General features: G+C 40.5%; 1 protein-coding gene across 3 annotated transcripts; it reads right to left on the reverse strand.

Annotated features, from left to right (window-relative positions):
* Positions 1-282: 282 nt before the first annotated feature.
* On the reverse strand, positions 283-53,728 carry LOC113151190 (tight junction protein ZO-2). Of its 3 annotated transcripts, none has more exons than XM_026344074.1 (23): positions 53,323-53,728; positions 30,751-30,804; positions 27,453-27,577; positions 27,063-27,165; positions 24,226-24,736; positions 21,821-21,924; positions 21,403-21,556; positions 17,189-17,294; positions 16,636-16,754; positions 15,984-16,047; positions 15,551-15,701; positions 15,350-15,458; positions 12,516-12,735; positions 10,535-10,719; positions 9,897-9,992; positions 9,706-9,785; positions 9,296-9,506; positions 9,102-9,202; positions 8,202-8,420; positions 7,576-7,680; positions 5,057-5,530; positions 4,278-4,363; positions 283-3,634 (listed from the first exon to the last, which is right to left on the reverse strand). In XM_026344074.1, exons 1-23 carry the CDS (start codon positions 53,380-53,382, stop codon positions 3,490-3,492), a joined length of 3,582 nt encoding a protein of 1,193 aa, XP_026199859.1. In that variant the 5' UTR covers positions 53,383-53,728; the 3' UTR covers positions 283-3,489. The 3 variants fall into 3 exon arrangements, with proteins under 3 accessions (XP_026199859.1, XP_026199858.1, XP_026199860.1); XM_026344073.1 differs by having other exon boundaries at positions 53,317-53,727; XM_026344075.1 differs by lacking the exon at positions 53,323-53,728 and adding an exon at positions 43,963-44,033.
* Between the last annotated feature and the right edge of the window lie 1,341 nt (positions 53,729-55,069).

The raw sequence follows: 55,069 nt of genomic DNA on the forward strand, positions 1-55,069 counted from the left end.
AAAGCGGGTCCAAGCTATCACACTGCCACTACCATGTTTCATGGATGGGATCAGGGTCTTATAATAGAATGTAGAGTTAGGTTGTAACCAAACATAACACTTCCCCTAAATGCCAAAAAAGGTCTACTTCTCTATCATCTATCTACAGAAAATTCTTCTAGTAGCCTTTTGGTTTATCGAAATGGTGGTGAGCAAACTAAAGCTTCTATGAGGGTTTAACCTGTCCCTAAACAAGGTCGTTTTGAAATCCCAGTTTATCAAAATAATGACAGAACACACATGTGACTAAGACATTTTGTTTTATTTGGTGTATTAAGGTGAAAACATGGAATAACTCAGCAGACAGTCCAGTCATTCTTCCCACTCTCTGTCTCATTTGTAAAACAAATCCCCCTCACCCACCATGACACAGTATAGTAGACTCAGTGAGGTTAATGCCAGTGATGTCACTTATTAGCACTTGGATTCTGACAGTAAGCACTTTGTAACTCGTATGGAGGTAAAGAGTGAACTGAGATATACAATCAAGCATATTTGAACAGGACGCCATTCACTCATGGTGAAGCCCAGAACACAGAGCTGACTACCTCCACCACAGACACTAAGACCCAGGCAGACCACATACTCACACCGAGCTGAGGTCCCATCTCTGGGTGTTAGCAAATGTGGATTCAGACCTCCTCTCATCTGCCAAAGGTTTAGTGTATTTATTTCATTTAACTAGTGCAACACTATTTTATTGCATATTATTACCAGAGTTGATGTGCATTTATTGCCTGTTTCAGCAATTTAACCTATGACCCTTCATGTTATGATTGGAACTCTCTTTCCACTAGAAATTTAAACACAGTGATCATACATAGACATTTTCATAGAAATAAGCTTGTTTTGCTCCACTCTGTGGATGACTGGTAGATCACCAAAAACTACTCTGATAGGTTATTAAAGTTTTTCTTTCTGCAGTTCTCCTTATCTGGTTGTGTTGTAAATGTCGGATGTCGTGTGTTTAACGTCTCTGGAGAAAAAAAAAAGACTAGCTGTGACTTAACTAAGAGCCTCCTGTTGAAAAGACACACTTCACAAAGGTGTCCTTAATTCAAGGCTGCCCAGCTTAGTAAGTTGAAGGGGTCCAGCTTTATTGTTCTTCAGATCATGAGGAGCGGTTCTGTGTCGCAATCTTGGCACAATGCCCAGTGTCAGTTGATCCAGCCATTTTTTAAACTAAACTTTTTAGTCTTCAGAAAATAAGGCTAATGTTATTCTATTACTGTCATAAAAATCCACATTAAATGTGTTAGTCTGTCTCTTAATACTTTCTGGTTCATACTGAAGACATGAATCGTAAAAAGAGGCCTGCTAATATATGGCTTTATTCTGTAGTTTTTTTTAAATATATGAATCAAAGAAGAAAGAAGAAAGAGAAAAAGGTGCATTTGAGGGGGATTATTTTCAGTCATTCATTCAGGGTTCTGGTGAGTGTTTGATGTGTTGTAAAAGTTGCACTTTGGCACAGAGGAATGAGGGTTTTGTGTCCACTCATGGTACTTGTTAGTAGCATACATTCATTGTAGCAACATATGATTTTGTTGAAAATAAGACAAATATAGAATATGACCAGGCCTATCATCTACTTGGTTGTTAGCACAGGCAGTGATAGCCACCTTTGCTGAACAGACTGAAGAGGGCTCCACCTGCAGAAACATCATCAACATAACACTCCAAGGCAAGACATCGCTTTACTGACCACACAGTTCAAACTGACTTATCTTTTCTGTGTGACAGCACTGACTGCTGAGCACCAAAGATGGTAAAAATAACAACAAGGAATCTCAAGACCCAGTCACACCAGAAAGTAGAACAGCATATTTCACTATATGTCCTAGTAAAATAGGTTCAGCTAGAAGCTGTAGGTACAAATGTTTCCACCCAGAAGCACATGAGCAGGAGCAGTGGGGGAAACACTAATATGCATGGATTCAAATCATGCACCAGATGAGCAGTGGTGGAAGAAGTCACTCAAAACTGCTCTTCTAGCACTTTGGCAAGCTTATTAGCATGGTTACTAACAATAGTTTGTGTTTTTACAAAAGAAATACTGACCTCACATAACCGTCTAAAATCCATGCTTCTTCTCAGTTCACACTCTTGCAGAAGATGTTACATAAAGTGCTGTAGCTATAAGTCCTGAAGCTCGCAAATGAAAATTTAAACTTCCACATAATATTCTATGAGAAAAAATTCTTACAGGATTTTATAAAATCTAATACGCTGTATTAGCTTCCTTTGTTGTGGACTCCCTGCCGCAAAGTTCCTTCAAACATCATCACTGTCAAGTTCACTGGTGTATGTCAAAGATCACCAAAAGAGAACTTAACGTGAAAGATTTGCAAAGACTTGCACCATCCTCTCAAGCTACTTCTCTGAATGTACAGATTTCACTAAAAAAAAAAAGGACATATCTTTCCAAGACATGTGGTTGTTCTAATCCTGGAGTGACTGGGCCTATATACCAAAGAAGTTTTATTTCAAATTTGAAATTGGTGCTAGGCTGAATGATAGACTGAGAATTTACTTGACTGAATTCCAGGAATTAGACAGCGTTTGCTCTTCCTTACACATGGCAGATAGAACTGGCTATAGGATGTGTACTGTATTTTTGTGGGTGCGTTTTGTCACTGGAGGTGACAGCAGACAGTACAGTACGTGGGGACAGCTTTAAGGTTTTGGTGTCACTGGTTCCCTGGTTTCCCTTTAAGCTTGACAGCAGCAGAGGTTTTAGTCCAGCTAGATGGCTGCAGGGCAGAGGAAAGACAACCCAAACCTCATGGGTCTACTAAAGTAAAAGGCACTTCAAAAAATTGTAACAAATTCCAGTGTTACTAGATAGAATATAGATATATATATAGATATAGATATATATATATATATTATATAGATAGATATAGATATATACTGTATGAATACACAGGCATTTTTATATAGGAAGGAATGCAAAGAGAGTATAAACACTTGACACACTGTATGTAATAATATATATGTAACCTTTGTTGATTGCAGCTGGCAATAACAGGAGCTTAAAAAAGAAGGGGTTATATATGGTAAAGCGCATTTTGGGTTTGTTGAGGTTTCTGTGAGGGCAAAACTCGTGGCAAAAGGTTTCAGTTGCTGTGCACAAACTGAAGAGTTGCATAGGCAAGAAAACAAGTGGTTCTTGATTTCACCATTTAAAATTGTTACATACGAAGAAACAAACTAATAAATACAACATAAAAAGTAAAGACAGTGTGTTCATATCCAAAAGGATATTACAGATTGCTTTAACTTCTTTGAAGAAAAGAAATGATAATTGTCCTTATTATCAAAGAAGCAAGAATCAGTTCAGTCAGCAGCTGACTTGTGCAGAGCATGATGGAATGGTAAGTGTGCGCAGTGCATGTTTACATGTCTGTCCTGGAAGCTGGGAGTGGGCTCAGCTTCTGTGCGCTGACCCTACAGTTCGGTGTCCTGGTACTGGTGGGAGTTGGCGCTGTAGTAGCCTGGAGCTGCCCCCTGCTCCGTCACCTCTTCGCTGGGGTAGAAAGGATGTACCTCCTTGGAGCCTAGCGGAGTCTGGAGTTCAGGATGGCAGCTTGAGCTGGAAGGACACGGACAATAAAAGCTCTACTGAGGCCTGTGCCACTTCCAGTTTAGCTGGTGTTTAAGTCCTGGCAATGTATTTGTAAGGAACTGAAGAACCAATGGTTGTTGAGTCTTACCACAAAGTTTTATTAGGTCTGGCTAAACATAATATAACTACCAAAAAGTAGCTGACCAACCTCTTTGGATGCCTTCATCCAACCACTTGCACATTTTGGAGCTAATGTATAACCAAAGAGTCCCCCCGTTTCTCCTCCTTTGCAGCATTATGCCTTATGTCTTTGCTAAAATGTCATAAATGCTGGAACATAAATCCTCCTCCAACGTAAGTTAGGAAGGCCCGATCTCATGTGGCTAGCTGCTCTTCTGTCATTTATCTAATAACTGTAGTAATGACCTGTGGCTGTCCCTAGGTCACTGAACTCTTACAACTCTGGCTATTACTTCTGGTAATTCTCTGAATGCTCTTGTTAATGGAATTCCCAACAATGCAGGTCTGTTAGGTGTTAGATGTAACACACACACACAGATGATACACACACACACACACACACACTCACACACTCACACACACACTCACACACTCACACACAGTGCATACAGACACACTCGCAGTGCTGTTTGTCGTGTAGTGATCCTACCCGATGGGCTGTGGACGAGTGTGATCCAGCTTAGCTGTCTTCAGAGGAACAGCGTAGATGTCTGGGTGCTTCTGGGCAATTTCCAACTGGAAACAAAGATAAGATAATTCAACACAGTTATGACTAATATGATATGATTAATAAGAAATGTTTTTATTTAGAAAGCACCTTTTCTGAAATAATTACTTAAAGTGCCACTTAACAGATTTTACTTACATCCTACAGTTCTAGTTTGATGAGCACATGTATATATGTATTTGAATATTATTAAACCTTTGTCTGCTAGAGGTAAATAAATATGAGGTCCTCATTTTTCCATATGAATATAGAATACTGATTAAAAATGACCATGTCAACTGAGATATGCTGGTTAAAAGTAGTCTGACATTGGTATAGGAGGTAGATATAGATAGAGTTCATCAGAAACTATTTATGAAAATCACTGCTGTATAAACCACCAACAGAAATTCCAATGGAAAAGTTGTGTTCTGCACTTTGTTCTCCATGTATTTGAGCCATTTTGATCAAGCCACTGTAAGTGACACAATAAGGTATGAAACAAGCATAATGTTTAATCGCCACACTAATCTGATTTATGTTTCTCTTCTGCAGCTATTGTGAACAATAAAGAATCATTGTTCTTACATACTAGTGTGTTGTGACTGCAGAATAAACAATAATGTAAAGTGGCCAATCTGTTAAATCCTGCAGAACTGATCTAATTGTGTTGCATGTGAATGCACCTCATGATGCTGCAGATGACCAATGGTAACACCTACCCTTGCACTCTGCGCCTCCTGCAGTTCATGCATCCTTTGGGCTCGGGCAAAGTGATCCATCTTCTCAAAGGCCTTGATTTTCCCCAAGAAAGACCTCATGGATGGATCGTCCACAGAGCTGTCCTCTGCTACACTGGGCGCAGCCACTTGTATGTGAACTGCAGACTCTGCTGTGCTCCCGCAGCCAGTGGGCTTTGGCAAGCTGGGGGGTTGAAGCGCTCCAAGGGGACGTGGTTTGCCAAACGAGTTAAGGTGGTGAGCCGGAGGTGTGGGCGGGGGCGGCGGACCGCAAGAGGCAGCTGAACGAGAGATGGTAGGTGGAGGATCGTTGTTGCTGCTCGCAGGGCTGCTGCTGGACGGGGAGTCGTAACTTCTACTGGAACTTGGAGGTGGAGGGTGACGTTGACGGGGGTGATGGTGTGGGTTTATGGAGCCTGATAAGAGGACCGGATCATCCCTCAGAGACAGTTTGACCTGATAAATGAAGAGTAGCATTAGAGCCACAGCAGATACTTACAGTATGTGGAATTCACAGTACTCTGATAAACAAAACCATGTAACAGAAACTGTTCTACCCAAACAGGAGCCACTATCAGCAAACAATGCTGGTGTCCAATTGCCCAGCAGTAAGCAGAAACACCAGACTACAGCCAGTGTGCTCCACCCTGATTGTATAATCTCTGCCCCTTGTCTGTTATGTTTGGTTCTGTGTCTCACCCTCCTGCCACACACCCACATATGGACTTCCTCTTCCCCCACTCTCCACACATTGGACTAATTACAGACTCATTTCACCTGGTCATCCCTCTGATTTATAAGCACCCCTCAGTCGTCAGTTGAATTGCTGGTTTGTTGTTCATTCATGCTCTCACGCTGCTCATGTTTTGTTTGGCCCGTATCATTCTGGTCAGTTTGTTTGTTCGTCAGGAACCTCCGTTTGTTTGTAAGTTTGAATTATTTGGTCTGCGTTTATGCAGTGTGCCTTAGTTGTTACTTTGTCCTGTTAATTTGGTATGTTTGTGAGTTTGTACGTTGCCTGCCTTTTGCAGTGAATTTTCCGTTGTTACTTTGTCTTGTTAGCCTTGTCTGTTTGTTCCCCGTGTAGCCTGCCTTCAGCAGTGATTTTTGTTTGCTACTTTTGTATTTTTTTAGTCATGAGTTCGTTTGTGCCTTGTCTTGTTTTATATTAGTGCGTTAAGTTTCTAGGTTGTATTTTTCGCCTGTGTTTCCACAGCGTTTTCAATTGTTACTTTGTATGTCAGTTTATGGTTTAGTTTGTGTCTGTGCACCGTGTTTTTGGGTCTTTAAGTTGATACTTTGTTGGTTTGTGTTGGTCCCCTGTTTCCCCTGCCCTTGATGTTAATAAACATCCTTTTTTGTTCATACCCGTTTGGTCCCTGTCAGTCAGTTCTTAACACAAACAACTAGAGCAACTTAAACTGATGAATCTCTTCACACATAGGTATATCATGTACTCATATTAGTGTTTAAGGACAGAACTACCAAATCTTGGGGCAGTAAGAATAAGTCTCATTTGGGAGTATTTGATCAGCACAATGTTTATTTGCATAAAGGAATTTAATGATTATAATTTTTTGACTTTTTTTTTTTTCTAAAATTGAAGAAATGAGCTTGTAAGTATACTTTTCTGTGCTGTAAAGTCATTTTTTTCATATACCAGCTCATTTAAAAAAATATATATTGTTGCTTAGTTCTTTCTGGAATTCCTACTGAACCTAGGAACTAAAAACACACTAAAGCATGAAAAGTTGCATAATATCAACATGCATTGGTTGTGTTCTGCTACAATCTTCTATTTAAGAGAAACTTAATAAGAACTTACTACTGTATACTGTATTTTTTAATAACGTGGAACATACTGTATGGTATTACTACAGGACAGTACAACTATTACTCATCAGCAGGACAGTTAACAGGCTTTTTTCATGCAGTTACAGGGAAAGTACAACAAATGTGGGCTGTGAAGTGATGATTGTTAACCCCTTATTATCCTTGTTCCTACTTTACAAGTACAGATGTATTAGTACAAACTGTACTTGTACACCACTGTTACAGTTTCGAACACTAAAAAGAACAGACTAGTAAATACTAATAAATAGTACATGTGTTTATAGTATTATGTTAAGAGCAGTAGGTGTGTTTTAGTAGCAGCCTATTTGCGGATCAGACAGTGTATTAAGAATAATAATATTGATCAGAATAATAAGTGCTACTAGACTAATCAAATTGCAATCGCAATGTCAGCCTACATCTATAAGGCTGTGGATTTTTAAATCATGTACATGTGTTACATGTGCTACTCTGTTTGTGTGCAGTTGGCTTGTTGTCCAGTGTCCCTAACAGACAGATGACCAGTCTCTGGTGTATAATCACATGATTTCCTGCTGTGGAGTGTTGCCAATTTAGCTCCTGGGTCACTAGCTTTAATAATTTTTCAGGGGTGCTGTGGGTTTAGTATTAAAGCTATAGTACAGGAATGCTGTGTGTGTGTCCCTCACCTTGTCTGGTAAGAAGACAGGTGGAGGGCTGGACCTGTTGAAGACTTCCCGGCTGCTGATCTTACTCATGCGACTCCTGATGTCTGGACTGTATCTGCGCAATATCTACACACAGACACACACAGACACAGACACGAGATGACTAAGTATTTGAGATAAGTTGATCTCAACTTATCTCAACAGGACAGTAGCCTTCATGACAGCAGCTTCACCTTAAATCTTATTCCTGGGATTTCAAGCTCTGAAAGCAAAGTTTGTCCTGACAGCTAGGGTTTCTTCGAATAAATATTTAATAGTGACACTGTTGCATCTGCTGAGGTCTGTCTGTTACCTGTTGCCTGTCTCTTAGCTGACGTTAAAGACTGTGTCACCTTATTTTCCTTAGAAACACCACAACAGCTACTGACAATTTGGGTAGGAGTGGTGTTGTAGTCTCCTGCCTGCACTGCAGATGGCAGCACTATCCATCTATTGAACGGACGAAGATGGAGCATCGGGCGGAGTGATCTGATGCTGACATTAAAAAAGAGACATCTATCCAGATATATTTTTTTACTTATAAAACAGTGTTGATGTCTTTACTGTGGTTAGATCAAACTTCAAGAGTGTGTGTGTTTGTCTCTGACCTCCTCCGCTGTGACGGGTTCAGATGAGCGGCTGATGGCAGAAATGTGCATCATCTCCACGTCGGGCTCATTGTCTGTGTAAGCCCCCGCCTCATCGGCGGTGTCGTCCAGGTCGGAGGTCAGCCGACTGTCCATGCTGAGGTAGTCGGCAGACATAGCGGACAGGAAGGACAGACGTTCCATGTCCTGGCAGTCCAGATCACTCTCTACTCCCTCCAGCTAGAAGAGACACATGATGGATCTTGGGTGTACAGGAAGGAAGGATGGACAGACGGATAGTACAAGAACAAGAGAGAAGAAAGAAAGACAAACAGAGCCGAGCTGTAGAGCACTACTGGCAGGAAGTAAGAAGGCACAGTGAGCATGCTCAGAGCACACATGAAGGTAGGTGCTATAAGGACAGTCTGGTCACTATGGACTAATGAGACTGAACTACAATCAACCAACATGTCTAGTTTATTCAGTAAGCCAAGCTAAAACTAACACACTACTAATGATAACTGATCATGGTAAGTTTGTTGTGCTGGGTGACTATACAGTGATTTATATATACAACATATGGATGTAACATGCTCTTTTATTCATGCTTAGATACCGTTGTGTGCTCATTTTCATCTACCTCTCTGTAACAGTTTTCCTACTGCTTTACATCGCACTATGGCAACGTAAAATGCTATTTGATGATTGGCTGAATGTGGTGCATCATGCTGAGATAATCTCACTGGTGACGTAGCAGCTTCATCACTGTTCTAAATGTAGTAGTGCTGCGTGAAGGCTGCTGGCTTCAGCTGCTTCTGGGGTAGTGGAGGAACAGCTGATGAACATAGTGCTGCGTTAGCTTTACAGTAGTGTTTAAATGTAGAGCTACAGCAGTGTGTGTGTGTTTGTGTGAGTGTTTACCTTGCCATCAGAAACCCAGACAGGCTGCATCTGCTGCTCTCTGATGGAGTCTTTGACGCTGCCGTACCATGCGTCATTGGATGAGTTCAGGTCAATAGCGGCTGGACAGGAGAACCACAAAAACTCAGCACACACACGTTCACCAACAACAACAAACATGTATCTACAGCTCGTTTCACGTGTGTTCACTGTACCAGTGAATAGGTGAGAGCAGGTCTTTCTTAGCTTGACAGCCTGCTCGTAGAGTTTGCGGGCGCTGCGGTTGGAGCTGGGGATGATCCTCTGTCTCATGGCCTTGATGCCGTGCTTGCTGTCTGGGTTAAAGAAGATGACGATGGGGTACCACTGGGTGTAGTTGAGCGTGTCCACAGCCTTAGGTGTTACATCCAGGAGTGCATGCTTGTCCTGTGCAGAGTGAGGTACAGGGACATGAGGTCGTGTTGAAACACCATTTGGACTATTCAATGTGATTGTAGTATCTAAATGTAACGGAGTAAATAGTGCCTCTCAAACAGTAACACTAAGTCGGGGTCATGCTGTGTTTGAACATACTTACTATGTTTTAGCTGATATTTTGTATACATAAGAGAGAGATGGTGGGTACCTGTTCAATGATTTGTCGAATTGTGTTCAGACGAACGACACCCGAAGACTTCTCAGAACCAGCATCTTTCGGCTCGGTTTCTAACACAAGAGCACAGAAAAGACATGTAGTGGGACGTCTTTTCACATGCAGTGAGAAGGAAGACTGTCACACACAAACACATGGGTGGACATAAAATGGCAGAAACTCACTGGCAACAACAAACAGGTCGGGCATCTCAGAGGCCAGTCTCTCATTAGCAGCATCAGCGATTGGGCCAAACAGTACCACAGGACGCCGGAAACCAGCTGCAATGACACAATATTATTATTAGTTTAGATTAGTATTAGTATCAAATTAGTATTTTAATTAGTATATTATATATAGTAAACTGGTCATAACCAGAAAATGAGCTTTTAAATTTCCATACCAAGAATCTACATTTGTGACAATAGTAACAAAAAAATACAGGGATCACAAATTAAAAGTTAATTAAAAGACTATTTGAAACAAAACAAATATCACAGAGTTAAAAAAAATAGACATTTTATTCCAGTGAGTAGAATTTCACTTTTAGAATATAATAAAAGTTATACTATATGCACAACATTTTTTGTAATTTAATCTTCTTAAGTTTGATCTTTGAGGTTTAATTGACTTTAATTCTTTGGTCAGTTACCACTGACACAGTTTCTCTACGTCTGCATAAATATGACCTAAAACATGATCCAAACCAAAATTAACTCTATGGAGAGATTGTCCAAAGGGACCAATCACATATCACAGCAGCATTAGACTACAGTAAATAGATTTAAGTAGTGAATCAGTCCAGAGGCAACCTTCCACTCACCTTCTCGGAGCACCACCCGTTCATAAGCTGGGAAGCGGGTGGCCAAGGTCTGAGCGCTCACGTTTTCTCTGCCCTTCCTCAGGTCTTTCCTCTTCAAAGAGCGCTGGCCTCGCAACCGCCAGAAGTCAGCTCGATCACCCACAACAGCTTTATGAGAGCTCTGGACACTGGCCATCTGCTCCGCTCTGATAGGGAAGACAAACGTTCACGTATAAATCACATCAGCTGTGAACTGTCTAAATATCTGATGTGCTTCTCACACGTATCTTTAGCCTGTTTATTGAACACATTCTGCATGCATCCATGTAAAAGTAGACACTATTTCTTTCCCCAGCATGAATGTACTGTATAATATAGAGAAAACACACAAGAATAGTACCACAGCACACAACGGGAGCACTTGTTGTCTCACACCAGTAATTAACATCTGGGCTGTGGACATGTAATTCCAGTCACTCTCTTGGGCTAATTAGTGTAATGTGCATTTCTTGTCTTAATTTAGTTCTGTTGAAAGAAGCCTTGCTGTTGAAAAAGACTGAACAAGAAAAACCCAGTTCACAGTATGTTCCACACATTTACACTCTAACAGTGTTACACATACTGTATATAGATGTATGTGGTATTGTCTTACAGTATTAATTAAGCCTCTTTCTTTTAAGTAATATTTATCTTGGTGACCTTCTGTTCTCTGATGTTTAATCTTACCTAGGGCTGTCATTTAAACACACTTGGCATACAGTGGAAAGGAGCGGGACATTATGCTTCGTGCTACATTTGCATCACAGTCAACAACCAGTGTGAGGTCGTGGTGACCCAGCATAGCTGCGGGCTGTAGTAAGTCTTAGTGGAAGCCTGACTGACAAGAGTCCGGTTAGTAAGCTGCTTAAATGTATCAAGGCACCAAGCAAAGCTGCTGTGTAGACACACGATCAGTAGTAAGGAAACAAACCTGGATATGACTAAAACATCTAATATAGCATTACTATTATTTTTTATTTTATCTGGGAAGACTTTATTACAGTCACTGTAAGATACTGTCAATGTATTGCCACCATGCCATGATGTGTGCTAACTTGCTAGGTTAAGGGTACTCAACAGGGAAACACAGAGGGATTTGACACTGAAAAGAATTTCAATTCAGCACATATCAGCTTGATTTAACAAAGTCAGTCTGCTGAAGCTTTAGATTAACTTTCAGTACATTTGTTTCCACTGCATTTGTAAGGGCTTTAGGAACCATTTCTTCATGACATGTATAAAGAGGAGATCAGCATAGGGTTCCATGTCTATGACACAGTGAGAAATGAGAAGCGATGCCGGGAAACAAACCACCAACCCCACATGTGGTGGATGATCGCACCACAAATTAATCTAGCCCTGAACAAAGATTGAGCTGGAGCTGTGACCTGATTTTCCATCTAGTGGTAGAGTCAGACACTAATGCACGTGCTCCCAAAGTCCAAATCAAGAAAAAAAAGTTCAACCCCAGAAACCTCTGCTTACTCAAAAGCACGTGGAATGTGGAGGAGGAGGAGGAGGAGTTAGTGAGGACAGCGGAGAAGACGACTTTATAAAAGCAGTGGATGCAACAGAGAAGAGAGAAGATAGATAGAAGATGAAATGAACATTCTGGCTGGACAGACGTCTGAAGTGACATCTGGTCTTTTTTTAGACAACAAGCAGCTGGCCTGTAGTCAGGACAAACCCAGAGTGCTGGGGTTGCAGAAGGGCTAATGATAGCCATAAGATACTGCTGTCAAAGTTTGCAAAAAAATGAGGAGGAATGAAGAGAAATATGGAGACATCCCCAGTCAGTGCAGCGTTAAACCTATGTGCTTCGGCGGCAGCTAATTTACACCTGGATTCCAGGCTCCAGCTTCCTGTCATGCCATCTGCTCACTTGTTCAGAGTTTGACATTTTACTCACAGTAAGATACCTGTTGCTTTCATGAGCTTCACAGTTCTCCAAAAAGGGTCCTACCTGCTCTTGTTGGGGATGATGCCCTTTTCCAGCAGGTGTTTGTCCTTGTCAACACGGACTGCCAGCCAGTTGCCGAGCTTGCCATCATAAAGGGTGTCCACCACCTTGAATATGTCCCCGCGGGTGAAGGCAAGGCTCTGAGGAGTCTCCTTCTCATACTCGAAGTGGGTCCTGATGAAGAAGGAGTCTCCGCGCCCTGACACCAGTATATCATTATACACTAGATAGATGAGAAAGAAAGAGATACACTGTCTATAGGTAGTACACAGAAATCTTTAGATGCTACAGTTAGTGTGGATGATGAGTCTATTTATCATTAGCGATGGTCAGTGTAGAAAACATTCAGCTAGCAGCTTGTCATGTTTATCCAGTGTTGATGATGCATTCACTGACAAAAAGTGTCAAAAGGGGCTTCAGCTTCATTGATGAACATCTATGACGAAGTTGTAGGTTTAAGTTTCTCTGTAGCCAGTGTCTGTACTCAATTGGGGAAGATGATACACTCTGCAATACTGTCGTAGTGTGTTTCTGTACTGTATTTCCAGAAATCCAGAAGTGATACCTCTTTACTCTATAGGGTCCCATCGTATTAGTTTCAGATGTCACCTTCTCCCAGTTATTCTTGTATGGATATCACATCAATAATTTATTTATCAATAATAGTTTATGAATTTCAGATTTCTTTGGACCAGGACCTCCAGGAATTGGATCAATGAAGGAATGATCACTGATATGAAAAGCACTTTATGTTGGAGAAATTCCAATTTTAAAATGCCAGATACATAAGCAACATTTACTGTGAATAAATACATACAAGTATCAAGTTGGGGTCACAAACTAAAATTAAGAGGTATGTATCAGGGCCAAAATAACTGGATGGGACACCCATAGTATATTTATACTGTGTGTGTACTGTATATAATAACTGTGAATGTATCTAACTACTGTACATTATTTTAATTACTTTGTGATAAAGAGTGAGGGGAAATAAAGGGAAAGTTAATCTTATGTTACTACTGAAGCAGAACCTACAGACAAAGGTGAAAGTACCCCTTAATCTTAATACTTGTCTTACTGTAATATAGTACAACTGTACTGCTGTATTGGTTTGAAATACTGACTAGTGCAGTGAACGCGGATTAAAACAGCTGCACAACTGCCCTCATACATTCAGATGTGGATTTCCCCAAGTCTTGCTCAATGACTCTGACCCCTGCCCAGTCAGTGATGTCCATATACTGAACGGTACAACTGCTTTTTATCACGTGATGACCAAGAGGTGAAATTATTTTGTTACGTGTGCGCTTCTAAAAGGTCATAGTGATCCTCTATGCTCAAATTTCCAGTTTTATTTGCGCAGAGAAAAAAAAAAGCACATATCTGTGTGACTGTTGCAGGCAAATACACTTTACAGCCTGCTTCAGGCTTCCTGATGTGATGTGTGTGCTCTGACAAAGCGCTGACCCAAAAGGACCAACAGTGGCAACAGTCATACTGTTACGCTAACACTCACTGCTGCTGACGCATGCACGTACGAGGCTTCATATGCACTTTGGACTCAGCAGCAGCATTTATTCAGTCTACTTTAATTGCACACTCCTACTGATGCATAAAACTATGTTTTCTCTTCTTCTAGTTGAATGCTCCTCCAAGAACCTTCAAAGACTAAAGTTATGTGAGGAGTGGCACTTTCCGCAGGGCTTCAAGAACTCAACATTTACGGAACTAGAAGGAAATAGAACAGATTATTTTGTTATTCATGTTTCAGTGTATTTTAGTCTTGATCAGGCTAAAATTACAGTTACTGTATGTGTAAGTACCTTGCATGGATTGCACTTGATTAATAAATGTGACACTAAATTAACAATCAAACTAATGCTACAGTTACCACCCTGACCTTTTAAATCCTAACTATTACTCTTTGTTTTTGTCTGTGAGGAGCTTCCAGTCCCCTCTGATGATCTTGAAATGTTTCTCTCAACAGTGCTGAGACTCACGGATTTCTTGTCGGGTTAGTTCTGCTTCTTTGTGTGATGTGTTTTTGCTTCACAAGTAGATGTTTTCCAATACAAAAAAGGCCAAAGGGACCAATGTGCATATTATATAACATAGTGTGTATTGCTCTCACTCAGCTGATGTGTTCTCGAGCAGATCTGTGTGTGGGTGCATGTGTCCATGTGTGTCACGGTTGGCTGAACCAAAACTCGGCTGATCAGGCTTAAAAGCCTTGGGGGAAGAAAGCTGGTATCTCTCCCATTATGCTGAAATAAAATCAGAGAGGGAGAGGGGCACTATGGTTCTGAGGTGTGTGTGACAGCTGGCTAAGGGTTGTGGGAGAGTACTCTGTCTTCTGGGATATTCCACAAGTAGCCTGCAAGCATTCAGTGGAGTCAAATAAAGCTGCTCTGAAGAACTCCTTCCATCGCTGCAGCATTTCTAGTGATTCCATCTCTGCTGACACCAGCTCAGGCAGTGATATGCAGATCTGTTGCACTAGAAAGCTGGTCTGTTCTTACGGTCAACAAATCATATTAAAAGACCAAAGCCGAGAATGTGCGAGTTCATCTGTTGGTTCTTTCTGAGTTTTCATCTCACTAGTCACAAATACTGCAGATAGCTTAAATAATCAAAACATTTCCCACTGGGGGGCATGAATGTGCTCTGTAAGTTCATGTATCTTGTAATCTATTTGTAACAGCCACCTCCTTTTTCTTTTCTTTTAAGGGTTCATCTCCTTGTGAGCATGAATGTGGTTATCAGATTTTCAAGCTACAAGTAAAAAATGTCACAAGACATTCATCGGTAAGTTAGATTAGATCATTGGCATATTCTACCGTCAGGTTTGCTCTGAGCCAGGATGGTGATCACTTCCCCTTTAGGAATCTCCAACAGGAAGAGCACCGCTTCCTCCCTCACTACGCCTTGAAAATCAACATTGTTCACCTTTAAGACACAAACAAAAGGCAGAATAATTAGAAGCCTTTGAACTGTAATGTTGTGAGCTCCAGTCTTTAAGAGGTGCCTGAGCTGGCTACCTTTAGGATTTGGTCTCCAACACGCAGGCCTTCTTCCTCAGCAGGACTGCCCTCTTGAACACCAGCAATGAAGATGCCGACATCATTTCCTCCTGCCAGCCTCAGGCCGACACTGTCTCCCTTCTGGAAATTCACCATCACTGTGTTCGGTCTGCAGAAGCACAAATGCAAGTATGCATTAATGATACAAGCTGTTATTTTATCCAACTCATGTGCTTTGATACAAGGAACAGTGAGATGTGTCGAAACATTGTCCTCCAGATATTCAGTGTCCTCTATCTCTAAGTGGACATTATTACATACAGTTGTGTTGGAGATCTTGTCATCCAGTGTCATATCAATATGAGAACCGGCGTAACTGAACTACTCAACAAAGGAGAAACTGAAATCAAACATACATTTACACATGTGTAGAAGAAAAAGGAAATCTCACCCATATATTTTTTCATCTTCTGGACTTGGTCGGAGGAGAATCTTGGGTGTGGTTGTTGCAGCAACTGTTGAGGAGAACATCAAGGTTGTTTATATATTTTACAGTGTATTCACAGCTGCTGTAAATGTACAGAAGGATGGAAATTGGAAATCAAACGGCTGAAAGCCATTCTTTTGCTGAAGGAAACCTATAATGCTTTTAGAGATGAGCAGCTCATGCTGTTTTTATTTGGGATGTTTTGGTCAATTTTATATCTGAAACTCCACATCTGTACCAATTTTCTTTTTATCTACAGACTTTGGTAGAGACCAAAATAGAAGTAAAAGATTTCTACACAAAAACACCACTCAGAATGAATAGTTCTACATTGAAGTATAAAGAGAAATGGAATAAAGCTGATACTGACTCCATGAATTTTATTGGGTCATAATATATATGAAAGTGTTTTGAAGCTTGTTACTTCTACCACCTATACACATAACAAAACATCTATTGAAAGAACTTGAAGATTTCACAGATGGTAAATCTGGCTGCTCATTTTTCAGAAGGACATAAGTGACTTATTAATATCTAATATTGTGTCCAATAAGCTGGAGGTATGTCTGGTGAATGTAGCCATGTAATGATAAAGTATAGTGAGATGGGTTAATACCTGGAGGCCCCTCTATGTTTGGTGTGTCTTTGTCCAGCTCAGTGGCAGCGTGGGGGTCTTCAGGTACTCTGAATGGGGAAGCCATGGCTGACATCTTGGCTGTCCTCACGGTTTCTTCCCTGTTCCACATACACACATGTTGGTCTTTCTGTAGTTGTGAAGACACTTGTTGACATAATATATTCCCTAGCCCCAAACCCTCACCATCACAGCTAAATGTCTAATCCCAACCCCTGCCCCAACCCTTACCTTAACCCAAAAACCCAAGCCTGAAGGTGAATTCAATTTACAGGGAATGGCGTCACACAAGTGGTGACCGCATTCCAGTACGGTACTGCAAGTTTTATAATAGTCACTACCAGTTTTTAACAACAAATAACACAATCGTTTGCACATACACTGTAGCAACATGTCCACAAATAGCTGGGAAGTACTGTGTGTATGAATTGATATAAGACATAAAATAGGTGCCTGCAAACAGTTAAACTGGAAAGTCAGGATCTAAGACATTTTCTAATTTCCCCTCATATATCCAAGCTTCCATCCGTCCTACCTGTGGTTGTCTCGTTCATTAGAGGAGTGCGAGGACAGGTCAGACTGGCGGGATCTCCTCTCCTCTGGGGGAGAGTAGGAATGGTACGATTCCATCTCCGATATGTCTGACAAACAGACAGACATCTCAGTTAGACACACAGGCTTCTCCTAAGCTAACTCCCCTCACCAGACTGCATGCCACCAACACCACCACCACCACCAGCAGTAGAAAAATGGTTGCCTCAGGAAGCCCCAGCACCAGCTGATTACCACATGGGACAAAGTCAAGAAATTATTAGATGTGTTTGTCAAAATTGTGAGGACAAATGCTGGTGCCACAGCTCAGAACTCAAGATAAAAGCAGCTTTTTCACAATGGATACATAGACCAGAAGGAAAAATAGATGATTATTAGATTTGAGTTTTAGAGGCAGCCGCCGGTCTTCAAGCATAGATTAACATATATCAGTATGTCTATGTTGATTGAAATCCAATTCAGACATACTCCAGGTATACATACTTTTAGTGCAGCAGTGATCATGGTCAGTATTACAGATCATGTAGTACTGTAACCACCATCTTCTGCTGGGTGTTTCTCTGAATTCAATAATTGAGTAATTAAATCATGAAAAATCTGAGTTGTTCTGACTTTAGGTTTATTCCTGTTAAAGCATGCTGAGCCCTTAAAAGCGGACAGCCACTGCCCCACTTCAGCATTGTTATAATGGACTCAAATGAGGAACTGAATTAAAGATGTTTGGCACTGGCATGTTTCTGAAAAGTGAACATGACTCAGCTTTGGTGCAGTACTGTACATGAGGGCAGATGAGAGGTTCTCTTGAATCACTGTATAATGTAAATCTTGAGGATTTAAACTAAACTAGACAGAAATGCTGTCTAAGGATCCACGAGGCCACTTCTGGACTGGCAGTATGAGGGCAGCTCCGGCCTCGTGGGAGTATACATACTGCTTTGTAACGCAGAGACAAGCGAGTCCAAAGTGCTTAGACACACCATAGGCTGCTCTCCACAGAGACCTCCTGGCTTTCATTCAGCCCCTGTGATGCTGTCTGCTTTTATCTGCGCGGCACTCTGCTGTTAAAAGGAGAAAAGCTGGAGATGGAAGCTTTGACAGAGGCCTGCAAACCAACAAACCAGGAACAAAGCAAAGGAACAAACATAAAAAAGAGAAAAAGTCAGTAGAAAACCTCTGAAAACCACACACTACGATGAACTCATTAACAGTCAATAACTCGACATTCCTTCATGTACCTTTAATATGCACCTTTAACGTATCAGCAATTAGAGGACAGAGGGGGAGAAAGTTAGTGAGCTGGGGATCTGGCACTTCCCTGTATCATCTACAATGTTTTGATTAGAGCTATTAGTGTTAGAGAGACATTCTGCATGCAGAGGTGACGGAGTACAAAAAGTGAGGATAAAACACTGAAATAGGAGACAGCGCATGAGGCAATGAAAGAGAAATGTGAGCATAATGTGTCAAATATATAGGAAAAAACTGTAGGACCTGATTTGTAGACTACAATAAAGTAAAAAACAAGGTAAAAACAAACAAACTAACCTTTCGTATGCCAAGTATTTCAAAATCACAAGGACGCTCCTGCTACTTAGAGCTAAAACCTCTTTAATATTAAAGAGCTGCCTCATCGATGTTTAACTTGCTTCCTATTGTTTGATTTGGGAATTACATTTCAGTTAAGATGATGGCACCTTGTGGCTCAAACTACAGAGAATTCTGGGTGGACCTGCCATATGAATTAATATCTCCTATAGATGACATCGTCTGAAGAGGTCTTTAGGTAATTACAACACAACAACAGGAGGCTTTAGCAGTTTGCGAGTGGTTAGGATAGCGAGTGGTGAGTGGCAGAAGTGCTCTGGTGTTTTCTGCCAGACTTTGCAGACATCCTAACTCCAACTACCAAACCAACACTCACACACCCCACACACCGACACACACACACACACAGTGTCTGCTGCTCTGCTACTCTCTGCGATCTCAACAGGACGTGTCTTGAAAACACAATGCAATTAGTTTACGGCTCTGGCTCTGATCTTCTGAACCCTGTGATGGAGCTGCATTAGCTCGGGGCAATGGGACACTGCTTTAGCTCAACCTGGGGCTGGGCAACATTATTCTGACAAATCATGGCAACCAAAAACTTAACACGACCTTTACCGACCCTTACTTTTCTAACTGAGAAAATACGTTACACTTCATTCACATTAGATTGTTTTACAACTGGTGTTAAGTGACTTTAAACATAAACTTCCTGGTAGATACTTACATGAAACTCAATTCAAGTCAATTAACTGAAGTAATCAGATCCAATTACACAGTGTCCTCATCATTCTCTCTGTACATGCAGCATGTAATAAAAAATGCATCAAATGAAAATGAATATTTACTTAGCAATTAGATGTGCAAAGGTATATTCACTATATTGTAGCTAGATCCTAAAAACTTCCTAATCTGCAGCTCCACACAGAATCAAACAAGCAGCAGCAGCAGCAGCAGCAGCAGCAGTAGTATCTGCACAATCTTTCCAAGTTCCAGGTTTCACCCATCTGTGAATTATTGTGACTCTGACTGGTCCAAAAAGATGTGTGAGTGTGACATGAGAGTGTTTGTGTGAAATGGAAACAGAAAAGACATGGGAGTCAGACAAACAATGATGACTTGCTACGCTGTTAGAACAAATCATTAAAGTGTTATTGCGCTGAATATTCAACAAACATCTTACCCACTTCATGAGCCACGCTTTTTCATGCAACATTCTGTATTCACAAAAATAAATCATCACCCATTGTCGAGAACATCATGATTCATTATTCACACATCTGACAATGCTTATAGAACAAAGCACATTTACCTGAAGGCAGCTTTTAAACTCCTGCCACAGTCCTTATTGAACTTCCATATTTAATGAATCACACAATTCAAAGTACATATGGATTAAAATGTGTTTATTTATTCAGGAAAATGGATTTTGTATTAAAAAGTTAAAAGATTCAGAGCAGTATAAAGAGAAGTGCAAAAGGTGTGAAAGCTTTACAACTTAGTCAGGTTGTGTCACAGCCGTTTTACAGCTTAGAGAAAGGCAACATGTTACACATGCTGTGTCTCGGGTGGTCCTTCATCTAAAAGTATGACATATTATCTGGAAGAGAAAACACAGACAAAGATTGCACCTTTGAGCGATTACAAGGATCGCTTCTGTGTTGTCAAGATGAGTACTGCATTCAATCAGTTCAACTTAGATCAGTCAGTTAGATTTTCAACCCAAAGGGCTGACGTTTGTTTTTCCCATAACATTGAGGGTCTGATCCCACCTCCACCCTGACCTGTTGGTCACAGATTCACTGTAGCTGAGCAGCTGCAGAGCAGAAACTCATGACAGACATTTTTAACTGTTTTACTGTATCTGTGCAAGTTTACCTGCACGCTTTTAAATCCTTGCATTCACACTGTTTGGTGCCCTTTATAGAGACTCAAGTTTGTCACAAGGAATAATTATTTCCATTGGTTAATCCAAAACAGGAAGCAAGAGGTTTAAATCAATAACAATTTACATTATGTGCTACTTTTCTCCATTTTAGCTTCATTAACTCGGAAATAACTGTCACACTCATGATGACACAGAGTAGTTTATTTGCTATGTCTATTATTAACACGATTTATTTTAGCTATTCATCATTCATCATTTTCATATATGTTGTGTTGAATGTTGATTGTCTCATACATCATGATCGTTTTGGTACAAATTTGGGAATAAACCAACAGCACAACAGCTGTAAAAAAAACAGTAATTATTCTAGAGTTCACCCTGACTTGGACCTACATCGAATCTGTTAAATCCTAAATCTACAAAAAAACAACACACAAAACACAACTTCCACTGTTCACATAGCACAGTCAAGACATATTTTGAATGTAGTAATATGAAGTTATAGTATTATGTGCATTTAACGAAATTTAGAGCAATATTTTTGAGATAGATAATAATCTGAGTACTGTATGGAATTATAGTATTGACAAGGAGGAAAAAAAACCTTGTTTCATCACTTTTCTCATTCAGAGTACTGCCCTAAGTATATGTCAGTCCTGTGGAAGAAACGGCACACACCTGTCCTGCCTACACTGCATCAGCAACAAACCCCCTTGTGGTTTAACACTAACCATCTTGGTCAGGCCAAGCATTCGGTGACTCACCGTCATTGTCCGAGTCAGAGTCTGCGAGGGGGGGGATGCGGACGAGGATCTGGCGGTGGTCTCTCTGAACCACCAGCTGCAGTTTCCCTCTAGACTTTTCTATCAGCTTCCCAGCATCATGCAGAGAGAGGTTCTCTGTCACTGTGCCATTGATCTGCACATACACATAGTACAGACAGTCAAAGGCAGTGGGAGCTCAGGCAATGGATAGGTACTGGATATATTGTACATGTACTTATAGAATTATGATGTTCATTTGATTCTTTTTAAAATCTATTCTTTACTACAGTATATACATTACAGAGTTGTAGTTGTACCACGACCTCCATGACCGGTACAAAGATGTGATTCTCTCTGTCTTACTGTATGTGTAAGGGATGTGACTGTGTGACTTCACTAAAAGTAAATGTGTGTGCACCTTGAGAATGATGTCTCCCTCATGCAGGTTCCCATCCTTGGCTGCCAGGCCTGTGCTGCTCATTTGTTTGATGAAGATCTGACTCCCCAGACGTAGACCATACTCTACAAAAACATGCAACACGCCACAGTTACTGGGTAAAATCTAATAGAAATCAAAGTGTTTTTGACTGAATAATTCGAGACTTCAGTGCTTTTCAGTGGACCCTGATAGATTTATCATTACAGGACTTCAAGGGAAGATGGTCTCCATGTTGGGAAACCTATCATGCACATTGCAGGTTAACAACCACCATGAGTCAGTGTGTATCAAGATGCTAACACTGGAAATGGACATCTGTTGTTTGCATAAGCACAGTGAAAAAGGAATACAGAATGTGTGTCAAACATAAGCTATAGGTGAACCAACAGATATTAAAAAGGAAAGAATCTGTCTGGGACCCAGTTAAAAGCACTTCGAATTGCATTTTGCAGTGCTGCATAGGACTTTACCAGAGATGCAGTTCCTCAGCCTGACTAACTGTGGCCTTTCTGTCAGGTAATTAGTGGTCCAGGAAACAAATGAGGGGTCAACCCCCATCCTTCTCAGTTTTTCTCTAAGGATGATTGTTTGAATGGTATTGAATGCACTTGAAAAACCCAAGAATATAACTTGCAGATTCTTCCAGATGAGACATAACACGGTGACACATGTAGAGGACAGCATCACCTACACTAATGTGTTCTGTGCAAGCAAACTGCAGGGGATCCATTGCATATCTGATGATGACCCTCTCCTGGACCTTCATAATGTGGGATGTGAGAGACACCGACCTTTAATCATTTAGCTCAGCTGGTGGTTAAAATCTCCTGATATTATAAATAAGGCCTCAGAATGTTGAGTTGGCATCCTGGCAACAGTCTCTTTGATGACTTCACATGCAACATTTGGATTTGCGCTTGTATTGCTATGATTTGACTGAATTCCCTGGAATTCCCTGGGAACATAATACGGTCTGAGACCAACTGCCAAAAGCAACATCCTGACAGCATATCCTCTCATTGACAGTAACATGACAGGAGTTACACCATCTCGTTTAAAAATAAAGCAAGTCCTCCACCTCATGTCTCGCCACATGCCTGAGCATCTCTGTCTGCTCGTACCAGGGTGAAGTTCAGCACATCCACACAGGAGTCTTCAGGGTTTTGATTCAACCAGGTCTCAGAAAAACACATCAGGCCACACTTGTGGAATTCTGTGGGTCCTAACCAGTGCCTCCAATTCCTCTCTTTTGTTCAGTATACAGTTGATTTCCCATGATCATGGATAGTAGGAAAGGTCTGTATATCATCTCTATTATCTCCTAGCCTTTAGTTTAGCACCAGCTTGACATCCACAAAGAGATCTCTTCAGCTCAGCTGGAATGGGGACATATACTCCAGATTTTCTTCTTTGTAAAAAAAGAGGTTCATCTTCTGTGTACCATAGATTCTTCTCCCACAGCAATATCCATAGGTGATTAAGCAAACTATACCACTAGTTATGTAAAAATATTTAAGGCACACCTTCTAGGTTTTTATTGTGGGTAATAGTGCTGTTTTTCCCCCTGAAGATGCTGTGGCAGCATTTTTTTGTTTGGCCTAAAACATGAAAACATCTCCACAACATATATTATATTTAAACTACCAAGACTACAGAAAGACCAACAGAACCCTGTCACAAAACTACATGCCTATTGTTACAGCCCATCTAACATGTGACAGGGAGACATATATAATAGAGACAATCACTTTTATCAGCAAACCCCAGACAATGTTATAATACTGGCAGGTTAAGCTAGCTGTGTGGTTCTTGTGTCCGAGCGTTGAATATGTGTCCCCACCCTACTGCACCTGTCATTGCAGCCCACTTCAGTAGAATTAGTCGCTGTAAAAATGTAGGCAAGTTATACAGAAACTATGCATATTATAACAGAAAAAGTCACTTCTCCAGGTCAGGTGACTTACCCAGTCTGATACAGCTACAGAATATTACTACTGCTAAATCACATTCTAACTCTCACTGCTATTTTGTGGTTTATTCACACAAGAAATAACAGTGTGATGGTACAGTATTTACATTAGTCCCCCTTTAAGGAATGCATTAAATAACATGCAATACATAAAATTTAAGATGACACATTTTCCTACACAATTGTCAAACCTTCCACACATAACTAGAAGCAGTCGCTGATGCACCAGCTAATAGTAGGAGTCCACTGAACTGCACTTTATAGGCATTTTGATACTTTGTTCCACATGTGCAATGATGGTAGTGGACCAGGTGCTCAACAACTGTGAGCATCAAGAATGTAGTAAATATATTTAAAAATGTAATTTCTTTTCAGTTTCATTAGGCCATCATTGAAAGTTGGTGGTGGGTTTTACCTTCACTGGGTCTGTTCTTCACCAGCAGGACGTTGACAGGTTTCTCCAGTGGCTCCAGCTCTTTGGAGGGTTCTGGTGATGGAGGATTATCATTAAGCCGGTCTCTGCTCCTATATCTCCCTCCCACACCTCCTCGCTCATATTTGTCCTCCATACGGTAGCTGTCTCCGGGACTGCGTCCTCGGCTGTGGTACCTCTGACGGTCAGCGCTGCTATCCAGGGTTCGTCCCCGGCTGCCATCTCTTCTGGATCTGTCCGGGCTTGGAGAGCTTCTCTCCTGGCTTCTCCCCCGGCTCCTTCCTCTCTGGTTGTAGTCCTGCCCTCCCTTGTACTCAGGTTCCAAGAATCCTTTGCTGTCAGAGGTGTGGTCCCGGCCTTCATCGCGGTACCAGCCGTTGTCATTGTCAGCATCATAGTAGTGGGTGGATGGGGCGTATTCCCGACTATCTCCGCTTGGGGAAGGGGGCTGCTTCAGGGAGTGAACTGCCACTTTACGAGGTCTCTTCACCGTCTGACACAGAGAAACAAGGCAATTCAATTCAATTCAATTCAATTTTATTTGTAGAGCGCTTTTTACAATTGACATTGTCACAAAGCAGCTTTACACAACCAAGACAATTTATCTAAAATCTTATGTCTGATCAGTGTACTTTTCCAAATACTTCCTGAAAATCCTGTTGGTTGGCTGGTTAATTTAGATTTTGACCTTATAAGGTCAATAAAAAACCCTGCGTTAAAGCTCCTTTCTTTAAACGAGAAAACAAAAAATAACAGTTAACACTAATTGTAGCAGAGCACAACAGTGGCATAATGGTTAGCACAGCCACCTCCCAGAAGGTTCTGAGCCAGCTTAAAAACGGAAATTTCTAAGTGACTTTATACTAATATATAATATATATATAACAGTAGTACATAAGATTGCAATGACAAATTAATAATACCAAAATAAATACAACAGAGTGTACCCATAAACAGTGTCCAAAGTGTATATCAACACAAACCCACTGTGTCTCCTCTTCCCTTCTAGTCAGACTCATTAAGACCATTAATACTTTAGTACTTTTACTCTAGTTCTGCGATGTTGGCTTGGTGTGTAACAAACTCTTAAAGATTTAACATAGGAGTTACTATACATGCCTAATATGTATGAAAACTGAGCAAACTAAGCAATGATATGGTCACAAAATTGTTCTACTAAAAAATAAATTGGAATAAGTACACAGACTTTATCTGCTGGGTTAATGGTTTGTTCAACAAGTTCAACTGCTTTAAAAAAAAAAAAAAAAACAAGCTTCTATCTAAAGGCTTCTATTTCTGACTCTCTCAAACCGGAGGGCCTAAACATGCAGCTGCAGGTCTTGAAAGCAGTGATTCAAGGCAGCAAATCAGATTCTCTCATCATGTCAGGCTTTTATATTTAACAGTGTGGAGCGGTGAGATTAGCCCAGTCCTAGACACAGGAGAGAACTGCTGCTACTTTTAGAGCTGCAGCAGCGTGAGAGGCAGCCAGGCAGAAAACCTCACACTCATAACCATGTACACATACATACACACACACACACACACACACACACACACAGCGGCAGTTTAGTAGGCAGTAGTTGGGAATTGGGGTGCAAGCCAGAGTGCTTTCTGACAAAGTTTGTTTGAGTTTAAAATAAAGGTTTAGCTTCCCCCAGATATCCCTTCACAGGAGCAATGGAATATTTATGTGACTTTGGGAGATATAAAGCTCTAACAACACAGAAATCCTGGGAAAAATGTAGAATTGGTTTTACCATTTTGACCCCACAGTTTGGGTCTACTTACCCCTATAGAGGGAATGGTCACTGCAAATCAATACATCTCAATCCTAATGGGAGTGAATGCTTTGTTTTGAGTATGAAAATTATGGGAATCATATGTCATGGCATTTGCGGTCTCCAGATTTAAAATCAAATGAACATCTTTGGGAGGTTTTGGTCCAAATGAGAAAAGAATGCTGTTTCATCGCTTCAGTAGAGTTCAGGACACTTGTAGAATCAATGCCAAAGCTGTTCTGGTGGCCCAACACCTTACTAAGACACTTCTGTGTCTCATAAGAGTATACAGTATGTGCAGGAAGAGTAGAAGTCTTAGGTGGGTTCATAGCACTATTTAAATCACTGTTATAGATGATAGTTTATAACAATAACAGTGTACATTTCCTAATATTTTATGCTCTCAGTGTTTTGTCAGTTTCTCCTGTGGTATCAAAATGGTATAAAATAGTAATTTTCAAGGCATCATATTAAAGTTAAAAACTCACTTTAAGGACCTATTTTCAAAGATAAATCTAATTAACTAATAACCTTAATAGACCTTAGTCAACCTTATTATTTTTGATAACCTGAAAAGCTGCACTATATACTGTAACATTACACATCACAAGTGAATGCAGCACAACTCAAAGGGCAACGCTATCTCCAACTGTTAAATAGCCTTTAGTGTCCCGGGGGGGTCTGACAAATGTCCTCATGTGATTTCAGGAGACTATGAGTTCGAAAAATAAAAAAATAATAATACAAATCAGCCAATTGTCAGAGATCCAGTACCTAACTCTAACGTCTTCTCCATTTGCCTATTTGGACTGTGTATTGGCAAAAGTCTGGCGTTGCGATACAAGTCATGACACAGGGGTTACAAGTCAATGTATAGCATGATATCTCAATACTGTAAGCAAGAGGACATACTCCTTCGGCCATTTAAAGCTATCGCTGCACAGTTCGATTACACTTCTGAGCAGTCTGACAATAAATAATTTCAAAGCTGTGAGCATCTACAAACTCTGACCTCCCCCATGTGTTGTTCATACTCACTATTTTGGCCACTTTGCCACATTTACGGAGGGACTGCACAGCGAAAGAATGAGGCACATTATCCATGGGGACGGAGTTGACCTGAATGACACGATCATTCTCACTGGACAAAAAAAAAAGACAGACACACATTCAGTATAAGACATGTTGAGATAATAACATGACAATGTTTCACAAATAATCAAGCGTAGATTTGTGTCATGGTTGCACTAAATGTGATTGCACAGAAACACATTCTGTAAGTGTTGTACATGAACTATTTTATTTCTAGTGACTTGCAGTAGTGTAAAGAATGTGGATCTGACAGTTTAGTACACAGCAGGTCACAGCAGGCCACAGCAGGTTGAGGTATTTTCCCTAGAGGAGGATTATGATCACTTTTAGACTTACAAGAGTAGTCCATCTGCTGGTCCTCCCTGCAGCACATCTGACACGATGATTGACGTCTCACCGCTTTCCACATTGGGGTTGTCTCGTCCACCAGAAACAGCGATGCCAAAACCCATCTTAGAATCCTACAAGCAAAGAAATTAATGAGACTCACAATAACAACAAGTCTAACTGGACAGAGAGTTTTAACTGGTATCATGTATCTCCCACCAGACAGCTAAAGGCTGCCACGGCCATTGAGACAACATCTTTTTCAGTAAAGGCTTTGCTTATTACAGCTATTTAACTTTTACGCGTGTAGCATGGTCCCATGTCCCAACTGTTTTGGCATTAAATTCCATTTAATGAAGTACTTTCTACTTGTATTAAAGAGACTTCGTAGAAAGATTATTAGATTGAGTGGTTGTGGAGGCTATTAAAGATTTGTAAGATTAGTATAGGCAGCGAACATGGTCTCTGTGAAAGACATACAGTTGGTTTCAATATTTTATGACATGGCAGATACGTTCATTAGTTATGAGGAAACAATATGTTCTAATTATTAGGTTATTTCTTTCACAGTGTGACATGTTGTTGGTCATTATTTATACGGTATATAAACATTATTCTAAGAGACAGGGTTGGTGAATGTGAGTGTGAGTGTGTGCTTTTTGTGCTTTGCCAATATACTGTAGTCTAATGACTACAGAGTTCAGTGAGGAGAGGCAGCCCGAGGGTGGGTTAGCCAGTGTCAGGTCAGGTCTATTTTTAGAAGAATGTTAATTTGCACTGTAGAGATCTGGCCTTGCAGAGATAATGGTATGCTCTTTCACCACTGGAGGACATACTGTATTTACTGAGTGTGAGTTTTTCATTTAGATGGGATTAAGCCCAGATTCTATGCATTCTATTATATTACAGTAGTCTGCAGTGTAAATCTCACTGATGAACATAAAAATAACACTGACTTACATTCAATTGTTTACCATAACGAAAATAATCAAAGCAACATTTGAGTTTCTAACAGACTAAGTTAGCATCTGTTTAAATAATGTAGTACTGTTAAATTACTACCTGAATTAAAAACATTGTACCACTGTCCCGTGATCACTTCTACATAAGAAGATTTATTTAGAAATGTCTTGATGAAAACATATACACTGATGAAAAAAGGGCTCCAAAAATTAAAGAACCACTTTGAAAATACAGCATGTATTTGTGGGCTACTTGTGTTGTTTGTTTCTTTAAAATTGAAACTAAAATTGAAACTCTTTTGTTTCTCTACTTTGTAACACATGTTTAGAAAATTTAATCTATTATTATTAGATATTATTATCAGTTCTCAATACAGAAATAAAATGCTGGATATCTATACTGATATGAACTAGGTAATGTGTTGGGAATAAAAGGATGTCAACCTACAGAAGGCTGAAATTCAAAGACACCATGAAAAATGATGCAGCAGGTTAGTCAATTTTGCTGAAATTTCATTGCAGAAACTCAAAATGGTACTCAGTAGTTTGTATGGTGCCCACGTGCTTGTATACATGCTTGATAAAGCCAAGGGATGTTCTTAACGAGACAACGGATGGTGTCCTGGTGCATCTCCTCCCATATCAGGCCCAGGGGATCACTGAGCTCCCAGAGAGTCTGAGGTAAAACATGGCTGTGAGGTATTTCATTAGATTCCTAGTGTTCTATGGCAAATACCAATCAACCTCCATGGTCCTGAGCAATGAGCACAGGGCCCACTAGTAGAAGTTGGTCCCCCAGGCCACCCTCATGAAGTCTGTTTCTGATTGTTTGGTCGGAGACATTCACACCAGTGGCCTGCTGGATGTTATTTTGTAGGGCTCTGGCAGTGCTCATCCTGTTCCTCCTTGCACAAAGGAGCAGATACCAGTCCTGTCGATACATTAAGAAACCTCTCTGGCCCTGTCCCTACTTGTCTCCTACATGCTCTTTAGACTGTGCTGGGGGAGACAGCAAACCTTTTGGCAAGGGCACATACCGATGTGACATCCTGGAGGACTAGGACTGCCTTTTCAACATCAGCAGGGTCCAGGTATCACCCCATGCTACCAGTAGTGACACTGACCCTAGCCAAATGCAAAACTAGTAACAACAGTCAGAATAGATGAGGAAGGAAAAACTGTCAGTGGCCTCTACTTGTAAAACACTTCCTGTTTTGGGGGTTGGCCCTCTAGTTCACCTGTTCTTAATTTAATTAAGACTAAAGCAGCTGCAACAGATTAACAACCTCCTCTACTCCTTAACTGATCAGATTAATTTCCAGAAGTTTAACTGACTTGATGCTAAACTCTGATTAAAAAGAGTTCCTTTTATTTTGTTGAGCAGTGTAAGTTTTCAGCTGCAGGGTTTTCCAAGGATCAGTCAGTCTTCTAAATTGATACACTTACATTAGCAACACACTGAACCACAGTCCTAATGTATGCTGATGATGGGCAACTACATCGTACTTGTTTCCGGCTTTGATAATCATATATATTTACAGTGTCAACACTGTATTTTTAATATATTTCATGTTATAACCACCATAGGGTTGGCTCATTTTGATGGATTTGAACACTGTGCAAACACAGTGATAAAAAAAAAGTCTGATCATCAACAAGTATCAAAATAAACCAATAAATTAGTTAAATGTTTTCTTCACGGCAGTATCTATGGTGCATTTTACATCATTTGTTTGCTCCAAACATTTGAAGTCAAGTACTGTATCTGTTGAATTAAACAAAACTTTGCTTCAACTGGCATGTTGGAGGATGATATTAGAGAAATACCGGCTTTGCTTTGACACACCATTGGCATTTAGCCAGACACTATCTCATGTGCTGGTAGGACACTTGTCTATTTCATTTACTCACCTGCCTGACTGCACGAGTTGTGGCATTAAACAAACGCTGACCTTTAATTTGAGGTTGTCTAACTTTGCAAGAGAGTGAAGAATACTGGTGCTGAATGCTTTGACCAGCTCTTCTTTGTCTATGAAGGCAGTGGGAGCTTTAATGTGAGAAGAAGTGAAGGTATCTGGGGGAGGAGTGATGGACCTGGTGCAATTTGCTGGTGGACTAGACGATTACTTGAGCAAAACTTTTTCTAGGTTCTAAGCATTAAAATAAGTAGGACCCATGACTAGCTGTATGAGACTAAAACATCTGAAATTGTGCTTCACCAGGATGTAGCTGTCGGATGTTGAGATATGTTCATAAAGTCATAATTTGGTGCCAAGACTCTTCAGGATGCTAAAAACAACGTATCTGTCTTGTGTTTTACCAACACAGTTAGTGAATAAACTCACCCGCTGCAGAGTGACTGTGTATTGCTCCCACACCATCTCCTCCATCCCTGAGCTCTGTAGGAAACACAAATACAACACAGTTAGCAAACACTGAATGTCAACACCAGCTACAGAATTCATTCAGTAACAAGAGTCTGCCATACATGAACGTATCTCCATAATTATTAGTGACATGATACTCTGAAACTACAATTCAAAAGGTTTATTAAATAGAAAACCACATTCTGTGTCATACCATAGACAGTAGTACAGTTAATATTCCCTGAACATATTCAATAACTGTGGTAAATGTTGCAAATTGCCCAGCAGAATGTTTAAGGCCCAGAATTTTTTTGTACTTGATTTGGCAGCTCAGATGGTAGCAGATTGCAGATCTTTTAGTATTATATCGTTAGTCATGAGTCCTTATTATTTCAACTCTTGGCATCCAGAAAAAGTTTTGCACAGTTGTTAGAGCAGTCATCTACGAACCCCTGGGGTAGTGGTTCGATTCCCCATTCCTCCTGGCCACTTGTCAAAGTCTCCGCGGACAAGACACCAAAAACCTGTAATAGGTTCGTTACGTACTGTCTGACTGCTGTCCAACCTCAATTTCCCCAAGGGGATCAATAAAGTATCTCATTATTATTATCATTATCATTATTATTATTGGTGTTAGTGTTGAAATGTGGTTAATTTAGAAAATAATCTATATGGTATCTGTGAGTCACATAGTAATGTTATCTGTGTGCTGGATAGTAGCATATAGTTATCAATTAAAATATGTATCTGACACACTTTTTCACACTATTTCTCAAGAGCCTATTGGTCCAAATACTAGAGTGTGTGTGAAAAGCATTCATATGGGCATAGATTTACTCCAAATTAAAAAGAGGCATGTGTACACACACACACACACACACACACACACACACACACACACACACACACACACACACACACACACACACACACACACACACACACACAGCTCCATTAAAAGGTCAAACCAACACACACTGCCACAAATCTGTGACAGCTGGAGGCATAACAAGCTCCAAACACTGAATGTTATCTAGCTAATTTAATATGATCTACAGTATATGTCTTCACTGACCTGAGGCAGGCCAGACTCATCAGCTCACAGTTTTGCAGGCTTTTCAGAATGTACCCCCAAACCTTATCTGGTCCCTTTAACTAACATTTGTTTTCACATGCACACGCGCACACACACACAGAAACTGAGCTCTGTCAAAGAACAGTATCAGGTCAATAACAGCAGTCTGTATGTTGCCCTGTCTGTCTCACTGCCTGGCTGGTGTACCATTTTAATTGGACTACTATTGCAGCCCACATCTGCCCTCATCCCTTTCCACATCACTGCTCCCCTCTCTCTTTCAACCACACACCTAAATGAGTGATGTGTGTGCCGAGCCCTGGTGACACTGATGGAGGCAGGCAGCTCTGCTCAACTTCAGCTGCTACTAAAAAGAGCCGTTAATGAGAGACAACAGAAGAGGGTGGCACAGGAAGGAGGGAGGAGCTGTACATATGTTTGTTCCAAGCATAAGTCAAACACAGTTAGACAGTCTTGCTGGCTGTCTTCAGAGGTGACAAAGCTGGGCTTGGAAAAAGGACAAAACAAACCAAAGTCCTCTAATGTCCTAGTTATGGGTAAATCAAGATCAAATGCTCTATGGAGGAATATAAATCCTGATTTTATCATTCAGAATTGAAATTGCATTGCTATTTTATTTAAAAGTACTCACTATACATTTACTGAATTCTTATTTTTTCCAATACAGAAATGTTTTTGCCCCCTTATGCATTGCTACCACAGCATTTTGCAGTGACATTCATATGGTTTGCACTCAGTGGGACCATTGTTTGCAATTCATTGTATGTCTAGGTTATGTAAGAGCTATTTGTCTGAGAAGAGAGTGATGGAGTGCTGCATCTGATGACCTGACCTCCACAATCACCTGATCTGAACCCAGTTCAGATGGTCTGGGATGAATTGGAGCGGACAGTGAAGGAAAGGCAACCAACAAGTACTTAACACCTCTGGGTGAAGATTTTTTGAAAACCATTCCAGGTGTCATGAGGCTGACTGAGAGAAAACCAAGACTGTGCAAAGCTGTCATCAAAGCGATGGGCGGCTACTTTGAAGAATCTAAACTATAAAACATATTCTGGGTTGTTCGACACTTTTTGTTTACTACATAATTCCATATATGTTCTTTTTTGTTTAGATGTCTTCATTAACTATTAACAATGTATGTGTCGTATACGTGTGCTAGACTATGGTAAGGTGCCCTCAAGAGAAAAACACTAATAGAGAAAAATATTAGCATGCTTAAGTAGTTTTGTGGTTTAGATATTTTTGGAATCTCGTGGTACTACTGTGTGACACTGCTCAGCATCGGCAAGGACATGGAATCAAGAATCCTGAAAAACACATTTTGGCCACAGGAAATCTCTAAAGAGTTGTTGGAGGTTCAGTTTGGTTTTTGGGTTGGAGTTAAATAATTAGTTTTATTGGTTAAGGGTAGGGTTCTGGTTCCACACAGATGGGGTTAAAATTCAAATCTTATCCAAACTGGACATAAAACCTGATTCTCATTCTGTGCACTACCTATGTACTCTTTCAACTTTTCAATGTTGTTCAGTCAAATTCAGGTATCTCGTCTACTGCTATGTCTCAATTGTAGCATGAATCTCTGAGAGCAAGAGAAGTTAGGTTGCTTTTGCTGCATTTAGGGCTTCTCAGTTTGAGAAATATAGCATCCCCTGAGTCCTAACCCAAAAAAAAAACATTTCCCTCTCAGCAATGCCACACTGCTTTAAGGCAAGACAGGCAGGCAAGACACACACCAGTAACCTTGGCAATACCATATGCTAATTACAAGAGTGTGTAGGACTCTGCTTTAGAGTATGCATCACTGGCACTGACATGCATATTACAGCATATCACTGAATAGTAAAAAACAAAAATGTCTATCACAGCTTCTCAGTGTCCAAGATGACATCTTCAAATGCCTTACTGTGTCTTACTGTAGCAACTGTCCCAAACTCAAAGAGAGAAACCCAAAACCAAGAAACACAGCAAACATCAGAGTGGTGAAGCTGAACATCAAAAGCTAATTTTTTTCCAACATTATTGGAAGTACTGGCATCTGTCATTGAATTACTGGGACACCAAAGACATCTTGAAAATGTAGTTATTCTCAGCTAATACCTATTCTACTGATCTATTGCACAAGATCTCAGAGTTAAAAGAGAGGAAGTCATCATTATGAAATAAGGTCTCCATTTTCTTTTGTAAATAAACTACAATTCTGCCAAAAAATATCAAATCTACATTGTATAATGTGGATGTGCGCACACACACACACACACAGGCAGATTCTCAAGGTTCACACATCACCTGTCTCATTTTGTCTCATTATTGAGGAGGAGCTCCAACTTACAGTACAACCCAGGCCCCAGGTGCTGGCTGCTTCCCTACTCTGTCCAGTTACTGCTTCCTCCTACTCGCATACTCCTGACAAATCTGACTAACACATTAAACACTAGGCTTTACTATTTTAGCTAACTGTTTTAGCTTTTGAGTGCACTGTCTGATGCTGAAGATTTAAATTCCGGTACACAATTTTTAGTACACTTCCTTTATTAGAACACTGTATACTGTATAATGCGTACTGTATAATGCATCATTATGTTCAAAGGCATGCAATGTTGGAATACTGGAGAAGTTATTGTCTGAACTGTCCACTTCTCTCATTGTAATTTCTGCTTTAATAAAACTCAGTCATCATGGTTACAAGAAAAAAGTGACAGTTTAAAATGGGAAATTAACAGTTTCCCGTGTCTAATGTAAGGTCGACCAAATCCCTCACCCCTGACCGGGTGTGAGATTTTTATTTTAAAATGATAAAATCAACTAAAGAACAAGAAAAACAAGTTGATTCCTAATGTAAGCATGCACGGGCACAAGAGTCAACACATGATCAAACCAACACCCAGCCCTTGGTGCCACTGCACAATCATGAAATAATGTACTATAGAAAATCTATAATTCTAAACTTTTCATCGATGCATCATAGTCATGAGAATGGGCTATATGCCAAGCACCATTATATGCCACTGACATTTACAAATGCATGACTTTCTCACTTGTCCACAGACATAAACACACAGTACCACACAGATTTCACACTCAACCACACAGTCAAATGCCACCAACTGATAAGCATCGCTAGAAATCACTGCCCCTGTGTTATATTAAACACATACAGGCGCAGTGGGATCAAGGCAAACTGTCCTGTCCTCTTACAGAAGCTCTCTCAAAGCTATTCCACTTCAGGTACATAACCTCTTGTTGCAGATGCAAATTTGTTTCCTCTAGATTTGTTTTACTTTATGACTACAGATAAAACTTCAAAGCTAGTGCAGAGGCATCAAATAGGTGGCATGATTCACCATCAAACAGTGAACTTATATATTTAAACAAAGTATTATTATCTCTATATTGCTAATAAAAACATTGCCCAGTGAGACTGAAGTTACAAAACTGACCCTTCTCCACAATGAAATCAGTCAAAGATAAGGTAGTTCAGGATCACCATACAACATCAGCAACTAAACCTGCATGATTCAGGCATAAAAATGATCTTTGAATCTACAAAGAGTCTTTTACATGGAATATTTTCAAATTATTGCATGTAAGTTGTAAAGTTTTAACAGAATCACACTGCGCTCACTATCCATTCAGCTATGCATCCATTCATATCCCACCAATCTTAGCAGACAGGAGTTCCCAGCAGGTGCGTAGAGGACCACCAGGCTGCCTCTCAGCTGTTCTGTGTCCAATCCCTTTAGCTGGATCCTGGCGCCCCCACCATCACCACTTTGCACTTCCTTGGATCCTTCTGAGGCCTTGAGCTTGCCCGTCTCAGCCCGCTTGTGCTGGTGCCAGCCGGGGTAGCCGGCACAGCAGCCAATCGGCAGCCACTCCAGACTCATGGCCAACAGAGGAGATTCCCTCAGTGGACCTTTGAGTGGAGCGGCCACGGTCCCCCTGCTCTGTCAAAACCACAGCCCTGAACCCCTGAAGTAAAATCCCGCCTCGGCACAAGCATGGTGCGGCTGAGTGTGGATAGTTTACACAGCATCACAAACACAGCAGGCTTCCCACAGGAGCAAGTGTTTAACCTTTCTGCCTCAGTGTCCTACCTCCAATCTAGATAAGCCTGTGCAGTGGTGGATTAGCTTAGCCCTGGGGGGGGTGGAAGACTAAAAATAACAGCAGACTCACAGCGCCTCCTTCAACTCCTCCTGTTGCCGTCCCATGGTGAGACCTGAGCGCTTGCACTGTGCTCCTCCACTTCCTGCGCAGACCGGATGACATGGCCAGGTAAGAGCGGCATCCACAGAATCAAAGGGAGAGTCAGGCTGGAGAGCTGCCAAGAGAGCACTCTGCCTGTCCTCCCTCCTCCCTCTATCTGCCAGTCTGCACACTCTCCTGCTGCTTTTCCCCCCTCTTGCTCTCTCCCACTCTCTCACTTCCTCACACACTCATTTGTTGTACCATCATTGTGAAGACTTTCTCCTACCTATATTCACTTCCTAAGCCATAACAGCCAACAATGCATTAAAGCATCCACCTAAGACACTCTCCATAGCATTGTGTGGAGGTTGTGAGTTACTCTATTGTTAGTCAGCCAGCATAAAACATACCAAAGAGAACTAAATGGAAGATGACCACTACAAACATTACTGGAGGAAACACAATGGTGGTATTCAGTGGTAAATGGAATTTCTTGATGTTCTTCAAGACATTTCACCTCCCATCCAAAAGACTTCTTCAGTTCTGACTGATTGAGAAGGAAGCCCAGGACTTTCAGGTCTCTTTGAGGTTGTTAAATCCTTAACACATTAAGGGTTTTTGAAGTCAAATTTGTATTGTTGTCCCACCTGACCATCATGTGTTTTGTTAGGTTGTCATGTTCTTTAGGGACACTTGGGAAGCCTTGATAACCATGAATGACAGCACATGGTCAACAGGCCAAAAGAATACAAGTGCTAAAAAGCCACTGTCCACTAACTGCTCAGTAGCAAACAGCCAAAAGACAAAGTTAGAGACAAGCTGGTGGACATAGTGAAGTTGGTAGAAAAGAAAACAGAGCAAAAAGAGAAAGGACAGCAAACAACATTTATACTCCATAGTTGCATCCAAGATCTTGTGTTGATGATGGGAGAGTCGGACCACTAAAGTCTTCTCCAGCACATCTCAAAGATTCTCAACAGGGTTAAGGTCTTGAACTCTATGATGACCAATCCATGTGTGAAAATGATGCGTCATGCTCTCTGAACCACTCTTTCACAATTGAAGCCCAATGAATCCTGGCATTGACACCTTTGAATATGGGAATACGGGAACTTTCAGGGAAGAAAAAAATCGATTGATGGAATAACCTGGTCATTCAGTATATTAAGGTAGTCAGCTGACCTTTGGACGGGCAGTGTATTTGCCATTAATAAAAATAAATATACCACGCATATCGACTTGAAGAGGAACCACTTTTCTACTGTATCTATCCTCTGTGGTCTGCTCTGCCAGCAGAAACAATCTGACAATACGTGTTATTTTATGTGCATCATACAGTATATTTAGAATAGTCATTCAGTTTGTACTTATTTATAGTAAATACTTACTTACTTTATAGTAAAACAAAAATTACACTGTTAATCAAAAGCTGAGTAAACATGTACATGGACATGTTGATGAGTGGATTCTAACTTTCTTGCTCAGTCTTGCAGCAGGGTTCCTATTATTGTGCACCAGCAAAGAGAGGAGATGGACAGTTTACAGTAATTACACTAATGTCTGAAATTGATGTGGTCCAGATTTGTTGACGCTAGCGTGGTTTATGCACCACAATAATAACGGCACACAAACAACTGGGTGGTTAACATTTCCAAAGCTAGAAATCACAACTGGACTGCTTGATGCCTTCAGGTCTAAGATGATCCTCTGTCGGCCTTTAAAGAGGATGACACATCGTAGTCTGCTCTCAGGTGCAGTAGAGCTTTCAATAATTCATACATCAAAAGTGCACACTAAGATGTACAAAAAACAAAGGATTGCACAACCTGTTTCTCTATACATTCTATTGCCTTACATCCTAAAGACACGAATAATAATGTGCTGTGGATATAAGAGCTCTGCATCATTACTCTGCTTAAACATACACACTCTATCAGGTTCTCCAAAAAATTATTTTCATATGGTTTTCACTTCTTCATTATGGTGGCACCATCATATGGCTCCGGGATCTGTACACACCTGTAGTTTGCATAACATCCTTGCTGTTTTTTTCTTTACGCAGTTGTAATCAATATGTATATAAAACTGAACCAAGTTCAAGGCCAGTTTAAGCACAACCATCAACCAGTGCTGTAGAAAAAGAATATTAAACTGTAAGCAAACAGGTTTAATGTTTGTGCCCTTTTCCCCAGCCATTGCATGATAGCCTAATCAATAATACCTATTATTAGTATTAGTATAGAAACTAAGTGTGGAACACATTATTATTTATTACAGCAGTCCATCTTTGACTTCCCTTCCCAAGTAAATAAATAATACTTCCCTAATGATATTAGCAAAAAGCACAATACAGTCATGACATATACAGTATGTCATTATCTGTAATCATAGCATGATCCTGAGTTGTGTTAAGTTGTGTTTTCGGTTGCACTGTTGCATTTAGGATGCAAAACAAGTGTGTGAAGACTTTTGAAAAGTGAACTCAGCAGAAAGAAATGTGTTTGACCAGATGTAGAAATATGCAGCCTCTCTCTGTCAAAGCTGCTCTCTGTATCACATTTGGGAGGCCGCTTTCATCAACTCTCCAGTCTCCACACTCTCCCTTAACTCATGGATCGTGTGTGTGTCATGGGGTGGCCCTCAGAGCTTCAGACAGGCCTATTCATTGTCATCTCCCAACACCAAACACAATGCTATCTGTGTCAATCCCCGTCTTTGTGCTCTCCATGTCTGTGTGTGTCTGAAGCACCAGCTATTTCAACAACACAGAACACAAGTGGCAGTGATGACAATACAGGTGATGACGCTGATCGACACTAAAAAATGGGGACTCTGCAGTGTCTGCCTGAGCCTGCTTCCATCTACAGCAGTTATGCAGCTGACAATATTCCCTTTTTACTACAGAGCATAAACAGTCATAATATTTCTGATTAAGAGCTATAAATCACAGTTTAAGGTTTATCACAGCTTAAGGAGAGAATAAGTGGAAAAACCTTTCAAATAAATTCAATCCGAAGACATATGCTTATGAGTATGAGTATGAGCTTATGTCTGAATGTCTATTACTAATAATTGTGCATAAATTTGATTTAATATAATAAACAAAAAGATAGTTAAATGGGGCAGCTTCCTCCCACCATCCGACATGCAGTTAAGGTTAACCGGTGACTCTAAATAGCCCATAAGTATGAATGTGAGTGAGTGTATAAATGTCTGTCACTGTGACTGGCAACCTGTTCAGGGTGTACACCGTCTCTTGCCCCAATCACTGCTGGAATAGGCTCCAGCACTCCTGCGACCCTTAAGAGGACAAGCAACTAGGATAGCGGATGAATAAATGAACAGTGAAGTGAGAAACTAGGCTTCTGATATCACTAAACACAAAATGTAGTCAGATGTTATCAAACCTGGAGTTCAATCGATGATATGAGAATGGAGGTGTGGTTTAGAACTACATTGTACTGTTAAATATATTATTTTAAAAGCAGTGATTGGTTGGTCAAAAAATATATACAGTAAAAGGTGTTTTCAGCGAGAGACAGACATGTTGTAAATCTAAATAATATTTCAGGTAATGAATATCTTTGTTTAATATACTAGTGGTGTAGCATGAGGGCGTGTCTGAAAGTCTGTATGTTCGCATACCACACATTAGTCCTCTGCCATGCATTTCATAGTTCTTAATTTTACATTTTATCAAGCTGTAACTCTTCAGCTGCTATACTCTTTTATTCACTTGACTTTTTTTTAGAATTGTATTTATTTTTTAAAAGTAGGCTACTCAGAAAAGTAATTTTAGCTGTGAGATTTGCTACTATGCTGCTTCTTATGTCCTCATCACCATCGTCATCATCACCATCGTCATCATCATGAATCCCCTTTTCTTTTTTTGGTTCTCAGAATGGCTACTGGACATTTGTCAGAAGAATAAAGTAACCACTGTCTTTATTTCCTCTTTAAATGAAATCATTAAACAGTTCAGTGAACTTAATGCCTTTCTTCTATCCTTCCGTTACTCCAGACCACTTATTCATCTGATTCTGGTTTATGCTGCTTAATCCCCCCTTATTGTTGGCTGTTAAACTAGATCCACTTTTTCATCAGACATCGTGACTCTGTCTCCCCCTGGTCTTCCAGACCTACTTTATTCTCATCCCTAAAAGCTGAAAGTACCTTCCATGATTGTTTCACTTCATGTCTTATTGAAACCCTTTCCACCCCTTGTTGTTGTAAATATTTCAGACACTATCTTTCCATTATAAATAAAGAACAAGGCTCTTCCAGAGGAGGCTAATGGGAGGAGGAAAACTATGGCTGGTCTAACAAGAAATCTTCACTTGTCCACAAACGGTGATGGGCATGTTAGTACATGCTGGAAGAGAAAATAGGACAGTAATGTTCAGCACAAGAGAACACACATCCCAAAGCAGAGATATAGTCATGTAAAAGTACTTGAGATCTAAAACATAGACCACAGGCAATGTTTGTCTGCAGAGCTTTAGTGATAAAGCTGAGCTTCGTCAGACTCTTATATTTCACATTCTTGTAAAGGTTTGTAAAGATAACACAGATGTCAGGCTGAGTTACAGAGAAATGAAGCTGCGGAGGAGCTGCTGCAGAAACACTGGGCCCTCAACACAAGAGGTGAACATTTACATTTATATTTAGCCATTTTGACGCTTTTATCCAAAGCCACTTACAATAACATGTAATAATCAACTAAATACATCAACGGCATGTACACTGTGTAAACTGCAGCTTAACTGACTGGCAGAGGCAAACTGCAAGGTGATATTTCGACTGCAGGACCTCTGCCAGATCTACAGACTACAACTCCTGGCAAAACCCACAACAACCTCTAAATAACTGATAATTATTCTTTCAAAAACCTCAGTAAGGTTAGACCCTTGGAAACTACAACCTCTGTCCCACAACTTGCAGCAGGGGAGGGTGGAGGCAGAGTGAGAGAAAAGGATTTCATTAAATTGGAAATTTAATCTTCAAAGAAGAGCTGAGAGGCTGAGGCACCCAGGGATTCCCTATCACAGCCTGTGAACTTTCAGTCCACATCATTCCAGAGAAGGACAAGTCAGTGGTAGCAGGGACGACTGCTGAGGTCTCTGACTCATACTCTGGATGTTCAAATATTGACCAGCCCTCAGTCAGTTCACTCTCAGAAGACTGCAGTACTTTTAGTGAGCTCAGCTGACAGGTACTTATTTTTTGTGTGTTTTAACAGAACAAACATAACATCACATTTCTAGCTGTTCCACTTTTCATTTCAGTGTTAATCATTATAATAATACATGTACACCCAGTCTTTTTTTAATTAACCTCTGGCGCCCCTAGAGACTGTAGTGTTCACAGCATCAGCAATACAACAGGCTGGTGATTTTACTTTCCAGCCGTACCAAATTCTACATTTGTCCTGGCCCTTGCTACAGGAGATGGGGAGGTTACCAAAGTCATTCATTCAGTATGTAAAATGTATGAAGGAGGTCATTAAAATTACAAGGAATTGCAGTTAGCTTCTGATTTCACATGATATTGCAAAAGTGGAAACACCAGAGATCACAGTGCGTAGGCAGACTGTATGACACAGTGACACGCAGACAGACATAGTGTAAATGAAGAGAACTGTACAAGTTGTAGGAACACACAACCTCATTACGGTTACAAATCAACATCAATCACTGTCTGACTGGGTTTAGTATGGGTTCACCCTGACAGCATTGTGTGTGTGTGTGTGTGTGTTTGTGTGCTATGCTAATGCTCAGTTCTATAAACAGGGAGTAGGTCAGGATATACACATATCTAATGAGGCATGAGGGCTTTGAAGTGGAAATGCAACAACAGACACAGAGCAGCTCTGAGAACAATAAAAGCCCTCTGACACTAAAGCAGCAGCACAGCCATGCTTCAAAAAAATCCAAAATAAAACATTTGGAATAGGCACGGTCCTGAATGTGCACACAGTGAGAGGGCTTGAAACATCCTTTTGAAGATAAACTGAACTGACAGCGGATGAAATAAGGAGCAGGGAGCAGGTCATTTCAGCTAAATAAACTGCTACATTGTAAAGGTCAAGGTCATCCAACAGGCCATTAACTCTGAAACTAGGTCCATTATTAAAAAACAGAGTTCCCGGAAGTGAAGTTGACTTAAAAATTCTGGTGCTGACTTCTAATAAAGAGTTTAGTTTTTGTTCAAAAGCCTAAGCTGCATTAAAATGACAAACTGTTGTTAACAACAGTGTCAGACAGCAAACAGTGGCCACTTAGCAGTTCAACAAAGCATTGTCTGAGCACTACGCTGAGGTCATTAGAGCGTCTGTGTGTCTCAGCAGCCCATAAGCCCGAGCTGCTCAAAGTACAACCACATACTTAGAACACTGGGAATTCAGTGAATGGCAACAATGGCGTTATTGTGACACTTAAGACTGACCTGAAACCACACATTACCCCACCACCACCAACCACCCGCCCACCCCAACTATACACACACAGACACACACACACACACACACACAGACACACACAGACACACACAGACACACACAGACACACACACACACACACACACACACACACACACAGTCACGTGAACAAGGTCATGGGAACCAGGTCCATCCAGCCAGCAGTGAGCTGTTGCTGTGTTCAAGCTGTATTAAAATAACTTACAATACAAGTAGTGGATTAGTACAAACACTGAAGAACAGAGTACTCATGTTATCAAGCTACTGTGCAATTAGTAGTTAATAATGACAATATATTTTGCTCAGTTTATATCCTTTAATTACAGCATGCTGTTCTTTACATTAGTGCTGACAGATATCTAAGTTATAGCACAGCAGTTCAACCTTGAATGGGTTATTCTTAATTTCTATGATAGCCAAGAACCTGTGAACTACAGCTTGCAGAGCTACAAAACTTTAAAACATGCCTGAGCGAGGACAGTGGCAACTATAGGAAATACACTATATTCAGTTTCGATTCAGTCAATTTAATCTAGAGAGTTTAAAAAAAAAAAAGAAAACTTTTTTCACTTGAGCCTTATTTTTACTTAGCACACAAATCAAACTCAGAATAAAGAATGCAGATACAGTGGACACTGTTTGGAAGACATTTTCCAGGAATATAGCTACACCTGCTGTTCCTGAAAACCAGTAATTATCAGACAGGTCTATTGGGCACAGGCCCAGGGGCCCGACAGGAGACATGGTTCAACATATAAGACCAAAAATAAGAAAAGAGTGATGGGCCAAAAAAAGGACATACAAAATGACAACAACAAGCTAGAAAATGACCAAAAACAGAAAAAATAAGTGTCAGTGGAGCTATTTATTTTGCCACTGTGGTCATACCACAAAGTGAAAACCAAATTCAGTTTTACTGCTACTGTTGGCACAGGCTGCAGAGCCTCAAAGTGATGAGGGCGAGGTTACATTCAGTCACAGCTTCAGTTCGCTATAGGAATGTGTCCCAACCCAGCATTCAGTCCAGGTCAGCACCTGTACCTGCGCCTTAAGTAACCGAACGTTCTGACACACCTCCAGGAGAGGGGAGGGGAGGACAGGAGATTACAGGTTCCACAATGACAACACAATCATGTCGCTGGTAATTGTACAACAGCAAGTCGATACTGTTGTTCTACATGACGTAAACTAAAGAGGAGAAGGACGAGCAGGAGGAGGAAGCTACGTATCATATGAAAAACAGATTGCATGATAAAAACTAAGGAACAGGTCAGTTGTCCTTTACTGAAAAAATATAAACAAACAATATATTCAACTGATTGTACTGTAAGCTACTAAACTTTAAGTCCAGACAGAGATACTGTAGGAATTTTACAGGAAGCAAATAAAAATGCCAACAGCTCAAGGTGTTTCCTGAGCACAGACTCACAGTGTGAAGGGTTGGAGCTGACTGCAGCAGTCAGAAGCACAGAGACACGTCACAGCTACCTGACTGTGGAAGGTACAGCATCTTCACCATGACAAATGATACTGCTATTTTTACATCCTCCTCTCACTACACCTGACGTTCTGGGTTCTCTCTCTCTCTCTCTCTCTCTCTCTCTCTCTCTGTGCATTAGTCAGCAGTGGAAAAGTGATGCAGCACCGATGAGGATCAGAATCATAAGTACAGTAACCAAATTTGTGCTGTTCAACATTGGTTATCAGTGAACTACTGTAACTGTCTATACAAGCCAGTAGGAATTCTTCACTCTCACCAGTTTGTAGATAAAGTTTCAACAGAACAGGTGAGAACTGATGCTATGGAAATAGGCAGGTAAATATGTTCCACTAACGTTGCTGTTGCATTGTTGTAGCTGCAAGAATGTACAGTAAATAAGCTCTGCTGGTAACCAGAGACTGATGAGGACAGTTTCAGGTTTGCTAAGAACCAGGTTAACAAACAAGCGGCTGCATCCATTACATTGTACTGTTATTTTTTATAAAGTACAGTAATACTGTCCCTGAATGCAACACAACACTGGTGACTTACGCTGTAGATAGTATGTTGTTTTTTCAGAACCATTAGAACCAGAACCACATAACTTCATCTAAAAAATAAAAGAAATTACCTAGTCAATAGAATTTAATTTTTTTTTCTGTATTACTATAACTGCAGATACTTCATCTGTATCTGCTGCTAGTATTATTAAGTAAGTAAGTATTGTTAAGCTAAAACATTAGTGTTCAATTCGAGACAAGTAATAATGGTGACTAAAATGTCACACAGCTGCATTGAGAGGAACACAATAGATGACACCACACTTCCTCTTTGCTGTTCTTCTCATTTCCAGGTCTGACGGGTGATGGAGCAGGCACAAGTATCCATATGCAAATGGATGTTTAATGGTGTCTGTGTCTATTTATAGCAAACTGTTGGGGGTGAAATGAGGCTCCTGCAGAATTAGGTGTGCTCTCATCTTTACAAATCTGCCATAAAAGGATATGTCTGCATATTTATGACTTTGCGGGTTGACAAGAGTCTTAGTCATAGAGTTTTGTGCATCAGGCCTCGAGGAGCTGAAGTGAGTCTGGCAATTGTTCTAACTCCAACCTCAGAGCAACTTCCTCTGCCCTCTCACACTAATACGATCACGCACTAACCTGCTGTGTTGAAAATGAGTTTTAATATTTTCTTTAATTTGGTACCAGAGAACTGTTCAAAATGCATGTCGAATTTCAGTTTCTTCTTTCATCATGTTAATTATATTTAGGGAGGAACTCTCCCAGAGAGCTGCTTTGTAGACTGCTGATGATATCACACACAACTGGTGTATTCATCAGCTCTCTAAAGTCTTCTTCCTGTTATTTCTCAGTAATTACAGTGTTTTATTTTGCAGATGCACATCTCTCACTTTGATTTCTGATGACCCAATAAAGTGTCCACAAGATAATACAACAAGGCAAAGAACCTCATTTATTTATGTTAGTTTCTGGATTTAAAGTGGTCTGACAGACTGGCCGACACATTCACATCTTACATGGTACATTAAAACATGTATATGGTAGTATATCTCTATCAAAAGATGTAAATAATTGTTAAAATCCCTTCATCAGATCAGAATTATTATTAGTGACCTCAAAAACCCAGTGCTGAACCCAGAACCCAGTGACATAATGAAAATGAATCTAGCATTAAGGTAGGTTATATAAAGTACATATGAAATGAACCTGACTGACAAATTTAACATGGTCTCCAAGGACCTATTCAGTATGCAAACAGATTGTACAGTGATGTGCTTGTTACCACAGGAACTGTGCAGGTGTATTCAGCTGAATGCTAAACTGGATGAGCTGTGAAAACAACATGACTCACCTGTACTTTATTTACTTATGACACACACAGTTTATGGAGGCTTGGTGACTCCTGTGACAGGAGGATTGTACACGCAGCACAAAATCCAGTACAGAAACAGGTCATCTGTAAAATTGAGTTTGAGCATCTTCTTTATGCATGCAAAGGACTCCGCTGCTGATAATAATGATATTCTCTACCAAAGATCAGATTTGCTGTTATGAATCTTATGGATGAAAATGAGCGCCTGAGGAAAAAGTTACACTGGGGAGTGTCCTGTGGATGTTTATTTTGGTTGTGGTCTTGTCTTGGCCTCAGGACTCAGGGTGTGGCAATGTGGAAACAAGGGTAGAAGTGGCTTCAGTGGCAGGAAGCAGTCTCACTTCCTGTCATTCCACAGATAAGGCCTTTTTACCCATGTTCACTAACAGGAAACAACAATCTGTGGTGGAGTGCACGCAAGTTGGTCTTATTTTAGTTGTGAGGACACTTAACATAATCCATTCTAAACAGTCATAAGTAAATGCCTAATGCTAACCCTGCCCTAGACCTGATTCTAACCTAACACACACACACACAATATCAAGCTGTAGTCTCAGACAAATGTACGCAAATGGGGCTTCAGCCACATTTAACCATACAGACAAATCCAGTACCGATCAACCACACTACAGTCACACCCACTGTGTAATAGTGAGAAATAGTAAGACTAATGCTTATGGAAGCCTTGACAATGTTCCCCAGAGAACATCATCCTGAGTCAGGCTTGAGTCAGACTTCAGTTAACACAGCTCAAAATAGAACTGAACATACACAAACAGAACAGGAAAAACAAGACTAGTCCACAGAAACTCTCTAACGTTGCACACCCCAGTTATCTGAGCTAAATGCTATGCTCAGCATGTCAACCTGCTCATGTGCTGATGTTTAGCTGCTGCTTTACCATTTCAATTTTGTGTATTTGCCATTTGGCATCAAACATAAAGTAAAGCTGAGGCTCACAGTGTTTTTCTGGTATTTGGTCATTACTGATTGTCTCAATCGTCTCTGATTGTCCCCACAAAGTCTGCTAGAAATCTGGGGGAAATCACTGACAAACAAATAAGATTCTTAGTTTGTTGTCAACCTTTCTGAAAGTGATATCTAATTGTGCAAGTAGTCCTCTTCCCTCATTTCAACAACTGCAGTTCTCTTCTAATCGGACTAGCAACACACATAATCAAATCTGTGCAGTTGATCCAACATGTAACAACACGTCCTATTTCAGTTCATGTAAAAGGCACATCTTTTCACTGATTATATGTCTGCACTGGCTTCCAGGGGCTGCTAGCTTCATAAAGGTCTGAACAGAGTTTACTTTTCTGTGTATAGCTTTCCTGCTTTTGAAGATGTCCATACTGAAACTGCATAACAAAGTTAAAAGTACTGTATTTTTCAGATGACCAGGTTTACAACCACTCAGGATACCAGTGCTTAATTCCACCATCCTACCTGAACACCCTCACTATCTACAGATCCCTTCACCACTGTGTTCTGACTTCTTCTCCTGACATGCTGCATTCAATGTCTTCCACCTGGCTGGGGTATTTTGCTTGCTTTGTAAGTTGCTTTCAATTCAAGTCTCTGGCCAATAACTAAATTTCATTTAAATGTTTACCTGATGCTGGCACTCGATGAAAACAGAATAAAGAAAAGGTGTTCTGATTTCTACTTCTAGGGAATGTGCAAAGCAAATTTTACTGCAACCATTCCAACAGTTGTCCATATATTTCCACACAGAACCAATGCTGGTTCTATTAGGGTTCGTCCTGAGGGAAACGCAAATGTAAATTTTAGTCTGGACTAAAGTGGTGAACTGACAAGACTGACAGCCATGCTGCTCTTATGGCTAGAACTAATTATTTCCTTCAGATAATGTCTTACAAAGGCAACCCCCGGTATTTACAATGTACAATGTAAGTTGCCAAACAACAACAGAGGCAGAATGTGCCCTACCCCCTGCTTTCACAGAGTCAACAACATACTGTAAATTATAACATGAGGGCTGAGTAGAAGAAGCTGTCAAGAATGTCTCTCACTTTTAACACTGGCTCTGTGATCTTTTAAAACAAAACTGAAACAGGATTTTGAATTAATGCATAGTGAAATTGGCTGTAAAAATCACAACTACCCACGGAATTAAAATAATTATTAGATAAACAATTATTAGAATAAAACATTTTCATTGAAATCGTATATTTAATAGCAAGAGTTCAAAATAAACTCCATTGTTAGCAGCTGCAACAAAACAATTAAAACAAATACGTAATAATCATATTTACCGATTCATTCCATTCTACATAAAGAGTACTTTTATTTAAGTAGATTTTTTTGTTTAATACTTGAAGTAACATTTTGAATGCAAGTGCAGTGCACAGTGCAGAACTAAAAAGTAGTTCTGCACTGTGCTTTTGTCTTACATAAGTACAATATATGGCACATTAAATATTGAACAGAGTAAAACAGACAATTTAATGATGCTTAAGTTTAACTGAAGTATGATGAGCAGGCAGTTCTTGTTCTTGTCTCACTTCATGTGGACACACTGATAATAAGCTTATTTATTACATCAGTCTTTGCATGCTGTTTTAAGTCCTGTGCATGTGCACAGAACAGTAAGAGATCAGCACTGCACAGAAAGTTGTCTTCCCTGATGCTGGCTTGGGTTTCAGCAGTGCACCACACCCTTGGCCTCTGAACCTATTCCCAAGCCAGAGGGCAGTGCCAGTAAACACTAAACACAGACACACATGGAGGGAGATATAAAGAACACAGGCAGGAATTTTATCAGTCAGCCACTCCCTGCAGCTGTCCGATATCATGTGACACGGTTCTCATCGGTCAGGGAATATCTGGAATATGTTGAAAATTATTATATGTGGGTAAAAGTTCTCCTGGAACTTCTGGGAACAGGGGTCATTTTAGAAAAAGCTGAATTGAGTAAATGTGTGGCCTTTATAAAGAAAGTTCAGCTAAACACGTAGAAGGGGAAGTTTTAAAAATTCAGCAGGAAAATAACAATTTGAAACAAAACTAATAAATAACTGCTATTGTTCATTTTATGCTGGAAAGGATGAAAAAGTAAAGTTGAATTTCATCAAATCAAATTCTGTATGAAGTGTTAAATGAGTGTGAAGCTGTGGATTTGGACTGAAACCTACTGCCTTATCAAAGAACATTTACAGTGTACCACTTGTCTGGTCATGTTTCCACACTATTAAGTCTCCCTTACACACTTGAAATGTTGACTGTCCTGATTTCACTTGCAAAAAACCAGCCATGACTGAAATAACCCGCGCAAGAACAACTGGCAGGGAGGTCACAGGCCGGAGAATCCAGACAACATCGAACAACATGCAGGATCGTGTCCCCATACTGTCATTCGGATTCTTAAGAATGATTACTATGTTTACAGTTAATGAGTTGACATAGAGTTTTTAGCTCTAATATTCTATTTTATGTTTTAAATTTAAAAACAAAAAAAAATAATATATATTATATATATTATATAAAATAAAATAAAAATCTCATGTACACAAGTATTCACAACCTTTGTTCAATACTTTGATGAAACACCATTAGCACCAATTACAGTCTCAAGTCTTTTTAAGTATAACTTTTCAGTATAATGCTACAAGCTTGGCACATTTATTTTTGGGCAGTTTCTCTCCTTCTTTTTTGGAGTACCTACATTAGGTTGGATAAGGAGCGTTGGTGTACAGCCATTTTCAGATTTCTCCAGAAAGGTTCAATTGGGTTTAAGTCAGGGCTCTGGCTGGGCCACTCAAGGAAATTTACAGTATAGAGTTGTACCGTAACAACTCTTGTGTTTTCTTGACTGTGTGCTTAGGGTTGTTGTCCTGCTAAAAGGTGAACCATCGCCCCAGTCTGAGGTCCAGAGCACTCTGCAACATTAAGGATAATCATGGATGTCTTAGTACATAGCTGCATTCATCATTCCCTCAATGCTGATCAGACTCCCAGTTCCTGCCGCTTAAAACATCCCCGCAGCATGATGCTGCCACCACCATACTTCACTGTAGAGATAGTATTGGCCAGGTGCTGGCTGGGTTGCTCCATACAACAAGGCAAAGGCAGAGGCGAGTAAGCATAAGGGAGGTCTAGCCTAAGGCTCCCTACTGGAAGTAGGTTGCAGCAGGGATTTGAACCCCAGTCTACCGTATGGAGTACATACTGGGTCCTGGCCTCCTATACTTGAGACTGAATTTAAATCTCTACACTAAGCCAAGCTCCAAAGACTCTGCCTGCTACAATTTTTACAGCTACAGTTTGACAGCTTTAGAACTGCCTGGGACATGTATGAGTGTCTTTCAAAACCTTCACTGGGTCATATGGATATAGTATTATCTAGGGGCATAACGTTTGTGAAAGCAAGGCCGAAACCAAAACACAATCAAAGGGGAGTATTACACAGAAAGAAACCTGAGCTTTAATTGTGTGTGTAAAGTGTAAAAAGGCAGTGGTTAGTTGCCGTCACTTTATGCAGATCTGATGTGTTTCTGTGACACAACTCTCGTGTTTCCATGGTTATAGTGCATCAGTGTTTGACTGTGCCAGCCATTTATACTTAATATGTAGCAGTGTGTGAATGCTCCCCCTGTTCACTGTCAGCAGCTGCGTTGGTGTGAATACGTCACTCACACTGAACTGGGCTCTCAGCTCATGTAAGCAGAATGGAACTGATGAACGCACTCTACTGAATTGTGGGAGCATTGACAAAAACCCGATGATACTTCAGTGCCAACGATTTTAGGTGAAGTGGGGATGCTGCCCAGCAAACAGTAGAAGGGTTAGAAAGAAGAAAACTCATCTGAAGCATGACTTCATGTTCCATTATACATAAAGGTGCTGCGCTAGATTTACTTGTCTCTATGAATGAACAATGTATCCTGACCAGATTAGACATGGCTTGGGGGTCGGAATTAATTCAGCTTATTAACAAAGGAAAGGCAGAAAATGTCTTTATTTTTATTCAGTCAGAAGCACCTCACTCAACATTTATTTATTCAAAAAGAGTAAAAAAAGCTAATGTATTCTCTACTTAGAATGATCAGCAGCAGAACACCTAAAGTTCCTCCATAAAAGTGATGTCACAGTTAACTGCATTTTGAATTTCTGGAGGCTCCACTTTAGCTAAGAATTTCAATTACACGGCAACACTTAAACTGCTTTTTTTTTACCCCTTAACTAAGACTTCAGTTGCTTTCAGCTCTAAAATCCAATTCAAACGTTACACATCTGCTACAGTTTTCTGTAGCGTATCTTAAATTTAATCACCACCCATGTCCATGAGTGTCAGGGCTGATGTGAGACGTCAGTAAAGAAATGCCAAAACATTTGTCTGCGTAGACTGTCCATGGTTCCACTCCACAACTGTACTTGTATCATTCAAGTTTCATCCACTGAAGGTACGAACTGTTTATTTCAATATACTTGACACTGGTATTATAAAATGGTTCCACATGCTGTCCACATTTTTGCATGTTGCTCAGCCATTAAAATAAATGAGGCAGATCTTCTTCTTGCTGTCACTATCCAGAGTTGCTATCATGTTTTGTAATCCTATACTACACATCCCTAACTGTAATATCAATAGAAGTGTATGTGTGTCCACAGTGCAAGTACATGTCCATGAAAGGTAAAGCAGTAACCATGAATTGGTTTTAACACCCAAGCTGAAACCTTTGATTCTGCCAGTGCTTACAAAGAAACTGACACTTTAGCTGCATCCAGACCTTACACTTCATTTTATAATTTAACCCTTCCACTATCTCTATCCCATATACTTTACATGAGAGTTCATATGCTTTCTGTTTAGACATCAACTTCATTTTGTCCTTGCTCTTGAAATAATATGTCATACTTTTAGTGTTGTTCGACTCAAGCTTTAACTACACTGCAGCTCAAACATCAACTTATTTTTAAAAGCAAAAGATTAACATTTCAAGACATTTTGACCTATTTGCTATGCACAGTTTATGGAGAAATTGAAGGGACAACTGAGAGATGCTGTAGCCCATGTCTGTGTTTCAAATAAAAAGCAAGATACCATGTCTCAGCAGCTGGGAGAGGCACCAGTTAAAACCACTAGGACAGAAAGAGAATCCGGCCTGCCATAGGGTCATTTCTGCAATCACACACTCACAACACCCCCAAGGCTTTTCCATTAAGGATGACCATTAATCTGAGTCTCTCCCCTAGTGGAACCAGCAGAAAGAGCATTAGGCACACACTCTATGCTTGTGAGTACACTCAGTGACAAAGTGCATTCTCTACTCCCTTACCTTTAACATCTTAACCATACTCCGAACCCTACACCTACACCTAATTCTAATTCTCATGTAGCAACAGCTTGTACTTCTCATGGAATATCATGGTGCTAGTGCTGTTTAAGGAAATTCTGAAATGATCAAATCCTTATAGACTTTTTTGTCCATATCCATAAGTAATCCATCCACTGCACAAAATCTTTTTACATTTTTTATCAGTTTCTGCAGTAATGCAAGTTTTGAAATCACTGGGTTCGTTTTGAGTATCAACAGTGGTTACAGTAGGAAGCTCAGGGTAAAAGTTACAGAATTTGTACATGTTTGAGCATCTTTCTGAAGGAAAAAGAACTTTCACTATGACACTGACTTTATAAAAGATGTAAACAGCAGGTAAGAGCTCTTTGAAACTAAAACTTGTCCATACAACCGCAGAAAGACACACACACACACACACACACCCAGAGGAAGTCATCCCTGACCTGTTGTGCAATCAGCACTCCTAGATCATAGTCACCACAACCTAAGTTAAAACTATCTGCTGTATATATTAGTATTGGTATTGTTTTAACATTTTCATTTTGAAATCGATGACATAGTTTTGAAGTGCACAGAACTGAATTCAGCAGCAATGTTGTTACTGTCCTGTAGTAAAAGGGCAGAAATATAAAAGGAAATGCAAATGGGTAAATATTCATTTGTGTTCGCAGGTGAAAGCCTTCCTCGTTCAGTGTCTTTTCACACACACACACACACACACAGATATATTCTACTGATTACATCCATCTAATCTCCAGATAACCCGTCAGTCTGAACAGTCAACACTTCCAACACTGGATTTAGGTCGAACTAGTTTCAAGTTAGCAACAACTGGGAGCAGCTGAGCCGCGGAACAGCTGCTTTTCTATTGGCTCTCCTGAAGCACAACAGGTGTACAGACGCGCCGCCTATTGGCTGGCCTGCCCGCTCCTCACCTGCACGTCGGGCAGGTTTCCCGGGACACGTTCGCTCTCGCGCGTCACTTCGACAGAACCATCGCTCGACGCGTCGCGCCGGCCCTGTGGCGAAGTCCTGTTCCCTAACGTGACGACACACATGTCAAACACAGTCAAACGCCACTTACACTTACTCCGACGTTGTCGCTCTTGCTCGGGAAAGAGGCCAGTCTTCCCCCGCCTTTCACCGGCATGCTGCTTCTCGTCGAGTCCGCCGACTTGGCGCTTAGTCGTCCCGGTGAAAGCCGAAGCCTCGGTGCGTTCGGGCGCTGCGTTCGTTAGCGTGGTGGCTAGTTTTTGAAACGAAGCGTCCGTGTGTGACAGCGAGGCCAGCTCCTCCCTCGCCGCTGCCAGGCGTGCGTTCCTGCGGGCGGACAGCCTACTGGAGGGGAGGAGGAGGTCCGTCTAACCAGCTCCGCAACTGTCTGTCGATCTGTGCCGCTACAGTACAACAACCCTGGGAACTCACATTTCCTGTTTCCACCGTGTTTGTGCTGGGAGGGAGCAGGACTTCAGGTCCTCCTGCGTGTAGACGCCGCCACAGTGTGGCGTGTCCCACAGCTGTGTCTCTGTCTCCCGCTGCATCCACCTCATGAACTAGAACCCTTCCATCACAGGGAAACTACATCCTTTCTGTAAGTGTCCTACAGTTTGTGTTGTGGCACATGATGTTGTAAATGTTGTGAAGTCTGGAAACGTATGAATAAAAGTTAATGAGGAGCAATGATTTCTAGGATTTGTCATGTTTTCTTCTACTTCTTACTTCTTAGTTAGGTTGTGTGACTGCTTTGTTTTTATTTTACTTAAGTGTCCAACCTTAATTTACTATTTCTCATTATATTAGTCATTATCCATATTTTATTTAACCCATTATTCAGTTGTTTGAGTTATTTCTCAAAGGCAGAAACCCACTGGAATGGATGTTCTAATTAATCTGCTGATATTGTCTGTTTGTTCATCATTAAGGATGAAACAGGACATTTGTTAATAAATGAAAGACAAGTTGTTTGCTCTACATCACTTCTCTCAACACTGGACTGCACAATGTACAGTTGTTTCCTGCAGGCTGAGTGATTTCAGTGATGTCACACTAAACTCTGCTACACAGACAAACTATCATTCACTGAACATGCCAGCCATAATGCTGGTTTGACTTGTGCACTGATAGAAAATCAAGCTAAACTGAGCCAGTTGATTTTTTTATATAAAAATAAAAAACAAACAAACATTTAGTTCATGCACCTTCTACTCCCGTGTACATGCATACTCAGTCTGAAGAGTTGATGTTCAAATAATTAGCTTCTGTAAATGACACATATAAATCACATAAAAATCAACACATCAGGTCATGGTAATAAGCTGAAATAGCAAGTTATATTTGACTGTGCTGCCATATTCCAGCTGAGTGTCATACACTGTGATTAGCTAGATAACAGACATATGTGAAACAAGTGACAGCACTTGTTAGAAGACAAAGTGCATGTGTAGTTACACTACTAAATGAATTTAGTGTGGAGTGCTCGCTCTGAAACCACATCCATTATCTACTGACCTTGAATTTCCAGGCCAAATTTAATAGCAAGCCCATCATGCGTGGGCTGTGATTTAGCCCCGGTCTCTTAGTGTGAATCAGTGTGTGTGTGTGTGTGTGTGTGTGTGTGTGTGTGTGTGTGTGTGTGTGTGTGTGTGTGTCCCAGCAGCTGGGAGAGCACGTCATAAACCTCTGTCAGCAACTAGAAAGTAGCGACATCTAGAGGCAGCTGAGGGACACACACCAAACAGCAGAATAAGAGGGAGGAGAGTGACTGGTGGTGCCAAGTGTTTGAAACCTTTAGGGGGAACAAATATATATCTTGTTTTTGTTATTACCCAGAAACAACT

Source organism: Anabas testudineus, chromosome 9, assembly GCF_900324465.2.
Source record: "Anabas testudineus chromosome 9, fAnaTes1.2, whole genome shotgun sequence".
NCBI classification, from domain to species: domain Eukaryota; kingdom Metazoa; phylum Chordata; class Actinopteri; order Anabantiformes; family Anabantidae; genus Anabas; species Anabas testudineus.

What these genes read in the sequence shown, in the direction of transcription:
- LOC113151190 (XM_026344073.1), bottom strand. Translation starts at nt 53,382, where the DNA reads ATGCCGGTGAAAGGCGGGGGAAGACTGGCCTCTTTCCCGAGCAAGAGC. An exon ending in CTCTGACTCGGACAATGACG is followed by an intron (nt 17,295 to 21,402) that starts GTGAGTCACCGA and finishes TCTGTTTGTCAG; the next exon opens with ACATATCGGAGATGGAATCG. An exon ending in TTCGACAAATCATTGAACAG is followed by an intron (nt 9,507 to 9,705) that starts GTACCCACCATC and finishes CACTCTGCACAG; the next exon opens with GACAAGCATGCACTCCTGGA.